The sequence below is a fragment of the Pezoporus occidentalis genome, unplaced genomic scaffold (assembly GCF_034315485.1).
Source record: "Pezoporus occidentalis ecotype Australia unplaced genomic scaffold, CSIRO_AGI_Poc_V1 ctg85, whole genome shotgun sequence".
Classification (NCBI taxonomy): Eukaryota; Metazoa; Chordata; class Aves; order Psittaciformes; family Psittacidae; genus Pezoporus; species Pezoporus occidentalis.
The window spans coordinates 1,605,697-1,677,785 of record NW_026916212.1 but is presented as its reverse complement, the minus strand read 5'-3'; the positions used below and the strand labels follow the sequence as shown (position 1 = coordinate 1,677,785).

The 72,089-nt window shown below is 37.9% G+C and overlaps 1 protein-coding gene across 1 annotated transcript; it reads left to right on the top strand.

Annotated features, from left to right (window-relative positions):
* Positions 1-35,380: 35,380 nt before the first annotated feature.
* LOC134156363 (probable ATP-dependent RNA helicase DHX35) lies at positions 35,381-43,478 on the top strand. Its single transcript, XM_062604331.1, is given in 2 exon segments — positions 35,381-35,427; positions 41,909-43,478. Coding segments are annotated over 2 exon segments (1,431 nt in total). The 3' UTR covers positions 43,293-43,478.
* Positions 43,479-72,089: the final 28,611 nt, after the last annotated feature.

The following is a 72,089-nucleotide window of genomic DNA, read 5'->3' as shown; positions in this document are numbered from 1 at the left end:
TCATCCTTGTTTGTGATCAGGTTGTTGTTTTGTTAAAAACAATAATAATTTCACATGTGTTGTCATTTTATGACTGGTATTTTATTGTATCATAACCTTTCAATATATAAAATATTCCTTTATCGTTAGATGTGGAAGTTCTCTTATGGATTTCCGGGAAGGGGCTATATCTTCCCAGGCTTGATTTACTTCCCTATGCTACTGTCAATCACTTCCTGAGATTTTGAGTTTCAGGGTGCTCATCTTGCATAACTTTTCTCAGAATACGGGACCTTACCTGCCTATTTAAGGAACTGGACTAATTCCCTTTTAAGCACAAATTTAATGCAGGAAGTTCTTGTGGCTTACATTGTGGCTCAGATGAAATGACTAAAAAGCGTCTTCTGATTTTATACCTGTAATTCAGATTACTCTGAATCTAGACTCAGCATTTTTTTTTTTTTCAGATTCAAGGTACACCATGAATTAGTAAGAATGTGTCAGCAAGAGAAGTTAGCAAGAGAACTGATGAGATGCCACTGTGTAGCAATGTCCCGGCACTGAGATACCTTCTTCACCCAGCATGCTGCAGACCATGATCTACAGTCAGAGGTGTGGGTGGATACAGACATGTGGCATGTCTGCTTTTCTGAGCTGTATGCGGTAGTCCTCAGAAAGGATTAAGGCAGTGCTGACCTGCTGTGGCACAGGAAGGGCTGGAGAGGGACTGCCCCCTTCATGAGAAAGGACTGCAGAGCAGGTGCTGTAACTTATTTTTCAACTGCTGGAATGAACTGAAAGTATTTGGGCCCTGACTTTTTCCAGTGGAGTTTACCAGCAGTCTGGCCAGATGAATTTTGGGAGTTAGTGTACATTTATACCTGATTAAAGACATCTTCTAAAAGACAAAGGAAGACTGAGAAAGAAAGAAAAAATAAAAAGAGGCAAGATTTATAACCCAGTGATGCAATAGACTCATTTGCTTGGTGCAAATGGCTAGCCTTAGTCCTCTGCTACTGCATTTCAGAGCAGTAGGCAAGCATTCAACACAGTACCCAGGGAAAACAGATGAGAAACCATTCTGTGATTCAGATTGGATAGCTGTACAAAGCAATACAGAATCACGAAGTGACCCCACTCTAACTCTCCTGCTGAACTGACTTTAAAGTAATTATTGTTGCATATGAGTATTTGTTCCAGCTGGTGATGTGCTAGCCATTTTTAAATTGGTTTCTCATCTCCTATCAGCTTCATAGTAAATGTATGTATTTTTTTAGTTTAGCAAGGACTGGGCTTTTTTATTCTATATTTAAAAAAAAATAAATCAAATTCACACATAAAGCTTCATAAGTTTTTAAGCTCTGCTTTGCAAAATCACCCTAGAGAGCCTTTGTTTCCAGGGAAGACATTTTATGCAGTGTCTGTATGGGCACAAGTATGGCATTATTGAGATACAAGCTTGCAGGATCATCCCACAGAACAAGAGCATTGTTTTCTTTTGCTGTCTTGCTTTATTAGATTTTATTTATGAGATTCATACTTAAGTCTGAACCTGCACAGACTAGAAAGATTGCTATTGGGTACAATTATTATTGCCCACATTCTGTCCTGACTATAAGCATTCTTCATGGATGGGGTAAAGGCTAAAAAACCCACTTCATTATCCTTACATAGAGAGTATAAAAGCCAGCCTTCATCCAGTGAGAGGAAGATCTGCTTCCTTACCTGCTCTCTTGGGCTTGTACATCCATTAAGTAGTCATTGGGTAAAATACAGAAGCAGTCCTGGGAGAAGAGCTGTGCTCCCTTACCTCACAAATGAGTGCCCTTATCATAAGGACAGAGCATCACACTCGCTCTTGTGAACTCTTTCTGGCTGAATAAATCTGGAATTCCTTCTGCACAGTGGCACACCTTCAGCAGAAGGGGTATGCCTGCTTTGCTTCCCCAGGAGGCTTAGCTTGTATGCCAATGGCTTTAATAGAAATTTGAACACCTATGGACAGACACAGGATTGAATTTCTGTGTTTCATTTTAATTTTTTTCAGTAATGACTTGAACCATTCTGCTGCAAAAACAACTTTTGCTGTGGCTTTACTTTAGATCTAAGTGTCTGACACTAAAATATTTAAAAAAGGTGCAAAACCTGATGGGGTGTATTTAGCTCACTCACTAGAGGTGAACACAAGCTTGAGCCTCTCTAAGGGAAAGCTAGATGGCCAGGAAACTTCGAAGTCTCAGAGTAGTTTATGAGGTTCAGAGACCTCCAGAGTTAGCTGGCAACTGAGAACTGAGTCATAATTTAGGACTTCAGGAACTTCTGCCCTAGACTTGCTTCTTTTAAATACTTCCTTGGATTTGGCCCTAACACAGTGTGGACTCCCTTTAGGACCATTATTATTTTGTACTAGGAGTATAGCAAATTGGCAGATACTTAAACCAATATTCCCTCCAGATGAAAATAGGTAGTTGGAACAATCCCTTCCTATTAAATCTGCAACCTGATTATAATATTCTTCTATAGCCTACTTTAGAAATACAATGACCAAGATTAAATGAACCATGTTCTGCCGTGACTGAAATATACCATGCAATTTAAATGAAAAATGTGGTTGAGTGTAACAATGCCTCTGGTTTAAATTATGCAATATTTGCATTCTTATCTTCATTTTAGAAAAATGTGCCTGTTACATAAATATACTCAGAAGCAATAGAATCAGATAGATTAATGATTGTGATTGAAAACAGATATGCACCCTGACATATCATATGAATTGCAGATCTGAGGGAGAAAGTCTTTTATTTAGCAAAGATGCCTCTGAGACAGAAATTGAGAACATTAAGATGCAGAGTATTATCTGAAATGTGTAATTGCAAAACTGCTAGAGTAGAATATGTACCAATTATTAATTAGTTCTTACAATTACATGAGAAGAAAGATAATTCCATTACTGCCACAAATGGTTAGCAGCTGCTTAGAAATGAATTTTTAACCAAATGATTAGAACAAATATGAAAAAAGTATTTAAAAATTGAGTATTTAATATATTTTCACTTTAATAATAATTCACAACTTTATTACACTTGTTATTTAATATAATTTTACTGAAAAGTAAAGAGAAGATCTTTTCTGTAGTATCCTATTCTGATTCCATTAGCACTATTAAGAAGTTTAGAAAAAGAAAAAAAGATTATACAGTGTATTTGCGGATTTGAAGGCACATTATCAAGAACTATGTACTTTGGCACCTCGCTGAAACAGCCGTTTCTGTCAGGAGAGCATGCAGAAAGGTGTGAGTTGAGAGGTGGAAAACAATTACAGTTGACACCCCCACAATACTGCAAGATCCTACATGACACACCTTTTTTCTTAAGCCAAGACTTCGCTCACATTGAGCTGCTTTCATGGCTTTACATGGAAAGAGATAGGTTTAGATTAGATATCAGGAACAAATTCTTCACTGTAAGGGTGGTGAGGCTCTGGCACAGGTTGCCAAGAGAAGCTGTGGCTGCCCCATCCCTGGCAGTGTTCAAGGCCAGGTTGGACGGGGCTTTAAGCAACCTGGCTTTAGTGGAAGGTGTCCCTGCCTGTGGGGACAGATCTTTTCCAACACAAACTTTCCTATGATTTTAAGATTGTATGAATGAAAAGGTATTTTGTCTGTTCAGGACAGATTGTGGTAAACACTATTGTTATGTTAATTTTAACTAATTTCATAATCTATTACATGTTTACCAGTTTTGCAGACAGAATAGGTTCCAAGTCAAGTGTCATTAGAATGCTAAAATACTGAATGAATACATTTAATGTTTTAGGGAACCCCTATTTCCACACATAAATTGATATTCTTTTACATAGCTACCTCACATCTTCAGGTTTTACTATTTAAATTCCTTATGGTTATGTCATAATAACACAGGGATGTTGAGAAACTGTTGCCAGTAACAGAGCCATTCTTCTGCTAGCAAATGGACACTCCAGATGAAATTCAAGTAGGTTTTACTGATGGGAAGGTGATACCCTGATTGTAAGATTGCAGATAAAATTTCTGAGAATTTTAGATAATGAAATGTATTTGGCCTCTACCCTTCAAATTAACCCTAGGTGTGAGAGAACTTTATTTTTATTATTGGTTTATTTTTGACAAAAATATTGGCCCAAATTATTTTTGATACTATTAAAAAAATGTGTAATTTTTTTAGTATCTGCCAAAGTGGTTGGTTGCATCCCTCTATTGGTAGAATGAAGAACAGCTTGTTGCTAACAGTTTACCTATTTGTCTCCCATTTCTATGAGGGTTCCTATTTGTCTTACTAGGAGTTCAGGAATTTCAGATTTTAGGAAAATCTAAAGCAAATTGTTTAAATCACAACAAAGTGTATTCAATTAAAATATCTCTTCAGAGAATGTTTATGTGGAGATAGCATGCCTTAAAAAGGAAAAATACAGTATTATAAAACCTGAAATGTTCAAATATTATAGCAATCAAAGATACAAATTCATCCAAGTGATATGGACTGTCTTTAACTTGTCATCCTTCAAGTGGTGACTGAGATCGAAAATGTGATAGTCCATGATTAAACACAGAAAGAAGTGAACAACACATGAGTCATTTCTCAGCACTAGGAAGAATCTAGACAAGTTCTGCCCTACATCAAATGAGTTATGTCATGAGGTGGCGAGATAGCAAATCTGATTCATGTTTGTTGTTCTTTCTTTGGCCTCATTAACTACATGCATAATTCAGTTCGAAACGAATAGCAAACTTTATATTTTTTTTTTTATTTCACAGGAACTGGACTAGGGTTTTTTGCACTTTTGTATTTCCATATTCTGGCAAAGGCCATAAGAACCTCACACTGGTTTTAAAATTAAATTTCCACTAGAAATAACAGGGAAGCTTATGCCAAGTATTATCATGTCCTCCTGCTACATTGGGCTCTTTTTTAGGCCATAATGCCACAGAGCAGTTAGGCAAGTTTATGCTTCTATGTGCCGGTGGCCAGGACATCCAGGACTTGTTATGACAGGATGCTGGAAAGACTTAACATCTATCAAATATCTCACCAGATCACACCCCAAATTTCTTCTTTGCATGTGGTCCAAATATAACAGGAATGCAAATGAATAATGCCTCCACTATCCTTTTTCGCTCTTTGCAGTTGGATGAAAGGACATGTTCTATGTGCTCCAAAAATTCAGGATGAGCCTGGGATAGATAACACGAGGATCTGACACTGTTTCCCAATGACTGTAAAAGATACATAAAGAACTTGTGTACTAGGTGGGTAAGAAGAAACTAGCATCACAAAAAAGACAGTGGCAGACATAAGAGAGCTTTTTTATGTTGACAGATGGTCTGCCAATGATTTAGTTAATCTGTGTACAGAAGCTGGGCTAAAATAGTAGATATTTTATTGTATGCTTACAAATATTTTTCTTCTAGCTAAAGCATGTTCATGGTATAATCTTTTGCAGATTCCCAATTTTCCATAAGTTCCTTTCACAATACAGGCCACACAGTTATCAGATTTAATAGGGATACACAGTTGTTTTAAGTTTTCTCAAGGATTATGGAATGTGTTAAACCATGCATATGGTTCTGCAGTTTGCTGAAATACAAGTGAGAATGCATACAAATTCTTATTGCTTTTAACAATGTTAACACATTCAGACAAATCCCAGAAATCTATAGTGAACTCAGGAGTTTTAATTACAGATTTCTATGTTTGTGACAGATACATGTTAATAAGAAATCTTTCCGTATGATTTTAGAATAGGCTGTCAATTTATGTTTACATTTGTCATGCTTGTTCAAGTTAGTTCAATTTAATGCCACAATATTTGGTCACTATTTTGTGTACAGGTAGTGATAAACTTCTTTTATTACTTCACCTTTGTACATAATCAGTTGCCTTTTACATATACAAATCTCATCCTATGTTCATGCAAACAATAATCCCATGACCATTTAAAAAACTTGCCATGTTATGATGACCTAATCCACTGGAGAACAAGCAAAAGGTTTGTTTTGTTCATTAGAGCAACAATAATGACAACAAAGATGATACAAAGAAAGAGAATCAAAGAATATCTTATTTTATTTGTCATTTAAATGAAATTGAATTTTGTTTTGCATTTATTCACTTTTGTTCCCTTTACTGTTTTAAGAAACAAAGATACATGAAAAGTTTCCTGTCCTTTAAGTAACAGAACAATACCTGTTGGGTTTGTCACTCATTTTCTTGGTGAGGTTTTTTATATTGTTTTTTTGGTTGGTTTTGGTTAGTTTTGGTTTTTTTTGTGTGTGTTTGTGTGATTTTCTTCTTTTTTTTTTGGTTGGTTTTTTTTTTTTTTTTTTTTTCTTTTAATTTATAAAGACTGATAATGGAAAGTGAGGTGTTTCTGTCTGTTTCTCCTTACTGGAGAAATTTTGAGGTGTTGTCACTATCAGAGTGACAGGGAAATTTGAGCTACTGTCAATCTATCATGGTATACAATTGAGGGAGGGCTTTAATGCAATGCCCTAATGCAGAGCAAGTCAGAAGTCAGTAACAAATCTGTACAGTGTACACTGCATCTTAGTATCCATTATTTACATCACTGCTGATCTCTGCAGACTGTGATTAATGTGCTGCTGATGCTGCTGTTCTGCCTGACACTCATGCAAGGTAAAGATATACCACCAAGGTATGGAATAGAATTGGGGCAGCAGCACTGTAGAGGGAAATGACATTAAATGAGTGCTTGTATGACTTAGCCATGTCCAAAGCTTCTCTGTAGGCAGAATTGAGCTTCTAAGTGTTGAGCGGACTGTGAGGATAAGGCATTTGACATGCTGACCTTTTCAACAAAGGTCAAATGCATTATTTTGGTAGCCGTTAGTGTTTCCTCCACCTATCTCACCCCTTCTCTTCCTAACTTGATTTTGTGATAGGTATCTTATTTGAATGAATATTTCAAGAGGTCAAGGTGGACCAATTCAATGACCAGCAGAGTTTTGAAAATGTCATCTATTCTTTCATTTGGTGTTTAAACTGAACTGTAATTGTGACATCATGGTCAAAACCTTTGAAAATTTCTGATGCTTTTTCCTTTATATGAATTTTAGAAAAGCTGATCAACTGTCTTTGTAGAAAGACTTTAGCTAACATAATACTTTAAGGACATATTTAATTGGATCACAGCTTGAAGTGGTAGCAAACTGAGTTTGCCCTTTGCCTTAACGTACCTAGGAATCCTGATCTATATTCCTGATTGCTATTGAATTTTCTAGATTTCATTAGAAAATCAATAACTGTTGCACATGGTAAAATAGTTTACAAGAGCTGCAACATATTGTGGACTTCTGAAAACATACTGAGCTCACTGAAGCCACCCAGGCAGCCAATTAGGAGAAAACATCTATTAAGGAAAAACAGGGCAGTCCCATTGACTGCTATTGATTTTCTTAGCCCTGTGAAAAGACAATCAATTAGATAAAGAAGGCTAATGTTACAGCTGCAATTTAATAACCCCTAAAGAAAGGAGGAGGGCTATTGATTCCTGACATGGAATGCGGAGCTTATTGAAATATACTGAACTTCACCTGTCTTATAATAAGGCCTCAGGGAAGGAGTAAGGTCTTTTTGGGACTCTGTAACTTGTGGCATAGAATCTCAACTATTAAACTGGCTTGGTGATGTCAGACCTAAGAGATGCAAATGAAACAAAACTTTAGAGGAAACACAAGCCCAGGGTTGAATACTAAATCACAGGAGCTATTGACAGCCGCTGTCTTGATGAAGGTTGTTTCTCTTTTTCATACAGAAAACACCAGAGTACCACCTGTCATTTTCAAAAGCAAAGTCAGTTTTGCCAACCAGCCGTGAATGACAAATAAAGCTTTATATGAAACACAAGGGCATATTATGTGCTATTGTGTGTTCTGCTAAGTGCTAATTTATCTGGCTTGTTCTCTTTAGCAAACGCACGCACAGACACATGAAATAATCCATCTAATTATGTAGCTATTTAGGAGAAAAACAAAGCAAGGTGTTTTTGTCTGATATAGAAGGTACATGATACAACAAAGGTTTCAACAAAACCTAGCACAGTTAATGAAAATAAATGAAGTGCTGTAAGCTGTAACAATTTTAGAACAAATAAACTTTTGCCAGTTTTATATTTACGGTAGACCCAGCTGCTTTTCATAAATAGATGAGTACTTTCTTTCATTTTTTATAGTCCCTAATTGGAAATGGCTAATAGGCCTTGTGGCTTTCTGCTATAAAATCTGGTCTAAAATACCTTATACAGATATTTTCTTTATGCTCTTTTTCTATTGCTTGTATTTGATCCTTTCTCTGTCATTATATATATGCCTTTTTTTTTTCTTTTTTTTTTTTTTTTTATACCAGCAGACAGCTGCTATTCACAATAATTGCCAGGGCAGTCAATTATAGTTTAAATAGGCCTACTTGAGGGCAAATGAGCGTACGGTGGTCTAAATTGTGCTGGAGACATATTATGCACAAAGACTGTCATTTCAAGCATCTGGAACATGACAAATATTATTTGGAAGCAGCGCAGTACCTGTATAGTATGTGTGTTCATTAATATATAGATATAGCAATACCCAGTGGGCTGTACTTGTATGTTTTATAGTGGAGGTGTACATATATATATATATGTATATATACAGGTATATTTGTACACAGACAAAAACATACACATATAAACATATATATATGAAATGCACACAGATGAATGCCTAGATTGTGTAGCAAATACCTGATTACCTCAAATGTATTCCTTGTTTTTTGTAAGCTGAGAGAGGGTAGGAGTGATCCAATGTAACATTTTTTAAATAGTTAATTTTCCCTGACGTTATAGAGCAGCATGAAACTGCATACAAGGAATATGAAGTTAATTTGTTAAATCAATTTTCCTTCCTTGTGTGTGTATGTGCTATAAGCACACTTCCATTACTAATGTAATATTAAGATTTTAGGTAAGTGAGCCAGACTAGGATAACATTAAGATCAACGTAGTTAAAGCTGCATAAGAAATGTGCAACTTAACTCAGTACTGTACTGTGTACAAGGTTATGTGAATAATGATGAACCAGCAAAAATTCAAACCATCAGTATAGAGCATCTGTCAAAGAAATAAAATTACCAAAGACATCCAAAGTATATTCAGTTTGGTGAGTTATTTTTGTACAGAAACAGCTTAAAGGGCTGCAGATAAGCAAAATTTTGCAGTTGAGGAAATAAAGAAAGGAACAGATATGAAAATTGAATTAGCTCTTATAGTACCATTAAGTTCTTGCAGATATGACAATTTACATTGCAGAGGCTGGTTCTGAGAGATGCTGAGCATTTCCTGTTGGTTCCCTTGGGAGCTCTGGATATTGAGCTCCTTTTAAGATCAGGATGCTCATAATGGCTCAATTCCACATGAGGAAGTAATAAAATCCATCGCTGCATAGATGCAACAATACAGATAAGATACATCTTACTATATCTATTCTGAAAAAGAAGAATGCATAAAACAAATAGGCCTAAAAATTGGTTCTGTAGGTGTTTCGTTACTGATAAGTAAAGCTGTAGCTCAAAATAGCCTTTTATTTTTAATGTATAAAATGAAAAAAGAGTTGCACAGTACAGGTAGTACAGCAGGAGAGGCAAACTATACACACAACTTGCAGACAGAGTTTTTGAAGGTGGATAAAAACTAATGTTGGGGTAGGAACTCCTACAAATGGAGGCTCACTAGTAAATAAGGCTATAAAATATTGTTCAAAGCACACAAAACCAGAGAACTTAGCAACATACACATGAAAAATTATGTTTGCAAGGAACATGCCCAACAATGATTTGCTTTCTTGCAGACTCAATTATATCACTCTTCAAATATCAAATATTACTAAAAAGTTTGGGATTGTCAAATGATCATACTAAAAACCAGTGAGTTTCATGTGCCTCTAAAACTTTGTAAAAAACTAAAGGTCTCCAACTCATTGGCCATTTTACAGCTCAGAAAACAGTCGCACAAGAAATTTTTTTCAAAACAGTGTGTTCCTTGATGATTCAACCATGCACAGCAAGGGTTAGATGTAAGAAGGCTTGAGTGCCTGTGTCCAAAGTCTACCTGTCAAAAGTTCTCCACTGCAAGCCTAAATACAGTTGGTGCCCCAGGTCTGATGTTTCTCCTTCCAGCACTACACTTTCAACAGGTACGAGCAGCTCAGCAGCTTTCCTGACCCTTAAAGTCTGTGTGGAGTAAAACTGTAGGCACCCTTCCACAGTAAATGTCTGAAGGTCTCCACCTGTCAGTATTCTACAGAATAAAACTTGCATGCAACCCAGGGTCTCTCCAGCAGGCAGCTACAACCAGATGTTGCTTTTAGAGCATAGTGATAAAAAGGCTCCTTCTAAAGCGTAGAACGTGGTAGTGGGAGCAGAAGTTTGTCCCAGGAGACCCATGTTTAAGTGAATACCACAACCACTGGGCAATGGAATACTGCTTATGCATACACCCACTTCTCTCTCAGTCTTTTTTGCACAGTTTAAACTGGAAAGGTAAATGTCTTCATTTCAGAAAAAGAATATTATTCACTCACACTGTAAATAGTTAATAATGCAATTAACTGAGTGCATTCATTGTTTTTTTGGTGCTGCATAAAACTTAGGAGAAGTGTGTCTTGAAAAAATCTCTGGGCTAAAAGAGATAAAAGTATTAGGATGTCTGTATGTCACAGTCAATTAGAAAGGTACCTTCTTATCATTACTGCTTATCATAGCTGAAGGAAATAGGCCCTCCCAATTGGCAGAAATTAGTTAAATAGGCTTAGACTAGATTCAAGTGCCATCTGTTCCCTGCTTTAGAGACACAACAAAATCTGTATTAATAACTGGAGAGAAGGTAACTTAAAGGCTTAACGTATTTCTGGTTTTGATAGAAAAGATTGAGTTCTAAATCTGAAAAAGGGTATTCTGTTCATAATGTCTTATGGCTTTTATAATTCATTCTCTGTATAGGTTATGTTTTCTTCTTTACATTGTCATCAAATGGAACAAATAAGCAAAAATAATAGTGTAGGAATTTTGACTTGCTAAAGAAGCAACCATAATATATAGGTTGGGTGTAGATCAGTAGAGCTGTTCAGAGTCTCAAAGTTTGGAGGCTTGCTAATCTAATGGAACAATGTATTTCTACAAAGACTGACTGATGTCCAACATACCAGTAAGACAGAACTGGAATTAGGTGGTGTTATTTCTCACAAAGTAAGGCAGATACAGCAATTATAGTATAATGAACAACTAAGCAAGCCAAATTCCAAGCATTCGGGTAGATGTTATGAGAGCAAAACCTAATTTTTGAATAATGTGGAAAATACAGATATGCTTGGTTCCCATTAGCACCTGCACAAAGCCATCTGAAGTCAGTAAACAAAATGTCAAAAGCATGCCAGTGAAGACATCTTGACCAGACAATGAAACAGAGAAGTACCAGTCTTATCCGGCTGTATTAAAGAAGACTCCATGTTTGTAAAGCTTAAAGTTATAGGTAACTTTCATGTAGGTACATGCTTCAGCAAGCTGAGTGCTCTCTTTCTCTGACCTATGCTAGACAAAACAGCAATACCATTAAGCTTTAGTTTTCTGCGGATGAGGGCTGTGCCACCAAGCCTTGAGGTCCCTTGATCTAAAATCCACATTAGTGCATGTGAGGAAGCTGGGTGGGTTTGTTTTTGGGCCACCTGTTTTGCTAGGACAGTGTTGTGCCAGCATCTGAAGACCCTCACAGCACAGCTACCCATCCAGAGTGGTACAGGGGAGAGAATAGGAAAAGGCAAAGTGAAAACACTCATGCCAACATAAACACAGTTTAATAAGTGAAGGGAAAAGTGATGCAAAGTCAGACAGTCACCAGCTCCCAGAGCTGACTGGTGCCCAGTTTCTGAGCAGCAGTTGCCTTCAAATCCAATGCCTAGTGAGAGTAATCTGAAACTGCTTACTGTTGACTTGTAAAAGAGAGAAATGACAAAGTTCTGTTTCACTGTGTGGCTTAAACAGGAGGTTTATCCTATTATTGGCCAGCATGCTGAGATTAGGGACCTTTCCAATCAAAATAAATATACCTTGTATGCTCTTTTGCATGTGGGGCAGTGAAACATGTAGACAGGACTTCTTGGAGATGCTGTTTTGGTTATGATATTAGATCCCCATGTTAGGCAGCTAAAACTTTCTTAAATTTATCCCCCACTACGAAAGTGGAAAAGGACATTCCACTTTTGGCTCTAAAAATACCCCTATTCCCTCCCCCTTTTAAATACAGGCCGTATTTTGGAAAAGTGTTTTCTTTTTAAAGTCCAAATGAAAGTTCAAGAGTACCAAATTCACAAAATATATGTTCATGCAAATGGTATTTGAGAAATAATTCTACAGTAAAGTCTATAGATTCCCAAGTACATAAGCGATAGCAAATGATTCAAATATTTTAACTCATCTTTTTACTAATGACAGAATAAGAAGACAACTATCACTCTACTTTTGACAAGGAGGTATGTTTTATTGATGAGAACTAAATATTATTAAAAATTAGTTTTAAAGGGTGCTATTCCTTTAAACAATACAGCATGTTATGCTGGGCAAGAATATACAACTGCGTCTGAAACAATGTTACTGCAAAACCACATTGTTTCATGTCCTCTTTTGTAGAGGCAGGGTACCTGGTGAATCATTGTGCAAATCTTTGAATTAATTGCAATTTTCTTGGATATGTTTGTTATTCGTAACTATGTGCCAAATAATGTCTGCATAATTATTGAGTCTGAATTAATTCATAAATGTCTTTTTGCTGATACTCAGCATTTGACACAGGCTGTGACTCCGTGTTTTGAATTTCCTCCTTTCTCGGAATGAATCTGACAGCTCTAGAGCTCAGGCACCACCGAGGTCAGGGAGATTACTGCAGCTGAAGAACAGATCAAATATTAAAAAAAAAGTACATCCTTTTATCCCCGCCACCTACATGAAATATTCAGAAAGAAGCACCAAGAACACCACAATTTTGAATAAAGAAAAAGATGAATATTCTTGGCTCCCCAGCCTTCCTTTGCACTTGCCCTTTTCACACCTGAGATACCTACATTGCTTCCCTTCAGTGCTTGTTTCCTCATAACCATTTTATGTAATTTAGTTTCTATTATTTAAAACTGTTCACTTTTCCTCAAGCTGAAATGATTCCTTTTTTTTTGTGTGTGTGTGGGTGAAATATTTGCATGCCTTTTTACTAAAACCTGAACTCTTGATGGAAGTTTAAATTCATAACATTTCAGTCTTCTTTTGCTAGTAAACATGTTCTTACTTGGAATATTTGCATTGTATTAGCTATTTGCTAGAAGTTGAATGTTAGTAAGCTTTAGCATATTACTAATTGTACAGAGTATCCAAACAATGGACTAAACAGTTGTGCACTGTTTAATGCTGTGTCTTAGAGTTTAGGAATAGTCTTTAGCAGTTTTTGTTAGCATTTACACATACAGGCTTTAAAGCTTAAAGCTAACAGTCTTAAACTAGAATAATCCCTAAATGATCTATTGGGGAACTAAACGTGAATTTAGGAGGCTGCAGTTCAAATAGTAAATTGAAATCATCAATAATTTTCCAATGTCCAGTTGTGATGGTTTTCAAGGACAGAGGAAGTGATAGAGACTGTCATAATTCAAAATGGAAACATAATTCAGTCTTTAGAACTTTTTGGTGTTGTTGTTGTTGTTCTTCCCTCTTTACCCTTACCTCTCTCCCTTCCCTACAGTCTAGCAGATATGCAGGAAAAAGAAGATTGTTTAAACCCTTATGGAGACTTTAGATTATTCTTTGAATTTTACCAGGAGAGCTCTACTTGTTATTTTGAGCCATTCACATTTTCCCCACCCATCTGCTGAATGCGGGAAGAATATTGTTTATTAAGACTTTGATTAATTTTTCACTGGTGTCCAGAGCCACAGTGTTCTTAAGGGATGGGCAAGTCAGAAACATCATTCCCTCCCACTCCTGAGTGCAACTGTGTCAGTCCTAGAGACAGTGCAATTCTTCATGAGCAGCTTGTGCAAAATTCATAGGTCTTTTGGCCGCATACTCTATTTAGAAAGTATCTAATCAATGAGAATGTGTGTTTTCAATGTGGAAGCTTCCTGGGTGACTGATGAGGTCTTTTAAAGGCAGTATAAGTGGTCAAGGAGTCAAAGTACCCTATATTATTGAAAATTTTAATGTGATCATCAATAAATAGGACTGAATGAAGACTCTCAATTCAGGTAACTCTTACCACAAAAGGAATTATCACAAGTGCACTAATCAGAATCGAAACTTACTTGTTTCTTCTTGGCTGAAATTCAGCTTTTATAAATGAAAAGTCATTCTAGTCAGGTACATTTACAAAGCATGAAAGGGAAAACAGTTAAAAAAAAAAGTGAGAGAGAAAAAGATTGCAAATCTACAAATTGAGAAAATTTCTTTATCTGCTAGGGTCATTAAAGAAAAAAGCTCTGAAAGAGCATTAAAAAAAAATAAAAAGAAGAAAAAAATATGTACTTAACTCCACCACACAAAACTTCTGCAGGAAATTCCAATTTTTTTCTGATATGGGTAAAATTAATTTTTCCTGGAAATGTTAGTCTTCAAATTTGAAGCTGCACTGAAAGAAAAATAGCAACAAGGAAGATAGTCAGAGACCTGGATATAAGAACTGTAGACAACGGACCTCCAAAAAATATGTATGAAGACTGGGAAATTTGTAGGCCAAAATTTCTGCCTATTTCCATAAACATCATTCTATATAAAATGATCCAACAAAAAAAGGGAGTCACTTCCCTGGTTAGAATCCCAGGCTACTAAAAGGGAACGTTAGATATTGTGTCGTCTACAGAAGAATAATTCCATTTTTCTGAGCATTCTTCAGTTGTATCAGTAGCATACTAACCTTTCAAAATTTTAATCTTCAATGATATATGCTAAAATATGTTATTTTTTTTTCAGCTACATTATTTAGAATGTGTTTGCAAATATGCTGTAACACCATTCAATTAAATCCCAGATCAAATCATATCAGAGAAAATATTGTCATTTGTGGCTTTCTTCTTGTAGGAATTTCTTGTTGTATTATGCAGGGATATAGCACAAATTAGTTCACAGTAATTAGGTCCCTGACATTATGCTGCCTTAAACCTTGAGAAATTATTAACAAAATCTGTGATTTGAAGAAAGTCTAATTAATTAATTATTACCACAGTATAATAAAGTCCTTGAAAAGCATACACAGAATGTAACTTCAAGATTTTATTCTACTTTATGATTTTACAAACATAAACCATGATATGTCAGTCCAATTAATTTACTTTATATTGAGGAATTTTACAGCTAGAATTTCATCCAGATGATGGGGTACACACACAAATCCCCAAAGAAATACATGAAAATTAAACTACTACTCTATTTTGACATGGTATAAATCAAAGGCATTTGCATATTTCTAAATTTTGAGTGTTCACAATTAAAAAACCCACATGCACAGCACTGAAGCATAGTCAAAGGAGATCCTAGACTTCTGAGTACTCTTCAAGTACAGTACTATTTTGTACTCTTAAAGTACAGAAAAAGGATAAAAAAATTATAAATGCAACATGTGGTTTTCCATCTAGAGGTCAGATGGTAGCCCTCTTCATTACATTTAATTCATGTCAAAAAACATCAACGTTCTAGACATTGATTGCAAATGTTTAATTTTAGTCTGCCTTTTTATTTTTTTCATATGACCGAAACAATCTGTTCAGAAAATCACAAACAACTGTACAGAAAATAATTGCCACAACTTTTGGGGGCAACCTGTTCCGGCATCTCACCACCCTCACAGTGAAGAATTTCTTCCTAATATTTAAATCTCCCCTATGTCAGCTTAAAGCCATTCCCCCTTGTCCTACCACTACAGGCCCTTGTAAAAAGTCCCCCTCCAGATTTCTCACAGGTTCTGTTTAGGTAGTGGAAGCTGCTCTAAGGTCTCCCTAGAGCCTTCTCTTCTCCAGGCTGAACAAGTCCAACTCTCTCAGCCTGTCTCCATAGTAGACATGCTCCAGATCGCTAATCACCTTCATGACCCTCCTCTGGACTTACTCAAGCAGGCCCATGTCCCTTTTGTGTTTGGGGTCCCAGAGCTGAATGCAGTACTACAGGTGGGATTTTTGTGGAGAAGGCTGAGGTTCTAGGGTGCCTCAGTCATTAACAGCAAAGTCTGCTCCGTAGCCTCCCAATCTTCATGCCTAAATGGGAATTTTGGAGACATTCCACAGGAGTGGAGGATCAAACAGGGGCATTCTAAATAAAAATGGAGTTATACCACACCAAAGAAGTACATATTTAAAAAGAAAAGGAATAAGATCTAGAGACCTACAGCACATGGCCAGTTGAATCAGGTTTTCCCCTGGCCACTTCTGAATGAGTTTTGAATATTGTCAAAGATGGAGTTTCCACCGCTGTTCTGAGAGTGCATTAAAGTGTTTGACCATTCACAGAGGAGTATTCTTCCCTTATACTGACTTCAAATTTCATTAAAATTCAAGTGAAAGTGATGGTGTCTGAGAACACCCTGAATCTGAGAACAGAGGGCAAATTGTGTTTAATGAAACTGGTTGCCTTCTAATGATGAAATAAAGGCAGAAGGTGCATCTGGCTTATTGTGGGGCTTGGAGCACAGTATCATATTGTATCTTGTTAGCCAAACAAAGATGAGTTGCACGATGGAGTGCAATGTTTCTGGAAAAAAGCTTGACTGCTAGGGACTAAGGCCTGTGGCAAGAAATTCAACTACTACCTGGAAATTGCCTAGAAGTTGTATTACTTAGGGGCTGAGGCGCCACTACTTCTTAACATCTTTATCTTCGACTGGGATGATAGGAGTGAAGGCACCCCCCAGCAAGTTTGTAAATAACACCAAACTGAGGGAATCTTTTGGTATCCAAGATGGCAGGGCTCAAAAGGAATTTGAACCCTGTTTGCTGTTCAAAGGAATTCCAGCAGGCTAGAGGAATGAACAACAATGGAAATTCCCCTTAAACTGTCCTCCATGAGACTAGTTAAACAGTAGGCCAGGTTACTGGTGAAGATACAGGTATCTGGGATCAGAAAAAACCCAAACTCAAGCTCAGAGTAAAACCTGCGTAAAACAAAATATGTGGAAGCATATGATGGCTGGAAAATCCTTTAATTTTTTTTATACCTCTACGTATACATGAGGCAAATTTGTCTGTGTGTCTTCCTGCAGTATCCTGCAGCCAGGAAACAGTCTCACAAGGCCAGCATTGCAGCGTCTTTTGGACAAACTGTGTCCTTTTGGGGCACTAATAATTTTTTCCACATTCTATGTAAATTACACATTTACCAGAGCTTCTAGGACAAAACTATAAGCAAAAAAGGTATCTGGAGAATTTCAGTCTGAAATAATGGAAAGTAAAAAGAAAATCCCGTTGTAAGACATTAACTGTTTTGTAAATCTCAATATCCTTTGCCTGAAGTTTCTGCATCACACATTACTGAGGCAAAATAGTAGAAAAGGCAATCAGTCTTTTCCCATTGGCTTCCTTCTGTATTCTTTAAGGTTGTTCGTGTTTTACGTTTTGTCTGGAAAAACTGAAGCAAAGCAAAAAAGTAGTACCTCACAACTCTAACAAAATACAATAAATACATATATGAATGTGTTTTAGGTGTCCCTCAGTAGTCATAAACTCTCTTCAAAGGTTAGTAGCATACCAAACCATCAAAAATATGATGACAATATCTGTGAACATCCTTGTTCAGTTTGTCTCAGCTAGTAGTTAAATTTATCTTATTTCTTTGCTCATATAGTTGGTGACATAATTTTGTTGTATTTTTTAATGGCTTTTAAAAATATTATCTATTATAGCAGGTATTTTTAGACTGTCTTCATTATTTGACAATTTTGACAGACATTATTGATTTGGCCAGCAACTGTGGCTAACCAGAAGGGGACAATGTGACAGTTTTATGTAACAAAAGGCACAGTGTCATGTCAACTGAACTAAATGTTGTACAAAGTGACAGCAGGACAAAAACGCCTTTCAGACTTAATTTTCTGCTTCATTTTTTCTACCATCAATACATAAGGCAGTGCAGTAGGTGACACAAATTAGCAGGATAGAGCAAAAGGTCTACGCCTGCTTCTGTTGCTATACTTGACTTCTTTCCACTAAGGTAACCAGCAATTATTTTTAAGGTGAACGAAAAAGAAGAGCAGCTTGTAATCAACCTAACCCTTTAGGAGAAAATACATCCCTTATCAGGATTCTTTATATGTCTCTCCTAGGTGGCTTTTTGGAAAAGACGAAAGAAAAAAAGTACCCCATCTGCTAGGTCATGCCTACAAGACACATTCTGTCAAGCCTTAAAAGCAACAAGAGCTTTGCCTGTGGGATACCTATAATTATTATGCGGAGTGGCCTTGCGCCTGCTGTAGCTCATTGTTCTGCTAACACAACTCGAATGAGAACAGTGGCTCCAGGCTGTGAGTTGACAAAGTGCAACTTTTCGATTTTGCTCTTCTATGGCTCTAGCATTGTACAGAGTCCATGAGTGACATCTTTGGCCTTCCTTTGGGCTGAGCAGATTGAATCTGTCATGCTGAGTTAAACAATGACTAGGGGACACAACCTTAGCAAGGCCTGTCATTTTTTCCTACTAATTCAATCTACATTTAATCAATGAAAGTAATTTCTTGTTTGTTTAAGTCTCATACCCAATGGATCTAGAGGATCCTGAAGTAGTGCACCTCCACCCTGACCTTCTCCCCTTTTTGAACTTGGACTAGTATATCAAGTACAGAATTAGTGAAAATTGCACATTGCAAAGTTGTCATGCTGCTCACTGTACATTTACACTCCTTTTATGTTTATATATAGCTATCTGAGTGTTATTTTAGAATTCAGCTTTCCCACAGGTTCAATGAAAAACAAATTGCCTAGAGCTATACCTCCCAACAGTAAGAGCAGCACGATATTGAGAATGATAGTGTCCTCATCCAGGAACGTACATACTTATTCAGTGGTTGTCCACATATATGTCTGGTATGTAAAGGTAGTAATGTAAGGATATTTCTTCTTAAGTGCAGGCTATCACTGTTATTGAAAGTAGCCAGTAGTGACTTATGCAAGTTCAAGGACTTTATTGATCGGTTTAGCTGGTCTTAATCAAAATCTGTCTTCCTTTCCACTCATAGTGATTAAATAAGTCTAAGAGAGCCTGACATCAAGTCTTTGACTTTTTATTGGTTCTCAGCAAGTGCTGTGCTCAGCACTTCAAGAGCCAGCAGTTGCCAGGCAGGAAGTTAAAAACTTGAGGAAAGTTAGAAAAAAACCCCAAATCTAAATCTATACAGCAAGGAGAAATATCAAGGAAAAAAAAGAGCCCAAGTACAAATTTTCATGTTTTCTGAATATTTTCCTTTCTTTTTAATAAATGGTACCTTTTGAACACATTAGAAGAGGGAAATCATTACTTGTCTGATTATAAATATGAGTGAAAAAGAAGTAGTGTTTTCAAATTATGCTCAGTATTTTAATCTGATTTTGCGTTCAGATTTTGCCCAGTTAATCTGAAAAGATTCTGGAAAGAAAAAGAAGTCAACAAAAAAAATCAACTATAACTTTGTAGGCAACATATGTATAGTATTTCTATAAAAATACATAAGATTTGTAGTTTATATACTTATGTATCTCCAAAAATTGGATGTGCTTTTCTAAAGACATGAGCAGAAATTGAAAATATGCTCTCTACCTGATTATTCCTTTTGAGAATTTATTTCATAGAATCATAGAATTATAGAATTATAGACTCATAGAATTGTTTAAGACCTTAGGGTTGGAAAGGACCTTAAAAGCATCTTGTTCTTTGGGCAACCTGTTTCAGTGCCCTCACAGTAAAGAACTTCTTCCTTATCATAAAATCATAAAATCATAGAACACTGGTTGGAACGGACCTCAAGGATCATCTGGTCCAACCTTTCTTGGCAAAAGCATGGTCTAGACAGCATGTCTAGTAGAATTTTAAATGCATCTGACACTGGGGAATCCACCACTTCCATAAGATTATTCCAGTGGCTGATTGTTCTCATTGTGAAAAATTTTCCTCTGTTGCCCAGTTGGAATCTTTCTGGAAGTAACTTGTACTCATTATCCCTTGTCTTTCCCAGGAGTGAAGTAAGACTTATGGGCCTATAATTTCATGGATCCTTCTTGTAAATCCATGGGGACATTCCAGTCTGCCACCATCTCTGCCTTTTCAGTGTTGGTGACTAATTCACCTCTCCTGTTTCACAGCAGGTCAGATAGCCTCCTTGAAAAACTTCCAGCACTTACCAGCTCCTTTATCCTCCATGGAAGCTTTCCATGGAACCCCTCCTAACTGAGCTCTTATCAAGCTGAAGTTTGCTATTCTAAAATCTAAAACCTTTGTCTTAGTTCAAATCTTCAGCATGCTCAGCAGCATCCCAAGCTCCACAATGTTGTGGTCACTGCAGCCAAAGCTATCACTAACTGAGATACTGGCAAGGAGGTTTTCTTTGTGAGTAGCAAGTCCAGGAGTGCCTCATTCCTGGATGGCACATATTGCATTTGTATAAAAAGCAGTTGTGGCACCCCCTTGGCAACATCTGAAACCTTAGCTCCTAGAAGGAAGCATACCTCTAGTGACTCCAGACTAGCAGATGGGGTCTCAGTGCTCCTTATCAGAGCATCACCCACAACAAGCACTTGTTCCTTTTTGAGGTAGCCGCTGTGTGCTGCTGGACAGTTTCTACTTACAGACCTTGCTTGTGGGTGTCTACAGCTGTTACAGCTTTATATCTGGTTTTGTTTGGAATGCTGGAGGGTGAGGACTGTAATAGAATTCTGCTTTTTATGGGTCAGCAGGTTCCAAGGTGCCTCACTCTCTGTGGCGTCTGCACAGGAGTATGGTTGTGAAACCATTTATCTGTCTCTGTCTTGGATCCTGTAATACTGAACAGCCTTTTAACTATTTCCTGCAATTTGATCACCTGATAAAACATGTCATCAACCTATGTACATATTTTGTAGGTACTTACTTTTTCTCCAGGAGAAAGGTCTAGGCACTCACTGCAACCTACTGTCTGTACTGAAGTTCTCTTCCTTACCAGCTCTGTATGAGTGGAAGCATCAGACATCCAAGGGACTTTCTCTATAGAAACACTGTTTTTAACTCTGAGGTGAATGCCCACCAACGTGGCATAAACCCAGTGTGCTTCCAAGGGTCGTGGATCTACAAGCAGGGTGCTTGGCCCTTCTTACATGCCCTTCTGTGCAAAACCGCTGCTTGCATGCTCTGCTCACCATGACCTTGGGTGCTTGCGCTCCTTAGGGCCATTTCAATCTCACATGGCTGCTCCTGGTGATGGCCAAGCCATGTCATCCTCTGTCACAAGGGCTGCCATATCCTGACATGGCTCCCTGCTCTTCCCTGGGTTCCCCTGTCTCTGGGAACTCCCTTTCACACATCTACTCAGAACCCAGCCACAGGATTTATGGTTGCTGCAGCTGCGCACCTCACTGAGTCTTTGGTCTAATGCAACAAGATGACATCAGAACAGTCTTCAAAGGATCTTGGTAGCATTTCAGACCTGATTTATTTTGAGTTTCAAGGAATTTTACTTTATTCTTGTTTATTCATGTTAAAAACAAGGAAGAGCTTCTTTTAGACCTACAAAGTTGAACAACTAACAGCAAAGCAAAACCTGTTTCCTCAAGTAACGCTAAACCCCGAGCGTTATATCAGGACTATTACTGCATCATGCCAAAGTAAGAGTCAAATGAGTTAAAGTGTAATCTTAGGACCATGCTAAGACCTAATAGACCTCTTCTTGGAGCATTCGTACCACCATCCACATAAGCCAAAGGGTAAGGAAAGGCTCTTGCAGTCTGAAGGGTAGTTGATCTTCAGCAACAGAAGCTCAGTCCCACAAAACAGCAAGCTCCCTCAGCAGGACTTTGTGCTGGAGGAGAGTGTAGAGTAATAGCTCAGGGTTCTGATGCAATCTATCTCTGCTTGGCTTGTGAGCATACGGTCAGGACATAATAGCATTAGTAAGAATATATGACACAAAATAATATGATTTTATCCCAAGAAAAATGAAAGGGCTGTGTGTCAAGGAGGTTTCAAAACAGGGTTCATTTGATTTTGGAAAGCAGTACATGTATAGTGTCCTATCACTACATTCAGCTTACCACTTAACTGTATTGCAGGTGTCTAACATTCATAAGGCACAATGCTTGAAAAATGCCAGAGAAATTAAAAGGAAATTGAGGAAAACAACCACGATTAATTAATTCTATTTCTTGAAATTTAACAGTACTAGTAGACATATGCATAGTTCAATCACCTTACTAATAACTGAATATAGCATGAAAACCGTCTAGAAGTAACAAGTGTTTCCGCTCACCAGAGAGCTCAGATCATCCAATATGGACAGTTATTTATATCATGTAGCCAATGCATTTTTGGAAACAGGATTGCTCTACAAATTTTTCTCACTTTTTCAAATAACATCATCTTATTTTCTTTAAATAATTTATCATTTTAAATGACTTTTTCAGCATGTCCAGGCACATTTATATGAGCAATGTAAAGATTTACAGGAATTCAGAATCAGCAGGTAGTTCAGGCCAGTTAAGGTTGTCTGGGCTTTTTCAGCTTCTTCTCTCCTAAAACTTCCAGCTGTCTAAGAAAAGGACTATAGCCCAACTGTAATGATACAACGTCAAAGAAAGATAAACTTGTGCTCCACTGTCAGCAAGTCTGTAAGTGCTTTAGTGAATGAGGTTAAGTTTAAGGACACCTATAATATTAAGAATGTGCCTAAATATTTGGCTGACTAGTGCCCACATTGAGGAGCAACCTTCACAGCAATTTTGCTGCCATGTCCTGACCTGCCCTACATATAACAGAAGTGTGTGCCTATCCTGGCAGTTTACTGCTGTTATTATGTCACTGGAGTGGGGTAACCAGGATGTCTGGGAAAGAACTCTGAGGTGAGCTACCAACACCAACATTCGGATCAGGATCCAAAGTGTGTTTTCAGGACTAGCTTATTTGGGGCTTGTTTTAAGCACATTACTCTGCGAAAACTTTCTCCCTTCACACATTTTTATCACACCTATTTGAAGTTAAACTTTACAGCCTAATGTTAGAAACTAATGCAGTGTCAAAGAATGCTAATAAAACTGAAATGGTAAATTATTCAAGAGTGTCCTATCTTTAAATTACCACAAAAAGAGTAATAGATTAAAAATCCCAGGAAAAAAATCCATTCAGGCAGCAAATGAAAATAAATTGTTAGTTTCTCCTGTGCATATGAAGGTAGATGAGCAAGAAATTCCTGGGTTTGTTTCAACCGCCTTTTTACCTCAGTGTTTCTAGACAGCACTTGAACCATCAGAAGACTCACAATACTCTTGTGCTTTCACATCAGATGTCTCTGCAGGACCTGCATGACAGCATTTGAGTCACCAAAGAAAGTAGAGCAGTTGGGCATAGGGGAATGATATAAGGAGAGGTAGTACCTTTGGATTTGTGTTTTTTTTTTTAACATGCTTGTAAACACCTAGCACAGTAAAGTGCTATAATAATGTGAATAATAAAAGCAGCAGCAATATACGGTCCCAAGGAGAGAGTGGGTTATTTGCTGGTGAGGTGCCAGTCAAGACTAATACATGCCAGGGAGGAAGGCGGAAACTTGGAGCCCTCCCAGAATGTTCTCAGAAGTCTCGTTTGTGCTTTGCACAGTGAAGGAGCATAACTATCCCCGTATTGCCACCCCAGGCAAGACACAAGTGAAACAGAAAAGTGATTGTGGTATTTTTTTCCTCTTACATACCTCTTTTTGCAGCAGAATAAATAAAATGAAGCTTTTTATGGTTATTGCAAATGTATATAACCCTTATTTTTCACATAAGCACCTTTCTGAAATTCTGGTACTAATTAAAATCTCTTGATATCTTATTCTAAACCATCAAAATGAAAGAGCATGCTCTGAAATGTAATAAATCCAGGCAATGAAAATGAGCAACAGGGAAGTAAAGACCAGCCTTATTCCTGACAGAAATTGTCATGGGAATATTGTTGCTCTGTTGCTTGTGTATGGAAGTCTGAGTTGGAAATCAGCCATAAAAATTATTTTTTTATATATTTCTTATATTTATTATAAATAAATAGAAATAATCTCCACTAATTCCACAATGTCAATTCTGGAACAACTGCTATCCTTTTCTTTCAACTAGACATCAGAACTCTACTGGGTATATCCTAAATATCCTGATTATAAAAGCTGTTATGAACAATTTCTGCCTGTAAGTAAGATCATGAAAATAATGACATTCTGTATTTGTTTTAAAGGTGAGAAAGGCTGATTCTTAGTAGGAAGCTAACTATATCAGTTTCAAAATGTTGAAAGCTCAGATTATTGTTACAAGGAACAATGGATATTTAAATGATGCATTTAGCTTTTTCAGATATCAAAGACCACTTGAAAGAGGATGTGTGAATGGATTAAAACATTTCAAAATAATAAAAAAAATATTTCAAGGTCTCTGCTAGGTATTAATAGAGTGCTTCATTGGTAGCATGGTTTTTTACAGTCCAAAAGATAATCTTTCTGACTTCTACTCTGTGTACACGTTGATGAATACTCAATATGTAAAACAGACACCAAATTAATTATGGGCATGACTGTGAATCTCAGTATTCCACTATGAGTTAATTTAACCCTCTAGTTTTTCCCTCTTCTGCAACACCTTTTAATAAAGGTGGTTCCAAAAGACAAAAAGCAAAAGGGGCAGCTGGTTTAAGAGGTACTTCTCTGCATCCAGCAGTACCTGGTGAGATGAAGAATGGAGGTTTCTAAGAGTGACCTTAACACAAACAATGTCAGGAGTGCTGCAGCAGGACTCTTCTCCTGCTAAGCCTTGTCAGTCCTTTGCTACTTCTCTGTCAGTCAGACAAAGACTACGGTTCAATAAATAGGAGCAAAGTACCATCTATGTAAGAAGACAGGCCCTCTGCAGCATTTATGCAAAAGCTCAAGGCTGGCACGTCTCATCATGGGAGTCTGAACAAGGCAGAGACATGGCAAAGCAGGGAGTTGTTAAAAGAATAACCCCTGACTTCTCTTTCTACTCTTTTTTTCTTATTTATTTTTTTCCTTTCTTTGTCTTTTTTTCCTATATACCCTTTACTAAGTGTGCCTTCATATACTTTCTGCTTTGCTTCCCTTCCTGACTTGACTCCCAGTACAAGGAGGTAGCCTGCACAATATCAGACAACAGAAGCATCCAAAGAATGTCACAGTTCCACTTTCACAGAAGTTTTGACACTATGAAGTACTGTTACTTCCATTAATGTAAATAACATAAAAAACACCCAGAATTTGAGCTGCGACCAGAATATGCTCTTATTTAAATTTGGGGGTTTGTGCCATTTTAATGGTTCAGCTACTAACTTTCAACCCCCCCAAATCCTTTCAAAGTCCTTGTCCCCCCTCCTCCCCTGCTGCATAACGCATGATTTTATTGTGCTTCCATTTCTCATTCTGATCCTTTATACTGGGTCAATCTGAAATTCTTTTCTATGGAATTACTTTATGTGTTTAGTATTTTAACCACTTATGTGCTAGAAACTAAACATCATACTGATCAAAGAAATTTAGAAACACATTTGTTTAGGAAATCATCTGCCTAAACTAGTCATAGAATAGTTAGGAATGCTTTACTACAGGCAATTAAAGGAGGATTTCTCAGAACAGGATTGCACATACAGGACAGTCATTATTGTCAAGTGAAGCTAGAGAAATTGGTTTTAAATCAAAAAGGAGAAAAACGTAATTATTACACATGGCTCTCTTGTGTTACTGCTAATCTACACTATGCTGTTAATCTTAGCTTCTACGTTAATGCCAAGGATACACAACACTGCATCTCATTTGACATTTTTAATAGTTTTGCAACATTCCTCCTGCTCTACGTTAGCCAGAGCCTGTGACATCTAAACATTCAGTCTGCACATAAGTGCAAGAAAATCATCCTCATCTGCAATTCTACCAACTTTGCTTCATCTACCTGCTCTCGATAATCTTGACATTAACCTTAAGATTTCACCACAACTTTTTTTTTTTTTTCTTACCAACTTTGGACAGAAAACCTGTTAAAATGACTAGTTTCTTAATTTTCTTTAGCTTAATTTTATAACTGGATTCTCTTTGGTCTCCTTCAGTTTATAAACCACTGAGCCCCACAGGTGAAGGATTCCCCTCTCCACCTTCACCATGCCATTAAGGCATACACTCATTTTCATTTTTGCACACCTACATGCCTAATTTGATAAAACTGCTCAGAACAGCCATCACTAATTTTCACTATGCGTTCACATGGTATTATTTACCTCACTGACCCCTCTGTTGAGTTCCTTATAGTCTCACACTGGACATTCTGTAAGCATATCAATGCTTGGCAGAGAAAAATTCCTTCCATCAAGATTAGCAAGCTTTGCAGCACCACAGATCTCATCATAGTGAGGATGCGTTAGGTAGCAGACCTTCAGCACATTCACAAATGTCCTCCTCACATAGGACAAAATATAATTTTGCTCTTAGAAGTTCTTAGAGGATGGAAAATTTTTAATACTCCCAGACTGACATAGCTGGTTTATTAATTATAATTACATACATATGTCTATAAATAAATATTTTATTTCATGATTAGTGTCCATGATAGATAGAACAAGTTACTTTCTAATGGTGTCTGTCTCTCGTCATCTGCTAATTCAAAATCAACAAAACTACCTGCTAGATGGATGAAGTTATCTAGTTCTTCCTTAGGAAAATGTATTTAATTTTTTTCTCTAGGCATTTAATGAAGGAGATCCAAAGTAAAAGCTTATCTTCATAGGAGAATAACATTTTTAAGATGAGGAAGATTTAGAAGAGAAGAAATATCATAGAATCATAAAATGGTTTGTGTTGGAAGGGGCCTTAAACACCATCTAGTTCCAAGCCCCCTGCCACAGGCAGGGACATCTTCCACTGGAGAAGGTTACTCCAAGCCCCGTCCATCCTGGCCTTGAACACTACCAGGGATGGGGAAGCCACAGCTTCTCTGAGCAACCTCTGCCAGTGCTTCACCACCCTCACAGTGAAGATTTTTTTACTAATGTCTAATGTCCTTCATTAAGTCTAAACAATATGTTTCATTTACATCATTAAGCTACTGCAGTTACAACATTAAATCAGAGCACTGAAAAGGTTAGTTTTTAAATGGTAGATGTTAAACACCATAAAAAAAATTGATCCTATCATTTATCTTCAGACAGACCTTGCAGACTGCAAGAGTACATTTAAAAGATAAAAATACATTACTTTACAAAATTAAAAGAAAAAAAGACAGAAAACTAAGCAGAACCATCAGCTCTGCTTATGGAAACAAACAAATGAAATTAGGCATAGTATTCATTGAAAAAACCCAATATGCAAAATAGCAAATTCTCAGTAAGAAGTAGTCCTTGAATACAATGGCCAAAGTGCAATGTAGCTCAAAAGAAGAGACTAAATTCCCTATGAAAGAAAATTATATATTCCCTCCCCTCCCCAATTTATTCTGATAAACTGAAAACCAAATAGTTTTAAAAATTTTATATTTAATATAAAGGTGTAAGCGCTCATTCCAGTTCTACTTCCTACTTGTACAGTTTTATTAAATTACTAGAGTAATCAGCTGAGACCCATTAAGTGTTAGCTTGACCTGCTTCTCAAGTATCTAAGCAGATGCAGCTGGATGAAAACAGATGGAAGGTGTAAATGAGAAGATTCAATTAACATTTTTTCTCCTTCTCATATGAGTTTCAAAAAGAAACTCCCCCAGGATTGAAAGTGATCCCTTAATTTTAGAAATACCTTTTTTTTCTATTCAAAATAAAATATTTTAATGCCATTGTAAGTCCTTTGGTTCAGCCCAAGAAACTGACCACTTATAGGTTCATGATATGATTACAAGAACAATGAAATCAAGCTGAACCAAAAGTGTGCAATTACTGTCTATCTAACCAAATGGGAGAGTGTTGTGGTTTAAGCCCAGCCGGCAACAAAAACCACACAGCCGTTAGCTCACTGCTCCCCCTTTCCTCCCCTTGCTGCCAGAGGGATGGGGAGGAGAATCGAAAGAATCTAACTCCCACAGGTTGAGATAAGAACAGTCCAGTAACTAAGGTATAACACAAATCACTACTGCTACCACCAATAATAATAATGATAAGGGAAATAACAAGGGAAGAGAATAAAACTGCTCACCACCTGCTGACCAATACCCAGCCAACCTGAGCTTTGACAATGATTTACCTCTGTATTTTCTTTTTGACCTCAAAGATGTATTTATTAAAAATATTTCCTCACAAAATTCTTTCTAATCCTTAACCACTATAAAAACTCACCCTGTCCCTTGAAAAAGCAGGCATGTCTTCACAAAACATGACAATTGCTTTACAATGCGCAGCAATTCTGCAAAGGCACAGCACGGGTATGTGGCAGCCCTCTGTCAACATAAACATATATGAGTAGACTAGACAGACAAAATATGATATCTTACACTCAAACGTGGCTGAGAGTTAATAGTTTCCTAGAAAATATGGTATGTTGTATTTTACAAGCATAAGAGGTTATGTTCTTATTTCTCTACAGAGTAGGTATGAGGCACTTGCTGCCTACTAATAGTTTTTGCTGAAGAAAAAAAGTTAATATTATTTTCTAATGAACGTTGTAGTTAACAAAAAAGCAGTACCGGATTTTCAGGGAAGTTGCATCCTGAGAGAATGCCAGCAGCTGAGTGCAGAGTACGTGAATGAGACAAAAGCAGGTGGGATAGTGGACATACAGGAATAACCAGTGCATGCTTTTAGTTCCTATGTGAAATCTATACAGCCATCCTTCTCGAGGTTGGTCCCTGGCAGGATGCTACACGGGGATTAGGAAAAAAGATTCATTGAACTCCTTCTCCCTTGTATACAAAAGAGACGGACTGCACGCAATAATGTATGTCTAGACTATCCTCTGAGAATAACCCCCAAGGCCATCCTTACAACAAGATTTGCTGTTCAAATGGACAGTGAATGTGAAAGCAGAGTCCAGGAGTGCTGAGGGAAGCAGACTTTAGGACGCAGGGGAGCTGACCTAGACAAGCTGCCTGGGGGGCTGCCTGAAGACCTGCATGTATGAAAAGCAGAACGGCTTCCTGCTGGCAACCACATACTTATGGATGAAAAGTCCTGGAAAGTGTCTATAATATAATGCAAGATTTAAATATTATCATTAACTTTTAACTATTTAAATGATATTACATATGCATATATATATGTACAAACATATATATATACACACCATTGCCATGTTTCAAGCCCATATTGGAGTACTAAAGTCATCCCTGTTAAGTTTAGACATATATATCAGAATACTTTTCTCTCTTGAAACCATGAAGAGATCTCAGATGGTGATTACTGTACTGTCAACCAAAATATATCCTAAAAATAAAATAAAGAGTAGATACGTGGCAAATTATCAAATAAAATCTTTTTGTCATTTAAACCATAGATATTTGGTGAAGAGAGGAAATTTTTTTTGTAATGCCCGGAACAAAGGGTCTAAAGATCAGTGGTTCTATTGTTGGAAATACGTGACTAGATTTAAGGTGACATAGATTTAAGGAGAAATAAAGAAATAACTTAGTTTCATATTTATACAGTTGATGTATGATAATTAATATTTTACACTATGCACAGCTACACAGTAAAAAATTTCTGGTTGAAATAGGCATCCATATCTAACTAGATGTCTAACTAGAAATCTCTGTGTAATGACACCTGAAAGCATAAACAAGCACAGTAAATTACTAATACTTGGTCGAATAGGTAACATGAAATATGAATTATTATGAAGAAACATCTACTCTGAAATGTCAAGTATTTGGGGGCTGAAAAATCATCAGCTGTCATTGTACCCTTTTTGGGGGCTTTTTGATATATTTTTTTTTACATCTATTTTTGGAACATCCCAAACTGGGATATTAGTACGGTTCAACAAAAAGATGTAGTAAAAAAAAAACAAAAACAAAACAACCCCCCCAAAACAACAGAAAGCTGTTTATTCCGGTGTTCACTTAAGACCACTTACGCTCCTCCTTAGCAACTCTTCCCTTATTCAAAATGTTATCTGATACTTACAAAAGATGAAAGAAACTGGACCACTACAGGTCAGTGTGTATTTGTTGTCTCATTCAAGTTCATTTAAGACTTCATGTAAGATTTGCTCTTCTTCAAAGAGCTACAGAAAAGAAATCGAATAATCTTCAATAAGGAACATGGCTTAAATGTAAAAATGGACCCTCAGTGTAATGACATTAAAATTCACAGAAGCTCAAGGTTAGTTTGGCTCATCTTCCTAATTTAGGCACCTAATTTTCTTGTACATTGTATAGTCAGAAGTAGGCTTTTAGCTTCAGGTGTCCCTCTGAAGCTCTTATGCAAGATATCATAGTTTTCTGATACAGTTCTGGTACAATTCAATAAAGTACTGACACTTCAGAAATGTCTACACTTTGAAAGATACCTGACCATACAAAATTTCACCATTGCCTGATTGCTCTAGTATCTGTTTCTTATTCCCCCTAGCAGTTTCCATGGCTGTGGTCTCTGGAAAAAAAATAATTTCCACATCAGCTCAGATGCCTCTGTACAAATGCCCATAGTATGGGGAATAAACAAGAAGAATTAGAGATGTGTGCATGTCTACAGGGATATGACATGAGAGGTACCACAGAAACACGGTGGGATGGCTCCTATGACTGGAGTGTTGCAATGGAAGGTTACAGGCTCTTTAGAAAAGACAGGCCCAGCAGACAAGGAGGGGGAGCTGCTATTTATATTAGGGATAGGCTGGAGAGTATGGAACTCTGTCTGGGGACAGGTGATCAGTCAACAGAGAGTTTGTGGGTCAGGGTTAAAGGGAAAACAGCTATGGGAGACATTACTGGGACCTGATGAAATCCATCTGCAGGTCCTGAAGGAGCTGGTGAATGAAGTTGGGAAGCTGCTGGCCATCATATTTGAGAAATCATGGCAGTCAGGTGACGTTCCCGATAACTGGAAAAAGGGAAATATAACCCCCATTTTCAAGAAGGGGAAAATGGATGACTTGGGAAATTACAGACCAGTCAGTCTCACCTCTGTGCCTGGCAAAATCTTGGAGCAGATTCTCCTGGATGACATGCTAAGGCACATGAAAAACAACAAGGTGCTTGGTGACAGCCAGCATCGCTTCACTAAGGGGGAATCCTGCCTGACCAATTTGGCGGCCTTCTCTGATGGGGCAATGGAACTGATGGGCAGGGGCAGAGCAGTTGATGTCATCTACCTGGACTTGTGCAAAGCATTCGACACTGTCCCACACGACATTCTTGTCTCTAAATTGGAAAGACATCAATTTGATAGATGGACCACTCGGGGGGTAAAGAACTGGCTGGATGGCCGCACGCTATCAATGGCTCAATGTGCTGCTGGAGACCAGTAACGAGTGGTGTCCCTCACGGTTGGTGTTGGGATCGGTCTCGTTCAACATCTTTGTCGGTGACATGGACAGTGGGATTGAGTGTGCCCTCATCATGTTTGTCAATGACACCAAGCTGTATTGGTTGGTTGGTATGCTGGAAGGAAGGAATGCCATCCAGAGGGACCTTGACACACTTGTGAGGTGGGCTGATGCCAACCTCATGAAGTTTAACCATGCCAAGTGCAAGGTCCTACACCTGGGTCAGAGTAATCCCAGGCACAGCTACAGGTTGGGCAGAGAAGAGATTCAGAGCAGCCCTGTGGAGGAGGACTTGGGGTTGCTGGTCAATGAGAAAATGAACATGAGCTTACAGTGTGCTTGCAGCACAGAAAGCCAACTGTATCCTGGGCTGCATCAAAAGGAGCATGACCAGTAGGTTGAAGGAGATGATCCTGCACCTTTATATAAAAAAAAAAATATTTTTTATATAGCTAATTTCGCAGCGCCTGTGTTTTGCTGAACTGACATATTTTAGATTCTATCAATGCTACAGAATCATAGAATCATAGAATAGTTAGGTTTGGAAAGGACCTTAAGATCACCTAGTAAAAATGCCCCTGTCATGGGCAGGGACACCTCACACTAAACCATATCACCCAAGGCGCTGTCCAACCTGGCCTTGAACACTGCCAGGGATGAAGCATTTACAACTTCCCTGGGCAACCCACTCCAGTGCTTCACCACCCTAACAGGAAAGAACTTCCTCCTTATATCCAATCTAAACTTCCACTCTTTAAGTTTTAACCTGTTACCCCTTGTCCTGTCATTACAGTCCCTAATGAAGAGTCCCTCCCCAGCATCCCTATAGGCCCCCTTCACATACTGGAAGGCTGCTATGAGGTCTCCACACAGCCTTCTCTTCTCCAGGCTGAACAGCCCCAATTTTCTCAGCCTATCTTCATATGGGAAGTGCTCCAGTCCCCTGATCGTCCTCGTGGCCCTCCTCTGGACTTGTTCCAACAGCTCCATGTCTTTTTATGTTGAGGACAGCAGAGCTGTATATAGTACTGCAGGTGAGGTCACGAGAGCAAAGTAGAGGTGCAGGATCACCTCCTTCAACGTACTGGTCATGCTCCTTTTGATGCAGCCCAGGATATGGTTGGCTTTCTGTGCTGCAAGCGCACACTGCCAGCTCATGTTCATTTTCTCATCAACCAACACCCCCAAGTCCTTCTCTGCAGGGCTGCTCTGAATCTCTTCTCTGCCCAACCTGTAGCTGTGCCTGGGATTGCTCTGAGCCAGGTGTAGGAGCTTGCACTTGTCATGGTTAAACTTCATGAGGTTGGCATCAGCCCACTTCACAAGCGTGTCAAGGTCCCTCTGGATGGCATTCCTTCCCTCCAGCATATCAACTGAACCACACACCTTGGTGTCATTGGCAAACTTGCTGAGGGCACACTCCATTCTACTGTCCATGTCACCAACAAAGATGTTGAACAGGATCGGTCCCAACACCAGTCCCTGAGGGACACCACTCATTACTGGTCTCCAGCATAAATGGCTTCAAGAAAGATTACTTCTACATTCACTTTTCATTTATTTCACTGTATGTACTTGTAGATTAGAATAGAGAAAGTGTAGTGGGCATCATGCGTTGTTTCATTTTTTTAATTTATTTTCTTCTTTAATTGTTTTGCCTTTTTATTTCTTTGTCATTTGGAATTATCTTGCAATATAACTAATTCAATCTTATGTTTAATTCTACCTGGAAAGCCCCTGACCTGTGCCCCTCCTACCAAAAGATCATCAGACCCCAAATTTCATATTTTCTCTATATTTTCTGGTTCCTGCATTTGCATTGGACTCCTCTTTGACTTGAGTAAAACCATTCCTATGTTACTTTTTAGCTAAAAGCTACTGTTTACCTATAATGTTGGCATAAATTATGTCTTCTTTCACAAGTTCTGCAATATTTTTTTATATTTCAATCTCAGCAATGTTGACAAAAGATTTTTTTTTTTAATACTGTGTGTTAAAATGTGAGGTCCAGCTTGGATTGTTTTAGTAAAAAGCTATTATATACAAAAGGTTATTCTTTAAGGAATTAACTTTTCAACTGCTTCTTCTCATTCAGAAAGCAAGAGATGTGCTCTTTGAATTCATTGTTATCTTAAAAGCATGTAAAGAATATTTAGGTCAGGTTTTCCAGTGTAATATTTTAAGGGCAGAACAAGATAAGCTTAAAAACAAGTGCATTTTTTTCTTTTTAGAAAGACATTAAAAATATATGGTGAGACACAATGAATTTTTAAACCTCAAAATTTTAAGATCACTCTAAAACCGTATTTGTTATAATCCTAAATAAATAATTGAATAATCTATATATTTCACATGCAGATTTTTTATAAATGTTCTTAGGAACAGAAAGACTCACAAAAATCTTAGACATTTTATTATTATGCCAAATAAAAAGAACCATTTTCCAAAATGGTCTAAGTGATTCAGATGCTTGATGCCTGACCTTAAAAATAATTTATTAAAGGTAGGATTTTTTGGAACCACTTAGAGCTGTTGGTATAGCGTCAGGGCAATCCCAAGCAGAAGTACATGCTGGGAAGAAAATGAAGCCTGCAATGTACATGTACAGCCTAGAAATGCTGGGCTGTGTTGAAGAAAGTGTGACTAGGTAGAGGGAGGTGATTCTCTCCATCTGCTCTTGTGAGACCCCACCAGAAGTACTGTACCCAGCTCTGGGGCTCCCAACAAAAGAAAGACGTGGACCTGCTCAAGAGAGTCAAGAGGAAGCCAGAAAGGTGATCAGAGGTCTGGAGCTCTATGAAGACGGGGTGAGAGAATTGTTCAGCCTGGAGAAGAGAAGGCTCAGGGGAGACCTTAGAGCACCTTCCAGTGCCTAAAGGGACCTACAAGAAATTTGGAGAGGGCCTTTTTACAAGGGCAGGTAGTGACAAGACAAGGGGTAATGGCTTTAAACAGAAAGAGGGGAGACTTAGATTAGACATTTGGAAGAAGTTCTTTACTGTAAGGATGCTGAGACACTGGAACAGGTCGCCCAGAGAAGCTGTGGCTGCCCCATCCCAGCAGTGTTGGATGGGGCTTTGAGCAACCTGGTCTAGTGGGAGGTTGGTAAGTAGGGAAGGTTTTGATAACACAGCACTGTTTTCTAGGACACATTTTATGTCATTGTTCTACATATTTTATAGTAGAATAATGCATATAGAATGCAATGATAATTGATATATATGTCTTCCTTACATTGTAAGCACATCTCAGCTGGTCATCATTGGGAAGGGAAATACTGTTGGAATTGAAGATATTAAGATTCTTGAAACTGAAAGAAATTTGAACTGAATAATTTAATTCAATTCAATCCAATCGAAATATTTAGTCCTTATACAGCTTGCATTTCCATTTAGATGTTTCAGCTTCCCTACTCTCTCTAAATAGATGAGAGTGATTCAGGCAACTAATCTATGTACAAGAAAAAACAAATGTCTAGCAAGTAACTGACAGTTTAGTCCAGAGAAAGTAGCTTACTCTATGATGTAGGGTAAATCTAAGCGCTCCGTGGAGCTTACATTCATTTCGGCATTTTTTGAGGCATTAAGGAGAAACTTAGTATTAAGCATTTCATGTTGCTTTCTTCATAAAGTTACATTTAGTCTGAATAGCTGCAATTATTGATCACCTTATTAATATCTTAAAGTAAGAACAAACAAAAAAAAAAGATGTGACCATGGAAACCTTTGGGATCCAGTTTGAGAGCTATGGGTTATGTCCAAGGTACGTACTTTGTGCCTGTATTGCTTTGTCTGTGCGTAAATCAAGCTGGAAAAAAAAAATAAAAAAAAATTGCATCTTAGAAAATCTAGCACCTAGCTCTGGAAGCAGGTTATATATCAGCACTTTTCATTCATCATAGGGAAAAGGCATATTCTCTTTTATTTCGTTTTGCTTTCATTTCTGGCTCTAGTCCATAAATAAATTTCATTATTTACCTTTTATCTCCTTGGGTAATATTTTATAAAGCTTTTTATTCTATTTAAGTTACTCTTATGTACAGATGGCAACAGTTTAATTTGTGACAGGAACTCTACCTGTCTTTTTTACCTCAGGCTGTTTATGGCATAACATGAGGAACTATCATTTACACTTGTGATAGTGAAGCAGATGTTGCTCTGCCCTGTGTAATCCCCACCTGGCACCATTTGTGTTGCCTATAGCTGTAACATGTGTAGTCGAGAGGTCAGCTTGCATATCACTTGTGCTCTTTAAGATGGCTGAAGCCCTTTTTCCTAGTCTATTTTTAGCCTAGTTCTGGTGTGCTAAAAGAAAGCAGTGAATCACTACCAAATGGAAGAAAGCAAAACTCTGCTCAGGAGCTGGCAGGTAGACCAAACAGTCACTTTTTCCATTCAATTCAAATTTATGACTGAGTTCTTCTCAGTGATGGATGGCTGTATGAGCTATATAACCAGGGGGAGACTAAGCCATTCTGCATAGCAATTTTTCCTTTTTCTCTTGTTACGTGCATATCTGAGATCTCATTCTACGATTATGCATATTAAGAACATGAATATTGAACTTTCATTTATTCAAAATGGATTACACTTACTATAGTCAAAACAATACACATTACTGGAACTAGTAAAAAAGTGGTTTGATGGTCTTATGAATTTTGAGCATTTGGATTATTTTATTTTTTTTTCCTCAGGGGCATAATTTAGGAGTCTAGCATCCACTTTAGAATACTGTGAATCTTCCTTAGCATTTCCTTCATGACCCTTCTGGCTTCCATAAAGGTTAAGAGACTACCTTCAGGCTATATAACAACCCAGAGCATTTCTGCCAGATAATATGAAATATTCTGGTCAGGAATAAAGGGGGAAGCAGCTGAAACAACTCTCTTAGCTCTTTTCCAACTCCCATTCACCAGCAAATTTGCTCTTGATTTCTTTCAACTTTTATGAATGTAAACCTGCAAAAAGCTGGTGGATTTAATTTCAGTTCACCTGAATTCTATCTGTATTTAAGTACCTAGATTGGAATGATAATAAATGGAAATAAGTAAGTTGGAAACTGAGCAAAATATGAGGTATAAAACAAACTGCATACATTAGCACCAGCAAAGAAAGAATCTGGAATGATTTTCTGAAAGGTGCTTACTACAGGACAGGTTAATGGAGTTGTTTTTAGGATGAGACCTGCTCAGGGTTTAGTGTGGCAAAACAGAACCTGAATATAATTTGACTCAGAAAACCAATTTTATGACCAGAATGCTCTCAGGGTTTTTGTTTTTTCTGCAACATTTCTAGAATTTGTGTCTTGATTTTGCAGGTCAGAAGGACATATCTATTTCTCCACCTTCTTTATAACAGATGAATCAGAAAAGCCTGACATAGGTATGCTCAGGGCAAATCACAAACCCTTCAAGGCAAGTGCCATGTGCTTACCATGGTGGAAGCAACCACCGGGTGGCTGGAAACATACGCTGTGCCTCACGCCACTGCCCAGAACACTATCCTGGGCCTTGAGAAACAGATTTTGTGGCGACACGGCACCCCAGCTAGAGCTGAGTCAGACAATGGGTCTCATTTCCAGAACAGCCTTACAGACATTTGGGCCAAAGAGCATGGCATTGAATGGGTATATCACATCCCCTACCATGCACCAGCCTCTGGGAAAATCGAACGGTACAATGGGCTGTTAAAAACTACACTGAGAGCAATGGGTGGTGGGACTTTCAAACACTGGGATATGCATTTACCAAAAGCCACCTGGTTGGTCAACACTAGGGTATCTGCCAACAAGGCTGGTTCAGCCCAGCTGGAACTTTTACATGCTGTAGAAGGGGATAAAGTTCCTGTAGTGTACCTAAAGAATTTGCTGGGGAAAACAGTCTGGGTTATTCCTGCCTCAGGCAAAGGCAAAACCACTCATGGAATTGCTTTTATTCAGAGGCCTGGGTGCGATTGGTGGGTGACACAGGAGGATGGGGAAGTCTGGTATGTACCTCAAGGAGATTTGATTTTGAGTGAAAATAGTCAATGAATTAAATTGTATGATGCCGTATAACATTGAATATTACCACTTACAGGGCAGCTATGCACCCATCATTGTGCTAGATGCCTCGTGGCACCCGTCTCCACTGCTCTGGATTTGAGAATCTGAACCTGACTCCCTTTTGGTCACCACATTACTGAAGAATTAACTTTGATACAGCTGGACAGTGTATAAGTGTGATACACTGTCCAGTGGTGATAGAATCGGAGCTGGCTTCAGCATGCAACAATCCAACACCACACACCATCCACCCATCCATCCACCCATCTTTCCTGGCCTGAGAGACTGTTCTGAAAGATGGAGCCCCAGGTCAGGGATTGAATGAATGCAGCAAACCTTTCTAGGGATGGTGCATAGACTAAGGGAAGGATATCTCTGTGTGTGTATATATTTATACATCAAAAGACAGGAGACGTGATGGTGGGAAGTGCGACACCTGGCATGACGCAAGTGCTACAGAAAAATGGGTGGATACTTTCCTGATTTCAGCAGGGATACAGTTAATTTTTTTCCTTGTAGCTAGTGCCGTGCTGTGTTTTGGCTTCAGTCTGAGAACAATGCTGATAACACACCGATGTTTTAGTTGTTGCTAAGTAGCACTTATCCTGATCAAGGACTTTTCAGGTTCTCATGCTCTACCAGTAAGGAGGGGCACAAGAAGCCAGAAGGGAACAGAGTTAAGACCCCTGATCCATATTAGCCAAATGGGTATTCCATACCACAGCATGTCATGTTCAGTATATAAACTGGGGGGAGTCACCTGGAAGGGACAGATCATTGCTTGGGCCAGGTTGGGTATCGGGCAGTGGGTGGTGAGAAATTGTATTGTGCATCACTTGTTTATTGTTTGTTTTTACTTCCCCTTTTAGTTTTATATTCTCTGTTATTTCCTTTGTTGTTATTATTATTACTAGCACTATTATATTCTACTTTATTTTATTAAACTCTTTTTATCTCAACCAGTTGTGTTTACATTCTTTTGATTCGCATCCCCATCCTGCCTGGGGTGGGAGAGGAGTGGAAGAGAGGATGAACAAACTGCTGTGTGGTACTGAGTTACCAGCTGGGTTTAAATCACGATACCAGGTTTCTCATCTATTACTTTAGCTGTTCATTGGGAAGACTTGCAAAAATAAAGTGAGAGCAAACAATTCATTTTTGTTCTGGGAGGCTTGAAAACATGACCCTAAATGTTAAACTGAATCAATGGACACAGTAAAGACTCACAAAGAACCCAGAAGCAAACATCCCACAAACGCCACTGGGACTCGGATGGAAATGCAGATAATGATAGAAACACAGAAGTCATCACAGCTGTGTGTATTAAGTCGGAAGCAAGACTCATTACCAGATGCTTCAGAGGAAGGTGTAGGACAGGGACATAGAAATAGCAAAGGCCCATTTTAAAACCAAGTAGAAAATAGTCTGGCACCACACTTGCTATTACACTACCTTAGAAATCCACTCTGGAATGTCAAGTATTTGGGGGCTGAAAAATCATCAGCTATCATTGTACCTTTTTTGGGGGCTTTTTGATATATTTTTTTTTTTACATCTATTTTTGGAACATCCCAAACTGGGATATTAGTACGGTTCAACAAAAAGATGTAGTAAAAAAAAACAAAAACAAAACAACCCCCCCAAAACAACAGAAAGCTGTTTATTCCGGTGTTCACTTAAGACCACTTACGTTCCTCCCTAGCACATCTTCCCTTATTCAAAATGTTATCTGATACTTACAAAAGATGAAAGAAACTGGACCACTACAGGTCAGTGTGTATTTGTTGTCTCATTCAAGTTCATTTAAGACTTCATGTAAGATTTGCTCTTCTTCAAAGAGCTACAGAAAAGAAATCGAATAATCTTCAATAAGGAGCATGGCTTAAATGTAAAAATGGACAGGCAATGGAACTGATGGACAGGGGTAGAGCAGTTGATGTCATCTACCTGGACTTGTGCAAAGCGTTCGACACTGTCCCACATGACATCCTTGTCTCTAAATTGGAGAGACATCAATTTGATAGATGGACCACTCGGGGGGTAAAGAACTGGCTGGATGGCCGCACGCAATCAATGGCTCAATGTGCAGCTGGAGACCAGTAACGAGTGGTGTCCCTCACGGTTGGTGTTGGGATCGGTCTTTTTCAACATCTTTGTCGGTGACATGGACAGTGGGATTGAGTGTGCCCTCATCATGTTTGTCAATGACACCAAGCTGTATTGGTTGGTTGGTATGCTGGAAGGAAGGAATGCCATCCAGAGGGACCTTGACACACTTGTGAGGTGGGCTGATACCAACCTCATGAAGTTTAACCATACCAAGTGCAAGCTCCTACACCTGGCTCAGAGTAATCCCAGGCACAGCTACAGGTTGGGCAGAGAAGAGATTCAGAGCAGCCCTGTGGAGAAGGACTTGGGGTTGCTGGTCAATGAGAAAATGAACATGAGCTTACAGTGTGCTTGCAGCACAGAAAGCCAACTGTATCCTGGGCTGCATCAAAAGGAGCATGACCAGTAGGTCGAAGGAGATGATCCTGCGCCTCTACTTTGCTCTTGTGACCTCACCTGCAGTACTATATACAGCTCTGCTGTCCTCAACATAAAAAGACATTGAGCTGTTGGAACAAGTCCAGAGGAGGGCCACGAGGACGATCAGGGGACTGGAGCACCTCCCCTATGAAGACAGGCTGAGAAAACTGGGGCTGTTCAGCCTGGAGAAGAGAAGGCTGCATGGAGACCTCATAGCAGCCTTCCAGTATGTGAAGGGGGCCTATAGGGATGCTGGGGAGGGACTCTTCATTAGGGACTGTAGTGATAGGACAACGGGTAATGGGTTAAAACTTAAAGAGTGGAAGTATAGATTGGATATAAGGAAGAAGGTGTTTACTGTGAGGCTGGTGAGGCACAGGAATGGGTTGCCTAGAGAAGTTGCGAATGCTCCATCCCTCGCGGTTTTCAAGGCCAGGTTGGACAGTGCCTTGGGTGGCATGATTTAGTGTGAGGTGTCCCTGCTCATGGCAGTGGGGTTGGAACTAGATGATCTTGAGGTCCTTTCCAACCCTAACTATTCTATGATTCTATGAATATAGCAAAGACATTTTTTTTTTTTCCAGTATTTCTGCTACCAGCTGGCCCACTCTTGACTGGAAAACATGCTAGTAAATCCAGAAGGAGTAGTCAAGAGGAGCTAGAAAAAACCTAGAATGCAAAAGAAATGCATGATAGCATAAATTGTTCAGATGCACAGATGGGAAATACAATTATTGAAAGGAAGAAGTGGCTTTGAAAAAGAGGCAGGGATGTGAAATCTACAAGTATCATAGAAAGGCATTTATGGTAAACATCATTATGTACAGTTTTCTATAAACTTTAGTATTTCAGTGGGTATGTAATACTCCAACTATCTCAACATTGTCACCCACATCACCCATGAAATGGACAGAAACACCATAAATACTTTGTCTGTACAAAATCTACAAATGCCAACACTGATGGGCTGTCATACTGTCATATTTTTCCTTGTGCACCTTCCCATCTGAACTTTCCCACTCTGATGAACTGGAAAGTTCAGATTAAATTACCTGGTGTGTGCTTGCTTCTTTAAGGGAAAATTTATACATATGTTTTTATTTATTGAAAAAGTTGTTGAACTGAAACACATTTGAACTGATTTATTCAGTTAAACAAATGTTTGCTATTACTTCCTAATATTTACTAAATCTAGAAGTGTCTGGAGCAGATTTTTGATTTCCCAGCTATTTTTCAGATAATACCAACATAAGGATGAAATGGCCCCAGTTTTTCTGAAAATCAGGAGTTATTTTTACTACGGCTTTCACAAATTAGGGTAACTAAAGCTCTAAATTTGAAAACAAGAAGTTTATTTTTAACAACGGTGAATAGCTCTGACAATGTAATTTTTTTAATTTATAGCTAATCTGTATTTATATTTGTCCTGGGTTCAGCAGTAGCAGTCATGTTTTAAGAGGACATACAAGACCACAAAAACCTGAATGAAACCTTCAAGAAGGAAACTGATTTCCTAGAGTGGTATGGCTGCCTGATGAGATGCGGAACAGGGTACCCTGCCTCCTATTACCTAGAGCACTGTGACTAATACTGGCCAAACTGAGCCTGGCTCCTGACAACAGGAGGCTCTACCTGTTTTTCTGCTAATGTCTCTCCTATTTTCTCCTTGTAGTCCTGTTCCAGATTATGTAAAATCAACTGTGGAAACTACAATGAAAATTCACCAGATGGAGAATGATGGTGATATACTGGCATTTTTAACTGGGCAGGAGGAAGTGGAGACTGTTGTTTCCACGCTCATAGAACAGGCTCGGGCCCTCTCTCGCACTGGAATGAAAAGACACCTCCGTGTTCTCCCCATGTATGCTGGACTGCCTTCTCCTGAGCAGATGAAAGTGTTTGAGAGAGTTTCTCACAATGTCAGGAAGGTGGTAGTTGCCACCAACGTTGCAGAGACCTCCATCACGGTTCGCGGAATCGTATTCGTAATTGATTGTGGGTTTGTGAAGCTTCGTGCATATAACCCCAAGACAGCCATTGAATGTCTTGTGGTGGTTCCAGTCTCTAAGGCTTCAGCTAATCAGAGAGCAGGATGTGCAGGACGGAACCGCTCTGGTAAATGTTACAGGCTTTATACAGAGGAGGACTTTGAAAAGTTGCCCAAGTCCACTGTTCCTGAGATGCAGCGCAGTAACCTTGCACCCGTCATCTTGTAGCTGAAGGCTTTGGGAATCGACAATGTGCTCAGGTTCCCCTTTCTTTCACCACCTCCTGCCCAGTCAATGGTGCAAGCTTTAGAACTGCTGTATGCCTTAGGAGGTTTGGATATGCACTGCCGTTTAACAGAGCCTCTTGGAATGAGAATAGCAGAGTTTCCTTTGAATCCTATGTTTGCAAAGATGCTTCTGGAATCAGGAAATTTTGGCTGCTCCCAGGAGATTTTGACAATTGCTGCCATGATGCAGATTCAGAACATCTTTGTGATCCCTCCAAATCAAAAGTCTCAGGCTGCCAGGCGACACAGAAAGTTTGCTGTGGAAGAAGGTGATCATCTCACTATGCTTAATGTGTATGAAGCCTTTGTCAAACACAGCAAGAGCTCTCAGTGGTGTCAGGAGCACTTTCTGAACTACAAAGGGCTTGTAAGAGCTTCTGTTGTAAGAGAGCAGCTGAAAAAGCTTCTTGTCTGCTTTAAAGTGCCAAAGAAGTCTAATGAAGGTGATCCAGATCCTGTTTTGAGATGCATAGTTTCTGGATTCTTTGCAAACGCAGCTAAATTCCACTCTACTGGAGCTTACAGGACTATCCGTGATGACCAGGAACTTCATATCCACCCCACGTCAGTGTTGTATGCAGAGAAACCTCCACGCTGGGTAGTCTACAATGAAGTCATACAGACTGCGAAATATTACATGAGAGATGTGACTGCTGTGGAATCTGCATGGCTCTTGGAACTGGCACCTCATTTTTACCAGCAAGTAGCAGTACAGGATCAGCATAAAGCCCAAATGCATCTTTCCTTGACAGCAAAACGGGCTAAAGTAGGAGACCAGTGATTTGACATGACTTAAGTCTTCTGTCATCAGATGCAGAGCCTACCAGTGATTTGAAGCTGGCTACAGTCCCTTCAGGAGTCAGTTCATTAGCAATTTGATCTTCCATCAACTTAAATGTTTAAATGCCTGCCAGGATCTGTAGGGGTTAATGCATGACCAGCACATTGTAAACCTATGTAGAGCTTGCATTGTGCACATTTTATTCTTTGCCTACTTGACCACTGTTGTTAATCTGGGCATGTTGCTCCTCCTAAATAGGTAGAAAAATAATTTACAAAGTAAGAGTGGGGACCATTCCTAGCAACCCCACCAACTAATAAGAAAGAAACGCAAGCTTTCTTGGGTGCAGTGGGGTTCTGGAGAATGCACATCCCGAATTACAGTTCGATTGTAAGCCCTCTCTATCATGTGACCCGGAAGAAGAATGATTTTAAATGGGGCCCTGAGCAGCAACAAGCCTTTGAGCAAATTAAACGCGAGATAGTTCATGCAGTAGCCCTTGGACCAGTCCGGACCGGACCAGATGTAAAAAATGTGCTGTACACTGCAGCTGGGGAGAACGGTCCTACCTGGAGCCTCTGGCAGAAAGCTCCAGGGGAGACTCGAGGTCGACCCCTCGGCTTTTGGAGTCGGGGATATAAAGGATCTGAGGCCAGCTATACCCCAACTGAGAAAGAGATACTGGCAGCCTATGAAGGGATTCGAGCTGCTTCGGAAGTGATTGGCACTGAAGCACAGCTCCTCCTGGCACCCCGGTTGCCTGTGCTGGGCTGGATGTTCAAAGGCAGGGTCTCCTCTACACATCATGCAACTGATGCTACATGGAGTAAATGGGCTGCACTAATTACACAATGAACTCGAATAGGAAATCTCAGTTGTCCAGGCATTCTAGAAGTCATCATGGACTGGCCAGAGGGCAAAGATTTCGGAATGTCACCAAAGGAGGAGGTGGTGCGCGCTGAAGAGGCCCCACCATATAATAAACTGTCAGAAAGTGAAAAGCAGTATGCCTTGTTTACTGATGGGTCTTGCCATATTGTGGGAAAGCATCGGAGATGGAAGGCAGCTATATGGAGTCCTGGACGACAAGTTGCAGAAACTGCTGACGGAGAGGGTGAATCGAGTCAGTTTGCTGAGGTGAAAGCCATCCAGCTGGCCCTGGACATTGCTGAATGAGAAAAGTGGCCAGTACTTTACCTCTATACTGACTCATGGATGGTGGCAAATGCCCTGTGGGGGTGGTTGAAGCAATGGAAGCAGAGCAACTGGCAACGCAGAGGTAAACCCATCCTGGGCTGCTGCAATGTGGAAAGATATTGCTGCCCAGGTGCAGAACCTGGTGGTGAAGGTACGTCATGTAGATGCCCATGTACCCAAGAGTTGGGCCACTGAGGAACACCAGAACAACCAACAAGTGGATAAAGCGGCTAAGATTGAAGTGGCTCAGATGGACTTAGATTGGCAACGTAAAGGTGAATTATTTTTGGCCCGGTGGGCCCATGACACTTCAGGCCATCAGGGCAGAGATACAACATATAGATGGGCCCGTGACCGAGGGGTGGACTTAACAATGGACACTATTGCCCAGGTTATTCATGAGTGTGAAACATGTGCTGCAATTAAACAAGCCAAGCGGTTAAAGCCTCTTTGGTATGGAGGACGATGGTTGAAGTATAAATATGGGGAGGCCTGGCAGATTGACTATATCACACTGCCACCAACCCGCCAAGGCAAGCGCCATGTGCTTACCATGGTGGAAGCAACCACCGGGTGGCTGGAAACACATGCTGTGCCCCATGCCACTGCCCGGAACACCATCCTGGGCCTTGAGAAACAGATTTTGTGGCGACACGGCACCCCAGAGAGAATTGAGTCAGACAATGGGACTCATTTCCGGAATAACCTTATAGATATTTGGGCCAAAGAGCATGGCATTGAGTGGGTATATCACATCCCCTACCATGCACCAGCCTCTGGGAAAATCGAACGGTACAATGGGCTGTTAAAAACTACACTGAGAGCAATGGGTGCGGGAACTTTCAAGCATTGGAATACACACTTACCAAGGGCCACCTGGTTGGTCAACACCAGAGGATCTGCCAACAGGGCTGGCCCAGCCCAGTCAGAACTTTTACATATTGTAGAGGGGGACAAAGTTCCCGTGGTGCATATGAAGAATTTGCTGGGGAAGACAGTCTGGGTTATTCCTGCTTCAGGTAAAGGCAAACCCACTCGTGGGATTGCTTTTGCTCAGGGACCTGGATATACTTGGTGGGTAATGCAGGAAGATGGGGAAGTCGGATGTATACCTCAAGGGGATTTGATTTTAGGGGAAAACAGCCAGTGAACTCAATTGTATGCTGTTGCCTGCTGTGTAATGCTTTTATAGCCCATCAACTAGATGTCTCCAGGTCACCAGCGACTGGCCCTGACTTCCCTCCAGCCATCATCCCAACAGAGAATGAACTTTGAACATCATGGACCGAATGGACTCGACAGCATTATAGGGATTGGTCCATGCACTCTGAAAATGATTTTTTCCTCTTGGTCTGTATGTATATGGATGTATATATATGGGAGAGGGATGGTGTATTGAAAATGTGGGATCTGAGCACGACGTGAATGGTATGGAATAAGGGGTGGAAAATGTCCTGGGTTCAGCAGTAGCAGTCATGTTTTTCCTTTGTGGTAGCTGGTGCAGTGCTGTGTTTTGACTTCCAGCCTGGGAACAGTGCTGGTGATACCGATGTTTTCGGTTGTTGCTAAGTGATGTTTACCCTGACCAAGGACTCTGTGAGGCTCATGCTCTGCCAGGGAGGAGGGGAAGCCGGGAGGAAGCAGAGACGGGGCGCCTGACCTGGGCTAGCCGGGGAGGTATTCCATACCACAGCACGTCATGGCTGGGGTGGGGGGTGACTGGGAGTTACCCGGAAGGACACGGGCTTCCGGGTGGAACTCGTTTTCTTGGCCGGTGGTATCGTATTCTCTTCCCTTGTTATTTTCCCTTATCATTGTTGTAGTTGGTGGTAGCGGTGGTGATTTGCGTACATTGGTTGCTGGACTGTTCTTGGCTCAACCCGTGGGAGTCGCACTTTTTTTTTTTTCGATCCCCCTCCCCGTTCCTCCGGGAGTGGGGGAGAACCCCGGTGGGGGGGGGACACAGACCTCGATTGCTGTCAGCTTGGTACCACTCACTGGGAGTGAGTGAACAAGTTACCTGACTGGGTTTAAACCACAACAATATTATATTTAATTTATGGCATCCTTCTCAGAGAACAGCTAGAATTCTCTTTGATGAAGGAATAGACCCAAAGGAATTAAGTAAGTATAGGATAACAGTTCAATTCTTGAAGGGAACCCCATCTATGGTAGACCAAAATATATTTCCCAAGATTTCATAATAAGTTGTTTTGTGTGTTGTTTTTGTTTATTGGTTTGTTTTTTTTTGTTTTGGTTTGGTTTTGTTTGGTTTGCTTGTTTCTTCTCTGTTTGCTAAAATGAACACATTCCAAGAAAATGAAGGATTATTTGGAGCAAGGTGAACAGAGTTTGGAGTGAAGATCAAGTGCATAGAAAGTCTAAGACAGCTTTTCTTTTGCTCAAAGTCTGTGAAGTTAATTATACTTGTTATCCCTTGATCTTTAACTGAAAATATATTAAAACTAAGATTGTTGAAGAGCTTGTAAAAACATGTACATTTTACTGTTGACTAAAAGTAGCAAGTTTGGCAATCATTCATCTTGTAGTAATGTTTTTATCTTTTTCCTAAGATTGTACTTTTCTGAAATGTAAAACTTCTTGTCACCCTATTGTTCCTGCGTATGATTTTGGAAAGGTAAAGCCTAAAGATTGACATGATGAGTCAGATATAGTTAAAACTGTTGATTCAGTGAAAAAATCTCACAGAAACTGCTGTTATTATCATCATGTGGCAACTGTTCTGTTAGAAAACATAAATTGTTTCATAAAGGACATTGATAATGTTTTATAAATCACTCATTGTTTTAGTTCTATTTAAACACTAAAAGTGTAATATATATGAATTAAGATAAATATTGAACTACTGGATCATCAGGGATAGTCTTATAATTGCTAGCCTGATTTATAAAACTGGAACAGGCAATCCAAATGTTAAAGGCTAACTTGCTATCTATTGATTTAAGATGACACACTCCCATAGAGTACTATGGTTAAGGCCGTCCCTGTAGGGCTACATAAAACAGGAGAACAGTGTGACTTCTCATTTTTGCCATCCCCAGAGAAAAGCAGAATCATTAGCCAATAATAACATCAGAGAAAAACCTATTAAACCTATTATAGGTGTCAAACCAACATGATGACATAAAAGTAAGAGTGAACAGAGACAGTGGTCCACAGGGGATGAAATAATAGTTTTGTCTGCTGCATTTTAGTGTCTGAAGTAGAGTCCATTTGGGTTTACACTTTTCAGAGCAACTGTCAAAAGTGCCAAAACACTCTCAAGTTTCGATTTCATAGCAACTTTTCCCTCTTTGTAACTGATCTTATTCATTAGTGCCTGAGAAATAAAAAGTGGTCAACTATAGATATTGGCAAAAGCTAATTATGAAACTATTATCCTACAAAAATCATTTGTAGCATAGAGCTGAAACAGGAATGAGTACTCATTTACAACAGTTTCATTACTAATTGTTTTCAGAATTGAGTTCATTAAGCACAATATGCTCATGTGTACAATTCAAAAAGTGACATGGGAAAGAAAAGAATCCGTAAAAAGAAAATTCCTTAAAATGTTCTTACTTTAAGAATTTCCTTATGAATACTGTTTGGGGGTCAGCAACAAATAAGACCATTTCTCTAGAGGCCAGTCAAGGGAAAAGAGTATTCACAATGGAAGCCATATAGAGACAGGGAGAAACATCAAGAACATTTATAAATCTGGACTTAAGCATATACAAGAAACAAGGAATTAAAGCACTAGGAAAAAAAAAAAAAAAGAGCTAGAAAAAGCGATTTTAATTTTCCTGGTAATTTTTCACTCAGAAAAGCCCCTTAAAATGGCAGTTTGGGGAGCATTAGGTCAGAATAGCTGTTGGTCACCTGGGGTAGACCACCAGTACACAGAACTTTAGCAAACACTCACTTTGTTATGTGCTATTCATGGGAATCTTTTGAAATTTATAGGAGTTAGAAACTACACTAGACATTCTATGGAGAAAATCCCATTTGATTCTCATAACAAAACTTTTCATAGACAAGCTTAAACTGAGAATTAGTACATATTAGAAAGTGAGAAGTTCTACAATCTGACCCATTGTAGTCTAACTGTATATAAGATTTTAAATACTGAATTATTCTATTATGGTTATATTTTTACACTGCCTTCCATTCATAATAACTTCTAAGCATGTGACAAGTTTATAGGGTTTGATATGTATGTTTTGCTCTTCTGTAAATAACACTGAAAGTCAAAGTAGGAATAGTTATTCTCATATTATAAAAATATTGTATGCTTTCAAAGAAAGGTATGATGCTGTAACATGCATTAGTGTGTTGACTTTGTTACTGAGTTTTGTTAAATTATTATGTTGACTTACTTTATAACAGACTTCAAATAAAACAGGCTTGAAGGAAAATAATGGCTAAGACAAACCTTTCTGAGTTTTGGGAGTGAGTAGAATAGGATCACAACGGATATGAAGACTTATTTGGAATTGTTATACAGACGCAAATATAGCCTATTTCTTTTACAGTGGGACAATGTTTTAAAATAAAAAGAACTTTGAAACAAGAGTTTTAAGAAATTATCTGAATAAAGAATTCAGGTAATGAATTGTAATGTTATAGCAAGAATGATCTCAGGGTGTTTCCAGCCTATTTTGAGGCCTGAGCATTCTTATTAGGCAGTCTCAGGGCCAAATTCGTTGCTATGGACTTAATGAGCATTAAATGAGGTTTCAGAATCTTTTATAGACAATTTCAGCTCAAGAGTTTTCAGTGGAACCTCCCAGGAGTTTCATTAAACTCATATTTATTTAGCTTACTCAATCAGAGCAGGGGTTTGTTTCTAAATTATCCCCAAACAATGCTATTCACCGCTATTAAAGAAGAGCTATTATGCTTTATTTTTTTCAGCACAACACACTATGTATTTAAAATGTTGGGGGGTTAGATGACTTAAAATGCATTTATATACTATATTTTTATAAATAAAATTATAAAAAGTATAAAAAATGTAAATGGTTAAAAATTATTTTAGATAGTTCATAATGTCATGCAACAATTAGAAGGATAATGTCTTCTTCAGTTCTATGGATTTTGAAATAGTTTTTATGGTTTTTCATGTAGGATCTACAGGAACTTATTGTGAAGAAATGCAAAGATATGTCCATTAAATATATGACAGTTGAAAAGAGCATCATGCAAAATTTTTCTTCTTTTCAGTAATTCATCTTCTTTCTTAGGCAGTAGGCAAAGAACAGGCCTTCATTTAGGATTCATATATAATCTAGGAAAAAATAAAGCGCAAGTAATTTCATATGGTACATTATGATTTTTTTTTCCCAAAAGATAAGAATAAAACCAACATTATGTGAATTCAGTACAATCCTTTTATGTTAATTGCACAATTTATTTTTTTTTTAAACATATTCCAAGCTAACTAAAAGTAACCCATTAATTAAGACAAGATAAAATTTACTTTGCTGTTTTCTGCACAGAGATATATGGAAGGAATGGATATATTTAACAGTTAGGAGGAGTTTTATTTAGCTTTAAAACTAAAAAGAGTTAAATCTTTGCAATTTAGTCAGAAGATATCAAAATATCAGATTGATGAGTCTGAATGGGTTAGTGTTGATGATAATGTTTGACATATCTTTATCTTCTTGATCAAAGCCTGTTATCTTACATACAACACAAGGATAGTGAGTTTATTTTACCTTGATTGACAGCTTATAAAAGTGTCATAGCTTGACAAATAGGAAAAGTACATTTTAATTTTAAAAGAATTCACAAATGAAAATATCTATTCTAAGAAGAGTTTTTGATATATAAATGTGATATTTAAACATAACTGTTAGGGGTACCTCTTTGAAGGTAGCATATGACAAAAATGGTAAGAGTACTTTGTATTTCAGACCATTTTCTACGAAGGAGCTCAAAGTATTTAACAATGTCAGTGCACTGTCATCTGATAACTCAAAGTCATTTGAGTGCCATTTCATAAGCAGTGAAACTCAGCAGGGTCCTGAGGGAGCTGGCAGATGAAGTTGCTAAGCCACTGTCCATCATATTTGAAAAATCATGGCAGTAAGGTGAAGTTTCCAACAACTGGAAAAAGGGAAATAAACCCCCCATTTTCAAGAAGGGGAAAATGAAAGACCCAGGGAACTACAGGCCAGTCAGTATCACCTCTGTGCCTGGCAGGATCATGGAGGAGATTCTCCTGGAAACCATACTAGTGTACCTGAAAAACAACAAGGTGGTTGGTAACAGTCAGCATGGCTTCACTAAGCACAAATCATGCCTGACCAATTTCATGGCCTTCTCTGATGAGACTACAGAACTGATGGATGGGGCAAAGAGGTTAATGCTGTCTACCTGGACTTGTGCAAAACGTTGGACACTGACATCCTTGCCTCTAAACTGGAGAGGCATGAATCTGATAGGTAGACCATCCAGTGGAATTGGCTGAATGGCCTCATGCAGAGACTTGCAGTCAATGGCTCAATGTCCAACTGGAAACCACTAACAAGGGGTAGGTGTTGAGACCCATCCTGTTCAAGTACTTTGTCAGTGATATGGACAATAAGATTGATGCACCTTCAGCAAGTTTGCCTATGATACTAAGCCGTGTGGTTCACTTGATACACTGGATGCCATCCAGAGGGACCTTGACATGCTTGAGAGATGGGCCAATGCCAGCATCATGGAATACAACACACCAAAGTGCAGGGTCCTGTACATGGGTTGGCACAATCCCAGGCACAAATACAGACTGTGCAGGGAAGTGATTCAGCGCAGCCCTGCAGAGAAGGACTTGGGGGTGTTTATTGATGAAAAACTTAACATGAGCCAGATTCAGTGTGAGCCCAGAAAACAACCATACAATGGGCTGCATCAAAAGAAGCGTGACCAGCAGGTTGAAGGAGGTGATCCTGCCCCTCTACTCTGCTCTTGTGAGACCCAACCTGCAGTGCTGTATTCAGCTCTGGTGTCCTCAACATAAAAAGACATGGAGCTGTTGGAATAAGTCCAGAGGAGGACCACGAGGATGATCAGGGGACTGGAGCACCTCCTGTATGAAGACAGGCTGAGAAAGTTGGGGCTGTTCAGCCTGGAGAAGAGAAGGCTGCATGGAGACCTCATTGCGACCTCCCGGTATCTGAAGATGGCCTACAAGGGTGCTAGAGAGGGACTCCTCATCAGGGACTGTAGTGAAAGGATAAGGGGTAATGGGTTTCAAGTAAAACAGTTCAGGTTAGATATAAGGAAGAAGTTCTTTGCTGTGAGGTTGGTGAGGCTCTGGAACAGTTTGTCTAAATAAGTGCTGAATGCTCCATCCCTGGTGGTATTCAAAGCCAGGTTGGACAGAGTTTTGGGAGATATGGTCTAGTGTGAGATGTCCCTGCCAGTGACAAGGGTTGGAACTAGATGATCTTAAGATCCTTTCCAAACCAAACTATTCTATGAGTCTATGATTTTATGAAACTGAATCACAGAGTGTAATATCAAAGTTGGCAAAAGGGTTTTGAATTAAAAAATAAGACACATCAGTAAATGGAAAGAACATTTGCTGAGGGTTGATTGTGCCAGAATAGATAGACATACTTATTTGATAAGATGAATTACTCTACAAGAAAAATATGCAGTCACTTTAATCTGGACTTCAGTAAAGCATTTGATGGAGCGTAGTGCGGGAAATTTTGAAGTTGTGCAGGGAAGTGAAGGATTAGTACAGGAATTATTACGCAAATTAACAACTACTTTAAAGACAAAAGACATATTATGGTGCAAAGGAGACAATTCATGTTGATAAAGTAATTGCTAGCCTCTTAGTGAAATTCCTCAGGAAATAATCTTCAAATGGCTTTTGCTTTATTATGTTATTAATGGCAGTTGCACAAAATACGGGCATACATTGATGACAGAGATATGACAGGGAAGTATCATCATTGAAGAGAGGATGGCAATATTTTACAGGATAAATGTAAAAGAAAATAAAATTCAATAGTACAAACGGCAAGGAAAAAACATTTAGAGAATGTCACCCGTTAAGACAGGATAGTGGAGTCAAGAATCCTAGTGAAATGGCACTGTTACAAGGTAAAGTATCTGAGCTGGCTATAAGAGAGACAAATTTGACAATAAAATCCAGAATAGAAATGGCAAAACACTGAGCTCACAGAGATCTTGATTACAACTCTGGCAGGAAAATGAATCCTCTTATCCAGCTTCAAGAAAAAATAATGCCATATGGAAGGGATGAAAAGAAGGACAACTAGAATGACCAGGGAAATACAAAGGCTTCTCATTAGCAAAAACACTAAAACACAGACACAAAAAACCACAACAGAAGAGCTTTTTTGTGTAGCTTGACAAAACAAAGGCTGAAAATAGATATGACTACTCCAAATAAATGCATGGGCAAAATGAACATTGGAGAGGAGAAAGAATTGCTTAGACTAAAGGATAAAATTAGCAAAAGAGCTTTATAAACTGACTAGGAATAAGTAGACTACAATTAATAACAAATTTTTACTGAGAAGCAAAAACACTCTTGACCAACCTTTCTGGTTAGACTAATGATCATAAAATGACATGAGGATGTATACTTGGATCTGTGTATAAAAGGGATTTGAATATGCTGTATAAAATATTAAATGCAGGAGGCTGTTTTCAGCCATTCAAGAGGATGTTTCTGATCTAACACTGCTCCTGACACTGACCCTGAAGCATCATTACCAATAAAATCAGATAAAAATGGGATATTTTGGGACTGCCATTCAGGATATTTAAGGCTCTCAAATTATAAGGTCTAGTTCATCAACAATCAGCAGAAATCAGCTTCAAATTAAAGAAAATTCCAACAACTGTAATTCATAAAATACATTTCATACAGTTATTTTTGACCATGTGATAAAAACAATACTGAATAGTATAGGTTGTAGAATCTAGACCACATTTGTGGTTAAAAATATGTTAACTTCAAAGGATAGCCTTTAGTCCACAATCTCTTTACAATGGTTCTCTCTCTCTTTAAAGGCATTTCTAATATTTCTGGAGTGATATAGATCTTCTGCTGAAAGTGCTCAGCAATAACTGGTCTCTGTGTAATGTTTGAGTCCCTCACTGACTCAGTACAAAAATTAGTTTATAGGTTCTTACATCTTCCCATATGGGTACTTTTTGATATAAAATTGTAACACTTAGTGTTATCATGCTTCTTTGTCTCACATGCCTGGATGGATTATTTGAACTAAATTAGCAACTTTACAAATTTGGGATCTGCAGGGGTGCTGAAAGCAAATTTATTGCACCCCTTTGATTCTGCACTCCCTGCACCACCCATCATAGAATGGTTAGACTTGAGAAGCACCTGAAAGATCATCTAGTTGCACCTTGCCTGACACAGGAAGGAAAACTTTCCACTAGACCAGGTTTCTCAAACCCACACTCAACCTGGTCTTGAGCACTGCCAGAGATGGGGCAGCCACAGCTTCTCAGGACACCTTGTTCCAGCGTCTCAGCACCCTCACAGCAAAGTACTTCTTCCTAATGTCTATCTAAGCCTAGCCTCTTTCGGCTTAAAGTCATTTCCCCTTGTCCTGTCACTACCTGTCTTTGTAAAAAGGCCCACTCCAAATTTCTTGTAAGTCCCCTTTAAGTACTGAAAGAACACTAAAATATCTCCGAGGAGCCTTCTCTTGTCCAGGCTGAACAAGTCCAGCTCTCTCAGCTCTAGTGGAAGGTCTTCCTGCCTGTGACAGATAGGCTGAGACTAGATGGCCTTTAAAGTCCTATCCAACCCAAACCATTCTATGATTCTATGAAAAGTGTTATGGGGTTTTATGAGTAAACACAACATTTTTAATGGATGGCAAAAAATAAATTTATTCATAACTACAGAAACTGTTTCTTTTGTAAAAATGTTGCAATAAAGTCATACTGAGTTATACTTATGCCTTCTAAAGATGCAAAAATAATCTGTCTCTAGAAGCTCTGACCGCATATCAGATTGACAGCAGCAGATCATACAAGTAATACCAGAACTTTGATGAAATTATTTTTTTTTAGTCCATTCAGAAGTTCATTTACTTCAAAATATTGAAATTATTTGAATACTGTTTGTATATTTATTGAATTTGAATATATATTTTGCTGTACCATATCAATTCATTGCTCTTGAAAGAAGAAACATTGAACTAATCCTATGGCAGAAAGGGGAAGATTCTATCTTATTTTCACCAGAAAATAAAAGCCTCTGTTGTACTTCAATGAACAATGTTTTCTGTTATTAAATCCTATGGACCACAAAATAGCAGGGTAATGGATTTCATTTGATGGCCTTCTTTGGCTCATTAAGTCTCAGGGTTATCTTTACAGAAAAGCAGGCAAGCTGTATTTTTCTGACAAGGCCTACAGTGGATCCACAGGATTTATTAAAGGAAATTTTGTCAACTTTTTTCCTGATATTATTTACTCTTAAGAATGAATTCTAGCCGAAGAGTCGCGAACCAACCACTGAGAGTATAAAAACTGTAGTTAAATAGTATTATATTAAGATATCTTCAGAAAAAAACTTCTTTACAGACCACAGTGAAAACTTGAAAGAACAAGACAAAAAGAAAAAAAAAAAGTCAACAAATTAGCCAACGACAATCAAAGTGCACAAAGTAAATCTGAGGGTTAATTTCCTGGGAAGTAACACTTGAAATCTTTCCCTACAACTTATTTTCTCTGTGCCATAATATACCTTGTTATTGGCTCAGCTCCATTTTAACCAAAGAATTTTTCACTTCCCTTCTTCTCTTTTTTGTTTGAAATGGGATTGAACAGTGGAAGACTAATTTTTTTTTTCCACTCACTAAGCAATGATGCAGAAAGACTGTGCTTGGATAAGGGCTGGCAGGATAGGAAGGAAAAATGTTTTTATTGTTATTCCTAATACACTTAATCAGGCACACAAAGAGAATGAAATGCAGTTTTTATTTTGAGCAACCCTTAAAACAGTGCAGTTTGTGGAATACATCATAAAAATGCCTGTAATTTTCAGGCAAAATCTGTATATTAATTAAAAGAATAACTATTTCTTGTTATTTTTTAGCTACTAGACCTTAATCTGATGGCCAAATATTTACCATGTGCTTCAATCCAATATAATAGAATGAAGAAATGAAATTTAAAAAGTAGTAACAAAGACTATAAGCTTTAGCAAATTGTGCTATTTTGGGAGTTGATCTTGATGCTTATAGGTAAAATTTTATTTCAAATTAACTTCTTAATGTTTCAGGAGAAGAATTTAGCTAACCCTTGTATTTAACAATGCAGGCAAAAAATCCCAGGAGACAGGAAGCTGAAAAGTCACTATCAATTCAGGCTAAACAGTCAATGAAATATTAGGGGGAAAACAAACTTTCCTTACTTCTTGCTATGCAAACAGCAGTGAATTCAGCAGCACTGAAAGGAGAATGCTGATGGTAATGACAAAACAACGGACTCAATTGTTCACATCAGTACGTAAAGCTTCAAAGTTTACAGATAACATAATCACTACCATTCATAATGCAATGTTGACTTCTCCTGACATGTGTTTAAACATTATCTTATAAAATGTATAATTTTTAAATAATGTAATCGCACCTTCTTCAAAAGCCCCTTATCTTTTATTAACTTTTTTTCCCCAAGAGTGAAATAACAACACAATCAGCAGGCTATTGAAAGGCTTAGCAGAACATGTTATTTACATTGCTGGAGAGTGATCACTATAAAAAAATGTGTGTTAGTGTGTATGTTAAAGTCCAGACAAACAGCATATAATGACTATATATAAAAAATACGACAAACAGGATGTTCCAGTGACTTTGTTACTCTGTTCCTTGCCAAACAAGTCTATTTCTTATCAGCCAATTTTACACATACTTTCTACATGAGTCAGGGTACTGTATTTTATCAGGATGGCTTGGAACTGTAACTGGTAAAGTCTCTATAGGCTCTGAAAGATACCTGAAGCCTTGGCTCTTCCTGATGTCAAAGATACGCAAAATTCAAATATAAATAGATTGCCTTAAGGATATTTAATGTAATGAAGCTCACAGAAATGGGTATTCTGAGTTGTAGAAGCTTGGATCCACTTGATCTCAGCTTGTATTGAGATGAGACAAGGAACTTGAATGGTCCCTGTCTTATGCTCCCAGTTCCTTCTATTTAGCTTTGTCTTAGAAAAAAAAAATGATAAATAGTGATTTTAATTTTACAGTGGTTGTTTGGAAGTTCCCTGAGATAAGAGTTATGAACTTGCCAGTAAGGCCTGTTTTTAAAAAACAATTTACCATTCCCTACATTTTGACCACACAGGCTCCCACTTGTTTACAGGACAGGCTAGAGCACCTAATCTCTGCAGGTGGCAGGTGCTCCTCTGAATACCGTCACGCTGGTTTTTAGTCTTGTAACAACTTCTGAAAGCATTTCATGAACAAATTTGAATAGAATAGTCTGATGATCCTCATCTTTGTTCATTTTTCATTGTAGTTTATACTCAATCACATAATTACACCTTGTAACTGAACTTCTTGCAAACACACAGCCATCTATTAGACAGATGACCTTTTAAGCTTCACAGTAGACTAGATATGTGTATCAGTATTACCTAGATAAGATGTCTGTTTCTGTGGCTTTAGGTTTATGTTGTGTTAGACTATAATACAGTGCTGAAAGCTATTGCAAAAATCTAAAAAAGTTGTACGTTATATTCTTTTGCACTACTACCTTACAGCAGATTTATTTTTTCTAACTTTCAGGCACTGTTTCTTCTTTCCCTGGGCTAAGTAGAATATAAACCCAAATTATTTTTTTTTTTTTATTTATATGGTGCAGCTGTGAAATAAGACTGACCTTGACTTTTGTTTCTAAGTAGCTATATATTCCTTTTTAAGAAACAAGGGTGTACGGGGCATGCAAAGAAAATCAGACATGAGATGCGTAATAGTCTTGAATCTGAGTTAACATGATATTGTGACAAGCCAAAAGATTTGATGAGGTAATGCACTCACTCCGTGGTGCTGAATGATTGTACTAGTCCATTTGGAAACCTTACTTATCAAGATCACTTAATGTAGATATATGAACCAATAGCTGTTTATCACTTCAACAGATATTCTCCCCAATTTCTTCAGATTCAGACATCTGTACTACAAGCTGTACTGAGAGGTTTTATAGATGATGTAATATAAGAATGTGAATCAAAAAAGCTGAGATCACTCGTTTATTGATTTGACTTTTCATGCTCAAATTATTTGGTTGATGGATGATGTTAAATGTATAAAGTAATGAAAACATACGACTAGACTATCTCCATCTTTTTGGTAATGGTTTATCAAGATGTATGGGATGGATCTGTACTTGTCTGGGGGCATATTTGCTTCATTTGTTTCCAACATTTGCAAATATTTATGCCACTTAAATATCTGAGAAACTTGAAACATTAAGGCTACAATGCAAAAAGTATTATTTTATTATTTATGAGCAACATCAATTAGTTTTCTTCCTTAATGCTTTGGGATCTGATCTGTTCAGGGCTTGGCCTGGGCTTTTACAGGAAGCTATTGCTACTTTATTGGCTGTATGCGTCCATACTTAATCCTTGACATGTTTGCTGCTGCCTGAGGTCTTAGCAAAGGTTTATTGCACAAGCTGTACTGCTTTCAGATATAAGTCCTGCTCCACACCTGCCTTCTCTTTCCTCAAAATCTAGTCTCTATTTTCTTATACTGTCTACTCATCATTGACACACAAGTGTTTTGAAATTTATACTTATGCAGAGTTGTGTTTGCAGATGGAGTGATAATTGGGAAGTATCTCTTCTTTTTTTGGCATTAATATATTATATTATTATATTGCTGTAATAAGTTTGAATGGCAATGAGCCAATGAACCTTGAAGACATATTTGTAGTTCTAAGAACTTTTATATCTCTGTTGTTTTTTAAATCTCCAAATAGAGAACATAACTCCCATCTTATCCATCATCTTCGTACCTTTTGAATGCATGTTCAGGGTGCAGCAGAATTTCCACCAGTCTTTCATAAGTATCACTAGAATGATTGCAAAACCCTTTTTTGCTTCTTCTTTAGGGCACTCCAGTAATAGTATGATATCTTTCTACACCTCCAAAACTTTGTCTTCACAACTGTCTAGAAGACCAAGGTATAATTAGAAGCAAGGAGTGCCTGCGATCTGGGCTTGTGGGCAATAAGTGACTTCTTCCTGTTTGGGTTTTCTTCATTGTAAAATAAGGATAATAGTGCTCATTTAATTTGCGGGAAGTAAAAATAATAATTTGCCCTCAATAGAATGTAAACATATGTAAATGTTTACTTTCTCACTAATGTTATGTTGTTTATTATTTTTGTTATTAATTATTATTATTGTTGGTTTTGTTATCTTGATAGACATTGGTTAGTGAGGAAGGAAGAAACTGTAATAAATTGAAAAGTACAAATTATGTCTGAAAAAAATGAGAAAATAACTTTGTAATTGCTGTCTAAATAAGGAATTATAGTGATAGATTTTTTTAATTGTATAGACTAAAGTATAGCGTTGAAAGACAAAAATAGACACACTGATTTCTGTATGGCTGGGTGAAATGACACTGCGAAAATATATACCTCTCAGTTATAGAAGGGAAGAAAAATAAACAGAAATTAGAGTAAGGGGAAGGGATCACTGAAAAACAGAAGCCAGAATGGAGACAGATTTCATATTGATTACTACGCATACCTAAAAGTCCCTATATGCTGTAGAATATAGGGGATAATCAAAATCAACAGATCAAAGAATTATGAAGCATCCACCTCTAATATGGTGTTTGTAGATTATATTTTTTTCTGCCACACTTGCTTTCTTATTATTTTATTCAGTTCCCACAGAATACTTTTGACTACAGTGTTGTCTTCTGTATTACAATAATAATTCTTTTTATTTGTTTTCTTAAAAGTCTTAGATTTTCTTTATTTAACTGCTTGAGTTTACATTTTACCTTCTGAATAAAGTTTTGTGATTTCATTTTTTCTTAAAAACATCAACCACACAACCTCTGAAAATTAGAAATACACAAGTAATATTGGACATAGCCATAACTGGAGAAAAAAAATGTATGAAAGATTATAAAATAATGTCAATCTAATCAGACTGTAGAGGGTTTTTATACATAACCTTGTGTATGACTGCTTTCCACATGGCAGTTTTATTAGGTAGCTAGCCTTCTTCAATGACAATACAATGACATAACTTTACAGAATAAAAGGATACCCAAGAAATTGCTTAGATTAATCAAAATATTCTCAACATTGTCTGTCTAAAATATGAATATCACCTTAGTGTTTTATCAAGTCTAGAAAGAAAGAAAAGTGGTAGTTATCATTCTTCACTCTAATGGTGATGAGACATTGGAACAGGTTGCCCAGCGTAGCGTGGATGTCCCATTCCTGGAAGAGTCCAAGGGCAGGTTGGATGGGGCTTTGAGCAACCTGGTCTCGTATACTGTATCCCTATTAGTACTGGAACTAAATGGATCTTTAAAGTCGCTTCCAACCCAAACGATTTTATGATTCTAGTAAGTTGATTTAAGATACTTGAATTTATGTATGTTCCTGTTCCACCTCTTATTCCTGATATTCCATAACCTGGCAAAAAAAATTTCTAGAACAAAAGAACCTGCATGAGGCAAACTTGTCAACCTGCCACCTTTACCCCATTTGAGTATTATCTCTCTGTGTTAAAATTTTCAATAAATTTACAGTGCTGCTTGAGTTATAGACCACTAATCCATAGCAGTAGTGATAACAGAATTTAGCCCTAAACAAAGTAAAAAAATCTATCAAACATATCCCCCCCATACACGCACATCTGCAGCCTGCCAGCATCTTAGTGCCAATATTTACCACTATGACTACCAACCCCAGGAGATACGTGAAGAAAAATGTAAGCAGAGGCTTGTGATATGTCCATTTAAAAGTGTAAACATGCTAAAAGAAATTCTGCACTTCAAAGGAGTCTGCCATGGTGAAGTCACCGGCAGGACTAGTAACAATGCAATTTTTATAAATGAGTTCCCAGTAAGCTAACACGCTCTTTAAATACATGTCTTTTGTGCCAAGTGATAAAGTACAATAATTATCAATCTGGTAAAATGAATGAACTTTCAACAAGAATCAGCGGTGCACACTGTGTATGTACTTTGTCAGTCCTACACGCGGCACAAAGAAAAGTTATCTGAAACAAATCCCTTCTGTAAGGGAGGAATAGGAATCAGTAAATATATAAAGCATTTATCACATAGGGTGATAACATTTATGATGTGTTGATTGTATTATGTGCAATATACAGGACAAATGAGTTTCATACATGTAAGAGTTTATTTTCAACATATGCACTGGCAGGGCAGTTTAAGAAGGCTTCATGCTGAGACAGCTCCCATCTTCTACCTGTACATTGGATGATGTACGTTGTTATCCTGATAAAAGCTACTTTGCTCTTCCTGCTGAGTATGATACTTAGATCATTGCGTTAATTGCTTTCTGCTAAACTAGCTCTAGTGGCTTGGGTCAGAAGAAAGCTCAATCCCTTTTCAAGGAAAAGGATGCCAAACCTGCATTAGCTTTGCTGTCACAAGGTTGTTTGCGGTGAAAACCAAAGGACAAAACCAGACATAAATAAACTTCCCATAAAATCATACCAAACATTGTGACATGGGAAAATAAGCAAAAATGCAGCCCTACTTGGGATATCCAGGAAAAAAACCTCCACAAATTATCTAGTCTACGAAATTTAGCAACAAGAATTTTCGCTATGCAATTGCACTGGATGTGAAAAACTGCTTCTTGCTACTGCAAAAAAGTAATGTATGATATAAGATCTGAAGACTACCTAGTCCAGCGTTCTGACCCATTGGGGACCAGTGTAAATTCTTTAAAGGAAATTAAAGAATTCTGCTATAGGTAAACAGTCCTTGCCTACCGATTGGGTCACCAATAAAAAAAAAAGATACACACCAAAAGACAGAATGTCAACAGCCATACCTTATATTGTCACATTCTCTTACACCCTCCACTCAAACCCAAATTATTAGTATATCATACTTCTACTCTGATATGTTCTGCATTGGGATAGCTGCAAGTTACCTTAGATTATGTACAGAATTTCAGTTACTGAACTTTCCCGTATATTTTTTCTCTACATTAAAGAGTACAAAAATTTGAGGGCCTATAATATCTGTCAACTGAATTTTACAAATGCATAGAAATCTCTACTTATGACTTCCTTTCACCAGATTTAATTTGTGACTTATGTAAACATAATTACATTTGTGAGAATCAGTATATGATGTAACTGATACTTTTTTCTGTTTAGTTGAGACTATATACCATTGTATAACTAACACAGTTAAAACAACATTTCCTGATAAAAGAAGGATGTTTATCAGGACTTCTGTCCTGTTCAGGAACTCTAGATGAAGAAAAATTGTAGCAACATGAAAAGATGAAATCCAGGGATATAAATGATCTGATACATATGGTAATTAGGTGACATTGTGATAACCACTTCAGAAATATGATAGATAGACTTTGCAATACACTGTTTCCCTGATAATGTTTCTACATACATACTTATTGTTTCCTCTCCAGAGCAATATTCAGCTGCTAATCCCTTTATACTTGTACTTGTTCTTTGCCCTCTTGGTCCCATTCAGAGCCACAAAAATCACTCCCCTTCCAGTTCACATAGCATTCTATGAACATTGCTGATGGTTCAGCTAACACACAAATCACAAGCAATAAATATGTAAATTGTTCATTTTCATGTAAACACAAAGCTTTCAATAGACTTTTCAAGCACAAAGACAATAGCTGGAAAATGGGGACCTTCTAAGAGACAGAGCATGACTGGGAAAAGTTTATCATGGATGTTGATAAAATCAATACAAACCAATACTTTGCTACTACTGTAGATGCCAGTTCCAAAAAATGTTGGAGGATTCATGGAAAAGTATAATCTGTGTTGTCTTGAAAAAAAGAAAAGATTTTATGCCCAGGACTGATGTGATATAAATCTTTGGTTATTGCAGCAAAAGGGTCAGAAAAAACAGCTGGAAAAAGATATTTTATAGTTTAAAATTCATACCGTAGGCTTCCATTGAAAATCACTGAATAAGTGCAGTTGCAGGCAAAAAAAAAAAAAAAAAAATAATCTCATCAAGCAAACAGAAAGACTTAAAAAGATTTTGTTGATTTGGGAGGTGCTACACAAAACCAGCCTAAATAAGAAAATTGTTTGCAACTAAATTTTACTTGAACTTTTTTCTTGGTAATTCTGTGTCATCTGAACAACTTAATTTTCCTCCCTCATTTATCCTATTTGAAGTCAACTCTGCAACCATTATGAATAAATTTGTCCTAAATTTACCGGAGTAATTGACTTTGCTGTTCATATGGAATATGCCAGTGTAGAGCCTAGATGTTTAAAGTGTATTTAAAGTTCATTTGCTTCAAAACACTGTGCGTAAATGAGAAAGAAACCAAGAAAAAAAAAGTTTCTCACCCACCCCCTTACCAGAAAATCATAAGTCCATTAAATCAGAACAGGCAGGTTTTTTTTTTTTTGCTTTCAGGATACAGTTGAACTGTAAAGTCTATATCATTTTCTGCATTTTACAGCATAGCCAGTTTATAGTTCAGGATTACTAAATACATTTTAATTTTCTCTTTATTTCTGATCACAATGTACAATTTTGAATAGCTTGAGTTTACACATTTTCTCTCCACTTTCATTTAAACTACCTTGATTCTCAGGTCTGCGATCACCTATTTTGAAGCATTAAGTAACGGTCAGATGCACAGCAGTCAGCACTTCTACCACCTTCCCTGTTCACTATGCCCCATTTCACCTTCTGTCTCTCCAGACCCCGTCTCACCCAGCCTGACTGATTCAGTTATGTTGAACAGTTTTCTTGTTCCTGAGCTGCTTTTCTTTCCTTGTGTCCTGCACACAGTACTGATTACTAGCATACAGTCCTATTTTTGCTGTACAGCCACGTTCATGCTCCAGTGATTCCTCCTCTACAGCTTTTACTAATAAATTACTGTCCAACTCTAATAACACAGTAGTAAAGCAACTGTGTTCTGGCTCTCAAAACAGGCAACAACACACAGAACCTGCTTATACCTGGCTGCTGGTAAGGAGAACTGGGGTCCTGTGACTAGTAGTAGAACACGGTCCAGAGAATATCAGTTCTGACATGTAGCAGGAGATAGAAAATGCTCAGGAGGATCTTTGAGTAGCCTGGTCACCACAGCCAGCTCTTGGCTAATTAGCCTGTCTAGGGACTTAGCTCTGGCTATACCTGTCTTTCATTAACTGAGATGCCCTCTAACTTCAGTTTACTGACATAGAATTTTCAGTTCGATTGATGACACTGAACACATTCCTTGGTTCCACACCTCTCCCTGTTACATCTGAATGCATAGGCATTTTTGCAACTAGTCGCAACACCCAAGTCCATATTGCCTTATGGTGCAGAGAGAAATGACTGTGTTATACTGGTGAACATGAATCCTGATGAGAGCTTGCCTGAAGGCAGTGTGCATAGATGCAGAAAAGCCACTTATAACTCAATTTTTAAGAGGTGCTGAGAATCTGTAGCTCCCATTGAAAGGTCACCATTAATCTCGACACAACAGTTGCTTCTCTGAGAAGAATTCTGATTTTATACAATCATGCTGGCTTGGAGACTTATCTTGACAGAGCTCAGCACCTACTGCAAGAGTGGACTTTGTACAGAACACATGGAGGCCAGAGGTCAGAGTCTGGGTACCTGAGGAAGAAGGAAGTGACCTGGAAATTCCTGCAAATTTACCAGGCCTAAATCACGTCTCATTAAACTTTTTGGCACTTACTTTCCACAATACTGTGTGCAAGTTGGAATGCCATGATCTGAATGTAAGGCCAAGCAGCTAGACAGAGAAAGGACTGGATGATTGGTCTTAGCAAGTGGTGGTTGTATGCTGCCTAAAACCTGGTAAGACATAGCGGTCTATACCATGATGTGTCTTGCTTAACATCTTCAGTGGCCAGAGAGAGGTCAGTGAACACTTGCTTCTGAGGCTGGGAGCTGACACCAAACAGGGACAACTGGCCCATGCGCTGGATAGTGGGACTGTCATATAGAGGAACCCGGGCACGCTCTAGGAATGGGCTTTGTGCAGTTCAGCCTGGACGAACACTGAGCCCTAGCCCTGGCAAAGCAGAGCCCTGGGTAAAGGTTCACACTGGACACTGCCTGTGTGGGCAAGAGGTATGCCGAAATGGCCCTGAGAGACAGCGAGCTGCATAGGAGCCACCATGGGGCTAGCAGCAGTGGGCACGCTAGGAGCAGGAACAACTGAAGTTTGCATTTGTTTTCTAATTAGTAGCAGTTGGTTTACATTGGAAAAAATAACATTTATTTACACTTACTTAAATGTATGTCTACCTTGTTTGTGACTCTGTTTCGCTAGGGAGGAGCAAAAAGAGTATTTTCTTGATTTACACAAGATTTATTTTCCGTAACTGCATATATCTGAAAGACAAAAGCCTCTTTTCTTACCTATGGCTTTGGAAGGAAGACCATCTATACAGCAGTCTGAGACCAGAGTCAGGAGGCTGGTGATGTTTGTCCACTGGGAGGAAGCAGCAGTGTGAGCTCCGACTGTGTTGACTCCATGGGTTAAAGAAAGTTGGAGGGAGTAGAGCCTGAATGCTGGAATTGCTGTACATTTGGATAGAAAGGAAACAAGAAGTAATGCAGGTGAGATGACAGATAACAAGAGAGATCTCAGTGGGATCTAAAAGCCCATAATTGGCTTCTGACAGGAGAAAAAAGTATAAGATTCCTCTTTCTCTTCCCTATGCACTGGCCTTGCCCTCTCTCAGATTGACCACAAGTAATGGCATTTTGAGCAATTTATTTACTTTTATTAAAATGTTTTTTTAGTAGCTACGAGAATATTTTGTAACCTTAAAATCCTGTATACTTAGTGCCTGCAATGTTGACTCTTAGAATGTCTGTAAAACTAATTTTTGAGCTTTAATACTATAATGTTAAGCAGTCCAAAACCATAGGCTAAATATGATTTAGAACAAAGCATGAATATATTTGAATGTAGATTTAGATGCCTGACCAAGTCTAGCTTTGAAAAATACACAAAGCTTAGTGAGATGAATGAAATTCCTTTTCTTGTCAGTCTGTAAATACTAGGAATGATAGTAAGGTACATAATTTGCCCTTTCTTAGCTTATTTTCCTATATTAGCACCAGCTGAAGTCAGGCACAACATCTGTGCAGAACATGGTCTCAAACTGTATTGATTTGCCTTTCCTGGTTAATGAGCATTTACATATGACTGCACAAAGGCAGATATTTAATTTTAGGAACTATTTAATTTTAGTTTACTTATTGGACTATGATATGTCAAAAAAGTGCACAAAAGATTTTATTTTTTAAATATGGTTGCCTAGTAAAAGATATTCTCTCTGGGGACTTTGTCTGGATTACAACAGAGATGTGAGTGTTGCCAGAATGCAATTTAGGTGTCTGGACAATGGCGAACATGCTGTTGAGACACAGCTAACTGACAGTCAGGAAAGCATGGAGGTAATGTAATATTTTATACAGTAGCAAGTTTAAATTAACTCTTACATTTTCATATTTCATGGAGATTTGTTATTCCATTAGGTGCTACTATTCTGGAAATAATTTGGACATTAAAATTTGCTGCTATTATGGAAATAGTATAAGGGGGAAAAAAGTGAAAATCAGGTTGTGTGCAACTTTCCTGTTTCAGTAATTATATTTTGAAATTAACAGATATACAGAAAAACTTCCAAATCTGACTGAGACAAACTGTAGCTGGACTACACTGGATGAAGTGAAGAAGAAATTTAAAGGTTTGAAATTTCTAAATGTATGAAGTTTCCAGCCAGCTTCAGCACAATAAAATGTAAATCTGCATTCCTTGAGGTTGCAGTGACAAGGAAGGCTGTATTTGCGTCTGTTTTACTAAAAGTCAGCTAAAGCAATTTTGATTAACAAACGCTGTGAAGTGTCACAGAGTTAATGGCATCCTGAGAGGCAGGGCATATCAGTTAGATTTAACTCCTCTGTGGAAAGTAGTTCATAAATAAAATCTCAAGATCTCCTGACAAAACATTTTCTGAGAAATGTAAAATTATAGGTGTATGCTTGACAGCAAAATTTATCCTAGAAGCAGTAAAAAGAACTTTATTAACATAAACAAGTCAAGTATCCTAATCCCTTTCAGAACTCCTAAGCTTCTCAATAAGATGAACTCTGGACAACAAAGTTATCTTACATATGATTTAGCTGTGGGAGAGACCCTTGTCAGCATCTTTTGAACAATACTTTCTCTCAAAGGACATTAGAAGGGTTTATACAACTTCTCCTGGTGTAACGTGTTTATCACAGAAAATGAATTTCTTTTCAGTTTTGGATTAAAAAGATGACGCAATATACATAGAAAGTGTTAAATTTTTTAGGCTAACACAGATCCTCAATTATTTATCACATTTCACGGAATTCGAAGGGCATTAAATGAAGGCAGCTGTACTGGCTCCTGTGTCAGGTTACTGTCTGACACCCAAATAACAGAGAAAGACCACTTCTTCGTGTTTTTGCCACCATGCATTTTATGCCTGGCGAAAGCTGTCAATAGCTGTTGGATTTTTTTTCCTTTCTGAATGCTTATAGGTGACTTCAAACAGCTTGGTAGTACAGAATCAATATCATAGCGACAGCAGCCATGGCAAAACTGTTATCATTATTGTGTTTACCCTCGATCAGGTTACTCCTTTCCTTCTAAAGCCACTAAAAATTCCATTGCACAAGCACACACAGCCCTTCCTTGGCAAGTTCATTCTAACTTCTACAGGTATCAAACACATTTCATTATTTTTCCCTCATGGAAAAGTTAAGAAATAAATTCAGTTAAAAACAAGCATTGATAGAAAAAAGTGCCTAGTTTTTAATTAAATTACATCAGGACACTGTTTCAAAACACCAGTGTTTATTGAATTGGCACTGAGACCTGCTAAAACCAGAAAAAAAAGTATGCCAGGAGGAGAAACAGACTATGAAAAACTTTGGGTTAAACATGACAGTAAACAATATACCCTTCATTTGATTTTCTTCTCAAAGTACACACATGCAAGTCTGCATTCAGAATGGCAAAGACAGAACCGTAAAAAGGTGTGATTTTATATAGACACATTTAGCCTACCCTTTAATTAATCATCTGAATGCCTCACTTTTACTTCAACTCATTCAGCATTTCTGGCTTTGTTGTGTCATTAAATATGACATTTCCACATTCAGAAAAAAATGTCAAGCTACAATGATACACCTACCACAGTGTACTGCCTCCACTAAACAGAAATCGTGATTGACTGATAGCTTGAGTCTCAGAAGGAATAATTTTCAGTAAATAGGAAATACATAACTTTCATTAGTGGCTTTAAAATATTTGGAAAAAAAAGTGAAGCAAAACAAATATTTCCTATTTTATTTTTTCTTTTAAATGAATCATTAATCCTTTCTCTGTTATTTGGTGTATGCCTTCTACATTTTCTTTTTTAACCTTGTAGTTCACCCTGTGGTTACCACAAACTTTATGTTGAAACAACTCATTTAGCACAGTTTATCTCAAGTAAAAAAGCTACGTCACTTGCCAGTCAAAGTGACGTATTAATAATGGCTCTGTTCTTAAAGATGCATTCATATAACTTCTGAGCACATAGAGACATAGAGTTGGCAGGAAGGTGGAGAGCATGATAATTAAAGAAATTTTAGAAAAGAATGTTTACTACAGTTTCTGCTCCCAGCTCACAGCCATTACAGCTCTTGCAGTAGGACTTTTATCCCTGGCATATTTGAGGATTTTTTATTGATATTTTTTAAGAAGTAGGAGGAAAGAAAAACCTGAAGTAAATACCAGTGAAAGCAGTGATTCAATGGCTGATCAAGGCCTGAATCTACATTTTTCAGCATCCTATATCTTCATTTAGACAACTAAATCCCTAGTGAAGCTAAAGAACAAGCTATTCCTCACAGATTAGCACCCTTAAATGAGTGTTGGTCTTCCCTTGATAATACCATAGGGCTAGAATTAAAGGCCATGTTCTGTGCTAGTAAAAAAGCCCCATGAAGGAGAAGATACCAGTGGAGAACTTTCTTTATCTAACAACAGAATTTGCACAAAAATGTTTCAGATTGTCAATTCTCTTAGGAAGAGACAGCTATGAAATTACTGTTCACTAAAATTGCAAGGGAAATGTATTTTCGACCATTGTAGAATCTTCATTTTTTTTTTTAAAACCAAGTTCATAAGCCTAAGCCATTTCTAATGTGTTGAATTAAAAAAAAAATGTGTCAATATTGGAAATAAACTAAACATTTTTAAATTATATCTTACATTTTCAAAGAAAAAGTAATCTTGTTGTCATAATAACATACATTACTTAGAAAATAGTATTCAAAACCAAGGAAGCTTTTTTCTTTCAATTTTTAACTCAGAAGTCTGTCAAAGAACAATTCTTTCACAGGGAGGTTTCTGTTGTGATGAACTTTTTAAAACCTTTTTCACTGAAAAATTCCACATCAGTTCTACTGCTGACAGTGTTGCTAATGACTAAATTCAGTCAGTTACATAAAGCTTCCTGCTGTGATCCTCTGAAAGGATCCATGTAGTGGTGCCTCAGCAAGGTGCTGGACTCATGGCTTTTTCTCCTCCCTCAGCTACTTGTGCTTTGGGGCCTTGTAGAGCTGTTAGGAGTCTCTAAATCCCATGGACTTTTTCACCCGTTACTGCGTCCTGCCTGTCACTGCTGAGCAGATCTCGTGACGTATTTTGGCACAAGCTCTAAGATCTTTTAGTAGTGTCATTGAAGAAACATAATATTGCCAAGCAATAACTTCACAGACATCCAAGAGCCATTACTTACTGCATTGTTCTTATTTATAGTACTGCTTACTTTATGTCAGGTGTAGCTAAGCTCCACCAGAAGTTCAGCTAGAGCATGAATTTATCTTCAGTTTTTTGTTTGTTTGGTTGGTTGGGTTTGTTTTTTTTTTTTAAATCCTCTGTGTACTTCTATGTTTGTGTTCCCTGTTTCCATGCACCACTGTGGGTCATTCTGCACTACTTCATGAAAAATAGATTGAATAATCCCCAGTAATCTCAGTAGATAACTCCCCAAAAAGATACCAACAGAAGAAACTAATTTTTCGATTCAGAATGAAGGCTGTGGGTATTTAATAAATAATTTTGCTCTGCAATTTACTTGGAAATTCAGCCAAATTTTACAGATCTGCATGGCTAAAATATCAGCCTCCTAAATTTTCTGAAAAATGCATTGAAAGAACACAGTCTATGAATCTTTTCCATATACTGTATGATAAACTTTCTACCTGTGTAGAGGGATTTCTGCGCCAGTATACACTCAACTACAATAAATATAACATTTATCATAATATCAGAGTGTAATTCTGGTGGATGTAGACATGAAGAAATCTATTCTGTTGAAAGAAGAAATTGCCAGTGCAGCATGAAAGGAGTTCAGGAAGGAAATGTATGTCGTTGTAAACACAGCTTTCTGTGAGATTATGTATTGTGTGATCTTCAGACATGTGAAAAGACAAGAATAAATGCAACCATGATAATCTACTGAATAACATATCTCTCCTAAAAGTTTTGTATAAATCACCCAGTCCTTAGAAATTCTGATTAGAATATTCTTCTTTTCTATTATATATATATATATATTTAAACTAAGTATCATAGAAAAACTTTGTTTAGATAGAAATCTAATGTTATTTCTTTGAATTACCTTAAAGAAAAGCAGAATGTAGGAAGATATAATTTGAACCTGAAGTCTTTGGTCCATATGAAACTTTTCTACAGCAAATACCAGTCTTTCTATAGACAGGGATATCTGGTATATGTTCCTGCATTCCTAACAAAAAAAAAAAAAAATATATCATTTTATAAAGGAAGCATTTAACAGCAAAGTAATCATCACCTTTAACATATGATTATATTACCTAGGTAGTAGTCCTACACTGGTAGAGGTACTATTGAAGAAGTCTACTTCTTTTAAAGATACCACATGAATATCAACAATAAAAAAGCAGGATTAACAATGCAAATTGTGAGATGGCTTGTAGGTTAGTTAAGAAATGCTTTTGTTCAACTGGGATAGTTAAAACATCACAAAGTGTGAAATACACCAATTATCTCCTTTCTATTAGTACTGAAAAATGAAGCAGCGGCTCAGTTCATCCTCAGGTCTTAAGCACATTGTGATTACTGTAACTGCGTGAGCATATATTTTTATTTCAGTTTTTCAGTGACAAACCAGAGTAGCAACACAGACAAAATCTTTTGTCAGAAAACAGAAAACAGAACTTTTCCTCTGTTGGCTGGACCAAGATCCACATCATGTGCAGGGTTAATGTGGTCTGTCTTCTAGTTTTCTTCTAGCATTACCACAATCCATAAACCCTAGCTACATTTGGAGAAGGCAATGTTGAATGACCCTGAAGTCATTCTGTGTGAATACATGGGCAGATGGGACTTTTGAAGTGTGTCATGGAGCAGCCATCCTATCCACAAAGCAATTATTTAGGTCTTTGGGTTAAGTAGCAGGTGCTGGTAAGATCTGAATTTCAGCTTCAGAGTTCTAAAATTCGCTGAAACCAAGTTTTTTCATGATACTGTGCCCACTTAGTGTAGACACCAGCACAGGCTCCTTCTACCTCTTAAACTTCAGTGTAGATATAGCCTCAAAGTCAAGATTAGAAACTGTAGGTTTTCAACTTGTAAACATGTAGAATTGTATATATAATAGAAAGGTTTCACTATCTTGCCACTGAAATCAGTGAGAAAAGTTAAAAAGTTTTTTCCCCTTGATAAGACAGAAAGAGGATCACTGCTATTGTAGCATCTTGAAGCTGAAGAAATGAAATATAATCTTAATTTTTACTTAACACACATACTGAGGCAAACCAGCGATAACTGAGAGTATGTTTAAAAAAATAGTAATATTCTCAGAAACTTGGCAGTTTTTTCTCTATATTTTAAAATAAAAGTAATTAATGTTCAAAAATAAATACAACCAATTTTCTGAATGAAATTATTTGGCTGTCACGTTCTCTCATCCCAAATTTTCAAGTCATTCCTTTCATTTTTTGATCTGCTATCTTGTAACTGCCCATAATACGTCTTTTAAAAAATAAAGAAATGCCATAAGTATGACGAAGAACCCGAGTATAGATAAGATTTTTTCAACCATTATGTCTCTGTGCTCTTTTTTCAGGAGCAAGTGTCTATTCACTCCTAGTGTTCCCTAGAATATCATGAATAATCTTCCATGGAGCAACTGCAATTTCTGGCTCCCTCTGATGGTCCACTTAGAAATAATATACTCGTGACTACCCATTCAGATACATTATTCCATTTATATTTTTTCATGAGTCATTGTTGGGTATCAAT